General features: G+C 37.1%; 1 protein-coding gene across 1 annotated transcript; it reads right to left on the reverse strand.

Annotated features, from left to right (window-relative positions):
• Nucleotides 1-18,506: 18,506 nt before the first annotated feature.
• On the reverse strand, nucleotides 18,507-21,353 carry LOC145119923 (WAT1-related protein At2g37460-like). Its single transcript, XM_079055690.1, has 7 exons — nucleotides 21,120-21,353; nucleotides 20,807-20,869; nucleotides 20,615-20,731; nucleotides 20,281-20,521; nucleotides 19,134-19,295; nucleotides 18,853-19,004; nucleotides 18,507-18,769 (listed from the first exon to the last, which is right to left on the reverse strand). The coding sequence occupies exons 1-7, from the start codon at nucleotides 21,320-21,322 to the stop codon at nucleotides 18,700-18,702; spliced, it is 1,008 nt and encodes a 335-aa protein (XP_078911816.1). The 5' UTR covers nucleotides 21,323-21,353; the 3' UTR covers nucleotides 18,507-18,699.
• Between the last annotated feature and the right edge of the window lie 50,736 nt (nucleotides 21,354-72,089).

Raw genomic sequence — 72,089 nt, forward strand, 5'->3', positions numbered from 1 at the left:
AACTTTCATATCCATAACTTATGGAAGTTTCAAAAACCCTTAAGATCACAACTTTAAAAAAAAACTTTTGAGCTCCAAAATTTTATGACAAAATATGTAACTCCTTAAAACATTTAGATCAAACTTTTAAAACTAATAAAATAATCATATCATTTTATCTTTTACTAAATTTGACCTAATTCAACTCATATAACAAATGATTCAAATTTTACAAATAATTCGTTTTTCACAAAACAAGTAATTATCTTAAAATTTGACAAACGTCATGTTTTTTTTTTCTTTTTTTTTCAACTTGAAAATAAAACATTTGCATCAATATAACAGAAAACAACCCATGGCTCTGATACCACTGTTGGGTTTTGAGCATTCTAACACTCCTATGGTGTACATACAACCCTATAAACCTTGGATCTATGTTTTCTCTATTATACATGCAAATATTAACTATTCCAAGGTTTCATCCTAACTAGCATATTATGAAGCACCTATACTACAAAGTTCTAGTTAGATGACATACCTTTTGATGTAGCTTGATGTCCTCAAGCTTTAAGAGCTTAGCCCCAATAGTGTGGAAGCCTCAAATGGAATCACAAATCACCAAAACACCTTGGAAGAACTTGAGAGAATATGTATGCACACTAAAATCGGCCCACTCTTATTTTCACACACTTGTGCCAATTTTGTGAGCCAAGGACCCCTTTATATATTATGGAGGATTAGGGTTACATCCATGTAAGCCCTAATACCCATGACCTTTAATTTACATAGGATCCATGGGTTAAAAGCTCCATGGACCATCTATGAAAGCTTAGCCCAACCTAAATGAACTTGGCCCATTCCATATATATAAGAGTCCATATTTAATTAGTTCTTTTTGATCACTTAATTAATTCTAAATTAATTCTTGATCAATACTAATTAAATAATATGATTCCATATTAATATATTAGAACTTATAATATATTAATATAAATCATAAATATACTATTCTCAAAAGACTATCCATATAAATTGTGCCGGTGAAGTGCAACCCAAATGGACCATGTCGGGTCGGGTCAAGTACATACCAAATATAATTATGGACTTAGACATTAATCCAACACTTCTCGGGATCAGTGGAGTAACATGACCACCCAAACCATACAAAACTTTCACTACCCTGACCCATAGTAAATCGGGATAATGAAAGAAACGCCAACGCCAACGCAAAAGGAGAGCCCTATTAAAGGCAAAAAGACTACCCACTCCTAAACCCCCGTCATCTCTAGAAGCAAGAACACGCTCCCAGCGAATCCAATGCATACGACGATCATTCAAATCTGCGCCCCAAAAAAAGCGGCTCTCAACTTCTCTAGGTTATGAAGGACTATAATTGGTACAGGAAAGACAGACATCAAGTAACTGCCTAGAGATCCCAAGACAGATTTGATCAGAGTTAGCCGCCCCCCAATAGAAAGACTTTTGGCCTTCCAACCCCCCAATCTACTTTTAAAACGCTCAATAATAGGAGACCAAGCCACAAGTCTAGTCATATTTTGACCAACAGGGATTCCCAAATGAAAGAAAGGAAGAGAATCTGAAACACATCCCATACAATAAGCCATAGCAGAAACTTGATCGGCGCTAACTCCCACTCCATAAACCTTACTCTTAAGTAAATTAATTTTCAGACCCGAAGCCATGAAGAAACATCTAAGGATACGAACGATATGTTTCGCATTCTTCTGATCCCACGGAGTAAAAAGAACAGCATCATCAGCGTAAAAAAGGTGAGACATATTAATACCCCCAATGGAAATACCCCTATACATATCAGCCATCTGTGCACGAATCAAAGCAACATGCAATCCCTCCATGGCCAAAAGAAAAAGAAAAGGAGATAAAGGATCACCCTGTCTCAACCCTCTATACATATGGAATTCTCGTGAAGGGGAACCATTCACGAGAACAGAAGCAGTAGCCGAAGACAACATCTCCATAATCCATCCACACCATGAAGACCCGAAACCCATAATCTGCATAATCTCCATGAGGTAATCCCAAGAAAAATAATCAAACGCCTTCTCAAAATCTACTTTGAAAATCAAAAGAGGATTCTTTGAGGCTTTACTCCAAGCTACAATCTCATTAAGAAGAAAAGGGCCATCTAGAATTTGTCTGCCTTTAATAAACGCTGACTGTTCCATGCTCACTACACTCCCGATGACCTCCGCCAATCTATTAGCTAAAAGTTTACCAATAATTTTATATTGGCAGCCAATTAGACTAATAGGTCTAAAATCTGTCACATTCTTCGGGTCCCTAACTTTAGGAATCAAGGTAAAGAATGAAGCATTGCACCCGTTAGGAATCGAGGAATGCACATGGAAATGCTCAATAAAAGCAACTACATCATCCTCCAAAATATCCCAATATCTCTTCATAAAAGCAAACGAAAACCCATCTGGACCGGGAGCCTTTGTAGAACCGCAATCCCACACAGCTTTTTTTATTTCCTCACGCGTGAAAGGAGCTTGCAGAAAACGAATCTGAACGTCAGACAGAGTCGAGAAATGAAGATGATCTGTAAGAGGTCTAGGTCCTGTCTGTTTAGAAAAAAGAGATTGATAATGCACACGGAATTCTTCTTTGACAATGCTTGGATTATCAACCCATACACCATCTTTTAGAACACCATGAATAGCCATTTCTCGCCTCTTGCGTTTTATAGTACCGTGGAAATATCCTGAGTTTTCATCACCTTCAATACCCCATTGAATTTTAGCCTTTTGGGCTAAATCCAATTGAGTAATGTGATCCAAATCTGTAAGTTCCTTAAGGATCGTAACTCGTTTCTCCCGTAGCTCAGTCGTACCTCCATCTTCCATCAATCTAGAATCAATAGAGTCTAAAGTCTCCTGTATCTCCTTTCGTTTGTTGCTCATCTGAACTCGAGTGGTAGCATTCCAAGACCTCAAATTGGATTTAAGAAGCTGAATTTTCTTCTTAAATTTAATCCAATGGTTAGAATATATTGTTCCTGATAGATCATTCCAAGAATTGCGGATAACGTCATCAAACCCATCAATGTGAAACTAGGAGTGAAACATACGGAAAGGTGTTGGACCATAATCAACACGGTGTTCCAATAAGATAATGGGTCTATGATCTGGGATGAATTTCTCCAAGACCATACCCGAAAGATGTGGAAAGATATCCAAAAGGCCACCCATCACTAAAAAACGATCCAACTTACTAAATTTTGAACCCCACTTATTACTCCAAGTAAAACGAGGTCCCCCTAACGGGATATCTGTCAAATCGGCATGTTCAATATAATCATTAAAGCTACTAGCTGTAGAAGGGTTAAAATGGGACCCTATTCTCTCCGTCTCATCCCTCACAACATTGAAGTCACCCATTAAGACACACTCCCCGCAGAAAGAAAAAATAAGCTGAAGAATATTGTTCCAAAGTTGCCTCTTACAATCCGCCCCTTGAGGAGCATAGACTGTAATAAATAGCACCTCCGTACCCGAAGTCTTCCAAATAGCTTCAATAGCAAGAAAATAATCTGAAGAATAACTCTTTTTAACAATGATACAATCTAAATCCCAAATGGAAAGAATACCCCCCGAGGCGCCACGAGAAGGAGAAAAAGCATGAGAAAACGAATTGTTACCCCAAAAAGACTGCACCGTATAAAGATCCATAACTTTCATTTTCGTTTCTTGAATAGCTAAAAAATTAACTTTATGTTTATGACATAAAGTTCTAATCCAACTCCGCTTGTCTTTGCAACCCGCTCCTTGAATATTAATTGATAAAAAATTCATCTCATAACCGAATTATTATCGTTCCCTAGAACAATTTCCTTGACACGTTCAAAACACCCTTCCAAATTATAGCCCATGGCCTTCCTAATATCAAGTGTTTTTTGAATTTCATTTAAAAAAGAACTATTGTTAATCGAATTCTATGAATTGCTATCATTAACATTAAAATTAGAAAAACCGGGAGGATGAGAAAGATTATCTTCTGAGTCCACCACACCCGACATCCGACCAAAACCCCCACCAAAACCAACTGGAATAGCTGCTGTGGTATTTTCATTGCAATCGACAGCAGCAGCATCAGGCGATGCTGGTACAGTAACAGTATCATCCGTAGCTACTGGTGGCGCAGCTGTTTGGCGTGCATAAGAAGAACGGGACATGTGCGGTGTTTGGGAGCATGAATCTGACAGAACAGGAGCTACAGAAGTTCGAGTCTTTTGTGGCTTAGGAATAGAAGAATTCCTACAAAACCCTTCACCATTATCATTATCACAAAAAACGTTCTCATGCATATCATTTTCAGTAGACTTATTATCATTCATTTTTTGAATAGTATCATAGATGTCAAATGGGTCAAAAGAACCCTCTTCTTTTGCATGACAATTATTAAAAGCTCCAACTTCTTCTTGAAAATGGCCTTGCTGTACAACTTCATCCACAGAATGTTTGGGGAAATCACAAGAGAAGGAAGGGATCCAACCGGGTGCTTCTTTAATTCTCACTGAGAAGACGTGATCATCAACCTTTACTTTCAAAACATCAGAAATGATATTTTGAAAGTTAGTTAAAACACAAATGCGGTTCTTATATACATCTTCCCCCAACGCATCATCAATATGTACTATACTTCCCCATTTAGCTAAAATTTTCCTGAATGCTTCTTTACTCCATGCACGCAATGGCAAACCTTCTACATCAACCCAAACCAATCTTTCCGGAGGAACAAAGTTTCTATCCCAAGGGCGTTTCTCAATGATCCAATGATCCATGGCATCACTATTCATGAAGTTCTTACAAGCTTCTTTATGTTTAAATTCTATCATGACCCAAAGACCACCAACATAGCGGATTTCTAAGTCATCAAATCCTTCATGAAAACATAACATCCGTAAATTGGGCAAAGTAAGATAATCTCTTGCTTTGACTAAACAAGAACGTTTACTTTTTTCGACAATAAAGTCACCTGATGAAATATGGATCATCTCCTCACTATCATGAATCTGATTAGCTTTTGGATTACCCCTAACAACGTTTGCATAGGAGTTTGGTTGGCTCAAGTTCTTATCCAAAGTATTAGATAAAGAACCTGTAGTGAAAGGCTTCCCAACTTTCTCAGAAATTGAAAATCTTGGCGTAGAAGCAAACAGTTTGTAGAAACCAAACCATACGTCACATAAAGTTTTGATCATGGCATCAGAATCCTTGACACCCACAAATCTAATGAATCCAAATCTCTTTCCTAGTCGTGATTTCCTTTTAGACATAAAGACCCCAACTACTTTCCCAATACGACTGTAAACTCTCCATAAATCACTACACATCACAGTTTCAGGAAAATTTGTAACATAGAAAGATGTGGTGTCCTTACCAGAAAGCCGATTTCCATTATGAGATATATAAGAATGATGAGATCGCTGCCCATTTACATTATTGTTGCTATGGTAATTACGATTCTTGGATGAAGACGACTCAGGTCTCCAACGATCATAAAAGGTTTGAGAACCCATAATAGTCGGTGCAAACAGAAGGCTATAGAAGAGAAGGAATTGAATCAATCTGAGATTACAGCCAAAATCTGCTCGTGAAGATATGTAAAATTAGAGTCGCCGGGTATTGAGGATCCCTACCGGCGTTTGATCCCGCCAGTGAGGGTTGATGAAAGAGCCGAAATCGTCGGAACGCTAAAGGGTTTTTTATGACAATATGACTTTTATACCTTCATATATATATATATATATATATATATATATGTATGTATGTATGTATGTATGTATAAGATTAAGCTAGTCTTACCGTTAGTAGGCCTCATTCACGAAGCCGATCTATAAGGGGGGTATAAGGTTGCTACCTATAAAATAGCATTTTAATGGGTGTCCACTCTCACCCACCGCTTCCTTGATTGGTGGAGGGTCGTTAGTGGAACGGGTAGGGTAGTGCACCTAATTCCTCATTAAAAGTATAATGGCTAATAAAGTAACTAAATATTTTATAAAATTCTCAATCTTAGTTACTTTAGGAAAAATGTGAAATTGTATGTTGTTCCATGAAATTGCACTTTGCACCTTGCCAAGTCGTTAGTGGAGCGTGCGTGGATAACCGACACACTAATTTGGGACTAGCTTGGGTAGCAAAGGGTGGCTCGATGTTTACTATAGACTAATGGAGCACATTGGTTAGGTGGTAAATGACATCGAGAGCACCAAACACATTTGCATGGTTATTCGCACCTTGTTTGTGATCCTCGGTATCCCAGTCACAAACTTGAAGGGCATAATTGAGATTTAAACATGCCATTGAAAAGTTCAATGAATCTCAAAAGAATCTAGGAATTTCAATTCATTTAAAACTTAAAGTCTTTTTCGTTTTTCATGGTGGGAATTAGTGAATCGTCATTCACTTACCTTCCAATTATTTGAAATTAGATTACGGCATCCCTTTTCTGAATTGTAAATAATGTTGTTGGATCCTAGCCCTAATTTCTCATTTGGGTGTTTAATTGGGGATTCATATCTAATCAAAACTTTGTCTCTTTTCCTTTTCAGATGTCTAATCAAAACAACAACAACGCTTCTGGCTCCTTTTCTCTCATGAACCTTTGTGGGAGAGTGATCTTTAATGGCACCAACTTTAACAACTGGATTCGTAACATACGAATGGTGACCAGATACGAGGACAAAGAATATGTTCTCGATAAGGAGCTCAAGGAGGTTAATGTCAATACTTCCACTCCTGAAGAAATAGCTGCCTACGAGGCACATGAAAGGGATGCAACGAAAGTCCATTGCATCATGCTAGCTACTATGACTGCCGAACTCCAAAAGTCCTATGAGGACTACTATCCCTATGAGATGCACCAGGACTTGATGGAAAGGTAAAATCAAAGTGCCAGGCAAGAGAGGTATGAGATCATTGCCTCGATGATCACTACCAAAATGAAGGATGGAGAGTCCATCACGACCCACTTGCAGAAGATGCAGAGATATGTGGACCGCTTGCTGAAGTTAAATGTCAACTTCGATGAGGAGTTGGCGATTGATATCATTCTCCACTCCTTACCTCCTTGCTACGACCAGTTTTGTATGACCTATCACATGAACAAGGAGGAGGTCACACTAAGCAAGCTTCAAGGTCTCTTGCGAACGGCTGAGAGCACTTTAAAAGGCAAGTCTGTTGCATCAACTCCTACTGCTGCTGCCCCTGTCCTGGCTATTGGGCAAGGTAAAGGGAAGAAGAGGAAGGCTCCTTCTAAGAGATTCAAGGGCAATCCCCATGATGGATTCTCTTCTAATGGGACCAAAGCTGGTTCTACTACCCCCTCCACCAACCCTAAAGAAGCAGAGTGCTTCTACTGCAACGAGAAAGGGAATTGGAAGAGAAGCTACCCGAAGTACTTGCAGGATATCAAGGATGGGAAGATAAAGCCCACCTTCACAGGTATTTATACTATTCAATCTAATTATTCATCACATGCTAGTTCTTGGGTCCTTGATACAGGATGTGGTTTTCACAATTGTTCTGATTTGCAGGGTCTAAGAAGAGGTAGGGATGTGGAGCATGGGAAGATGAACCTGATCATGGGGAATAGGAAAGTGTCACCTGTCACCAAGATTGGGGTTTACTCTTTAGTGCTTAGTAGCGGGTTAGGATTAGAGTTGGATAATTGTTGCTACTCGTCTGATATGGCGAGAAACATTATTTCTTTTCATGGTTTGTCTAAATAAGGATTTAGATTTTCATTTAATAATGAAATTGGTTCTATTAATGCTTATTTGAATGGTGTTTTCTACTTTGAAGCATTGCCTTGTAATGGAATATATGAAATTGTGATGATTGTTGATAACTTAGGAAATAATGTATTGCAAATCGATTCGTCCAATGGTTTGGACAAAGCATGTTTGTGGCATTGTCGTCTTGGACATGTCAACAAGAAACGCATGGCCCAACTCCAAAAGGATGGAGTGTTGGAGTCATTTGACCTAAAATTAGATGACACTTGCGAGTCTTGTTTACTTGGAAAGATGACCAAGTCACCCTTCATTGGTACTTATGAAAGGGGCGAGGGTTTGTTGGATCTCATACATACTGATGTATGTGGGCCCTTCAGATCCACTACAAGGGACGCTTGTCGCTTCTATGTGACTTTTACTGATGATTATAGTAGATATGGGTATATCTACTTAATCAAGCATAAGTCAGAGACTTTTGAAAATTTCAAAGAGTTTAAACAAGAAGTGGAGAATCAGCTGGGCAGGAAGATAAAGATGCTACGCTCCGATCGGGGTGGTGAGTATCTTAGTATCGAGTTCCATGAGTATCTACAGGAATGTGGAATAGTTTCACAATTGACGCCACTAGGACACCACAACTCAATGATGTGGCTGAGAGGCGTAATCGGACCTTGTTGGACATGGTTCGTTCCATGATGAGTCGTGCTCCGCTACCTATCTCGTTGTGGGGGTATGCCTTAGAGACTGCCGCACATATCCTTAACGTAGTCCCTACCAAGAAGGTTGCCAAAACACCTCACGAGATGTGGACAGGGAAAGCTCCCTCGTTGGCACATATCAAGGTTTGGGGTTGCGAGGCTTTCGTAAGACGAGAGACTCACGACAAGCTCAAACCTCGTAGTGAGCAGTGTATTTTCATCGGCTACCCACAGAAGTCCTTTGGATATCTCTTCTACAGACCGAGTGACAATGTTGTCTTCGTTGCAAGGAGAGGAGTCTTTTGCGAGAGAGAACTCATATGCCAAGAGGACAGTGGGAGGCAAATTGATCTTGAAGAGCTTCAAGAGTCAAGCGATGAAGGAACCTCTAACACTATCGATCAGCCTAAGGAGGAAACTCCTGTTGAACCGGTTGACGAGTCCTTACCTCTTAGACGTTCTAGTAGAGTTAGTGTTCCACCTGAGTTTTATGGGTTCCATACTACTACTGAGGGTGATACGTTTATTAGTGATAGTACACTAGTAAATTTGGATGAACCTAACAACTACAAGGAAGCCATGGTAGGCCCGGAGTCTGTGAAATGGAAGGAGGCGATGGAAAGCGAGATTCAGTCCATGTATGACAATTAAGTTTGGAACTTGGTTGACAATGTATCAGGTAGTAAGACGGTCGGCTGCAAGTGGATCTTCAAGAAGAAGACCGACATGGATGGGAAAGTGTGCACATATAAGGCGCGATTGGTTGCGAAGGGCTTTACTCAAACTCCTGGAGTTGACTATGATGAGACGTTCTCACCGATTGCGAAGATAAAGTCTATTAGGGTGATGCTAGCCATAGCTGCGTTTCATGACTACGAAATATGGCAGATGGATGTCAAAACCGCTTTCCTTAATGGGAAGTTGGTTGAGGATGTTTACATGAGTCAGCCAGAGGGTTTTGTCGATGCGAAGCATCCTAATAGAGTGTGCAAGCTTGAGAAATCCATTTATGGATTGAAACAAGGATCTCGCAGATGGAATCTTTGTTTCGATGAGAAAGTCAAAGAGTTTGGATTTACGAGGAGCAAGGATGAGTCATGCGTATATGTCAAAGCTAGTGGGAGTGTAGTTAGTTTAATCATTTTGTATGTCGATGACATACTGCTCATAGGAAATGACATCCCAACCTTGCAGGAAGTTAAGTCCTAGCTTGGGAAGTGCTTCGCTATAAAGGACCTTGGAGAAGCTGCCTATATTCTAGGGATAAGGATAATGAGAAACAGGAGTAAAAGACTAGTAGGACTTAGTCAAAGTACTTACTTGGATAAAATACTAAAGCGTTTTAGTATGGAAAATTCCAAGAAATGGGAGTTACCAATCCAAAGCAATACCAAACTGATCATACATTGGAAGTAGGTATGAAAAATGACTGTCATGAATTGGCTTGTAGACTGTCTAAAGTGTTTGGACATAGAAAAAGATTGATGCAACGTTCATGAGTGCTCTTGAAAAGAGAATTGAGTATTGGATTAGACCCGCGCTTACCTGAATCACTTCATGGAATTTAATCACGAGTGATTGTAAGATGATAATATCATATAGTCTTTAAACCTAGATATATGAGTTATTGTCTGCGAGTTGGTTGTGCATTGATAATGCGTAAACGCATCAGTAACTTGATGTTATAAAACGTATTGTTGTGTACAATTTGATGAGCAAATAGTACAAGCATATAAGTCGACGTTTATCTGTTCCTTTTGTCCCACAAGGATAAAAGCGATATCTTGGGCCCCTCGATGATTTGGTTTGACTTATGTGCCAGGCCCAGTCAGGACTAAGTTGATGTGTTCAATTAAGTTCTATGTCAGACAGATCAGAGATCGAGAAACAAACTGCTGGACAATAAGTATGACTATGTTCCATGTGATTGTCCACACAATATCTTGAGAACGGAGGACTATACGATCCCTTATCTAAAGGACGTGTCAGAGTTCGACAGCGGCTTTTGAGAGCTACGATTGCTAATCGGATTTTGAAGTCGTACTTGCAATTATAGTTATTAGACTTATCCAAGTGGGAGACTGTTCGATTAGGTGTCTAAGCCCATAACTATATTTGGTATGTACTTGACCCGATAGTAGCATGGTCCTTTTGGGTTGCCTTCACCAAAGCAACTTGACTGGATGAATAATAGAGAAAGAGGTTATTATGGTTTATTAATATATTATATGAATAATATATTAAAGGAGAAAGCATATATGTTTAATTAATATTGGTCAAGAATTAATTAGAAATTAATTTTGTGATCAAAAGATATTAATTAAAGCTAAGGGACTAATATTGTAATTATTGGATAGTTGCAAAGTAGGGTAAGGAAACCCTAGAGATAGGGTGGACGAATTCTTGGGGATAAGGCCTTAGAATTCGCCCAAGGTAGGGATTCCAGAATATTCTTATGGGCTGCTTAGAGCCTAAGCAACCGGATAAGTGTTTGACTGAAACCCTAACTCCTCACCTATATAAAGGGACCCTTGGCCACCTAAAATCGGCTACACATAACCCTAAAAGTTCTAGGAGCCGATTTTTAACCTTCCCCTCTCTCTCTTGCCTTCTCCAATTGTTTTAGTGTTTGTGATCTATTAGAGGCACAACATTTGAGGTGCTAAGGTTCTCAAAGGCTCAAGTTCTTTAAGCAACAATCAAGGTAATTTTCTAACTAGTTTATTATATATGATTTCGATTTTTATGATATGCTAGATTAGGGTTTTGCAAGTCTTGGATAATTATGCATGTACAAATTAGAGAAACTAGATCCAAGCATTAGGGTTTGCATGTAAACCATAGGATTGTTGTAAAACTCAAAACCCATCACCAACAAACAAGATCTAGCCTTTAAGTCTCAAAGTGACCCAAAAGTTCATCTTTTTCAACCTAATCCATTAAGTACAAGTCTCCAACTTTCAGATCTGAATCAAAATGATGATTAGATGGATAAAGTTTCCAACTTTATCCATAACAAGGTCACAAACTTTCAAGATCTAAACTTTATTCACTAAAATGACCAAAAGCTCATAGCATCCAAAACTAGTTAGATCTAACAAATCCATCATCAAAATTCAAACTTTATACCTCTAGAAGATAGATCAAGGTGAACAAAGTCCAGATCTACAAGCTCCAATGCAACCGACACTTCTCCAAGAAGTTCCTTCTTATCCAAAGTGCACCATTCATACTCCAAAGCACTCAAAAAAAACTTCTTTTATCACACAAGGCTCAACTAGGGTTAGGGTATCATGGAAGGGGTGTTGGAGGGGTGGAGGATGAGAATGGAGTGGGTTTGGGGGAGTTAAGGAGCTTAAATAGGGCTCAAAAAACAAAAATATGGTTTGGGCACTGATTACGTACACCCAACGTATTTCTGGTACGCCCAGCGTACTCAGGGTGCCTCAGTACGCCCAACGTACTCCCCTTTGTATGCCCAACGTACTCAGCACAACCCAAAACCGACCAAACTTCAAACGGGCATAACTTCTTCGATCTAACTCCAATTTTGATGTTCTTTATATCCACAGAAAGGTAACGAGAAGCTCTACACTTCTACCAAATCATCCTTGTCTTAAAACTTTCCGAACAAAAATCCAAAATTCATAAAATCCCGAACTGACACTTTACGGAAATACCCATTGGCGCCAAAACACAGACCGAACTCCCGGATCATCCAAGTTACATTACTTACACCCAAATGGGTCTAAATCTATTTTCCTCAAATGCCCTAAGCCTGATGATACTCGGTCTTCGGGTCACCACCCCCACATAAAAAACGATTTGGAATAGGGCGTTGCAAATACTCTTATGCAAATAAAGCTACAACTTTCAACTTCCGGCTACAATATTAGCTACCAACTTCCACCTTCCAGCTATTTTTGTCAAACACGCATACATTATATATAAATCCAGGATAACTTTGCGCAATTAAATCCCCTTTTCAACATGATTGGCCTTGTTTGATTAAATCCCCTTTTCATTAGTGAGGCGTGACGTGGCGGCATGGTCGAGCCTTAAGTTTCACAATTCATCGCGAGTCAGTGATGTTTTTTAACGTATGAATTGAGACAGAATTTTGTTTAAATCATAATTATATGTAGACAAATATATACTACGTGGGGATTGGCCATTGTGAACACGTGCAAAATAATCTTGAGTTCGAAAATAACAAACACAAATATCTATGTATGAAGTACTTAAAGCAATAAATTTTATTTATTTGTATTTAAAGAAAAAAGTTAAATACATATTAAAACTATAAATTACTTTAAAAAAGAAATAAACATATGGAGATGTTTCTTCTATTCTCTAAAACATCCTAAAACCTCTTCTATAAACCCAATAAGAGAATTATCAGTAGACTTATGTTCATAATAGAATGGTATTGCCAATCTTTTGACCTCAAAAGGTGTTTTATCCTTTATTTCCTCAAGTTGTTCCCATTTGCTCTGTTGCTCGTATTAAAGTAAAGCTCTGATACACATCATCAACCTGGATATTACTGATGTTGAGGATAACTGATATGAGAGACATGACGATAGATTGATCAACTCAGTTCAATTTCGATTTCATTTCGCTTCTCCACATTCAATGTTCCGCTCCACGACAGTCAATCCTCCCTGCGCGTCGCGACAACATAAGTCATCACAGTAAAATTCTCATATTTATCGAGAACCACGATGTGACTCTTTGATCTACACGTCTTGAATCTAATCCAGATCCATATACACTTTGTGTTTCGAGAGCAAGTGCCACCCAAATTTATCTACAAAATGTTCGATATTATGAGCAATGATTTTCTGAGTTCAAACATTAATCAAGTTCAGCTAAAAAACTCAAGCTTCATATCTACAAGAAACCTACGACAATCATTCGATCTCGTTACTACTATCCCAATGAGAGTTTTTTCCTTTTCTCCCTTTAAACTTTTATTTTCTTTAAATATTGATATGTATACAATGAGGGCATTGTATGTAATAAGTGTAGGGTGGGGGATCGATCTAGGATTAGGCATGACAGATTGAATTTTTGGTTTAAATAAAAAAATTTGATTTGATAAAGTTGCATTGAAATGGAATTTATTAGTGTTATAAAGGGTAATTTGTAAAGTTTATATGTTATAGTTAATGGGTTATGAGCATAACATCATTCCTATGGTGTTCATGCAACCCTAATTGCTTTGATCTAGGTTTTTCTAATTTGAACATACAACATTGAATACCAAAACAATAAACCCTATGACCTAGCATATAATTCGAAATCGACATATGATTAGGGTTAGAAACAATACTTTGATTGTTATGTAGCAATAACAATCACAATCCACAAAGTCCTTGACTCTTGAAAGCTTAGTGCCCCAAGTGTTGCACCTCTAATGGAGTCACAAACACCACTAGCAACAAGATGACTTAGGATAGGGAGGAGGAGGCACAAAATTCGTCCAAGGGCTCTCTTAGAAGGTTAGGGACGAATTTGGTGGCCTAGAGGGTTCCTTTTATAGTTAGGCTACTAGCGTTTTCAACTTGGAAACCCTAATCCAGTTGCTTAGTCCTTAAGCAGCCCAAAGGATCCTTCCAGAAGGCCCTCTTGGACGATTTCTATATGGACTCTCATATAGAATTCGTCCATTGCATCCTTATGGATCCTAAGCCCAACTTTGTAACTATCTTATAATTACAGTATTAGTCCCCTTGATTTAATTAATCTCTTTTGACCACAAAATTAATTCTAAATTAATTCTTGATCAATATTAATTAAACAATATGATTTCTCTTTTAATATATTATTCACATAATATATTAATAAATCATAATTAATTCTCTTTCTCCTTAATTTATCCTATCGGTTGGTATGGTGAAGGCAATCCAAAAGGACCATGCTCATAATCAAATCAAGTACATACCAAAAATAGTTATGGGCTTAGATACCTAATCCAACAGTCTCCCACTTGGATAAGTCTAATAACTATTATTGCGTACGACTTCAGAATCTGATTAGCAATCGTAGCTTTCAAAAGCCGCTGTCAACTCTGATCTTATCAGTAACGTGTCCTTTAGATAAGGGATAATATATTCCTCCATTCTAGATATAGTATAGACATGAGACATGGATTATAAACATTCGCTCTGTCTATGTGTTGTTTCCCAATTTCTGATTTATGACGACTGACAACAGACTACAATTAAACACATCAACTTAGTCCAGGCTTGGCCAAGCGCTTAGGGTGTCATCACTAAATCATCGAGGGGCCCACATATATCGCTTTTATCCCTCTTAGGGTAAAAGGAATGGATAAACTTCGACTCAAATGCTCGCTTATACTTACTCATCAAATCACACACAACAATATGTTTTATAACACCAAGTTACTGGTGCGTTTACATATGTCAATGTGCAATCGACTTGCAAACTACAACTCACATGTCTCCATTTCAAGAATACATGTCTCCTAATTTCTCGGTCAGAAAAGACCGATTTCGTTTATGCTTTTTAAAATAAAATCAGAGAAATCTTTTTAAAAGATGTTGCGGAATTGGTCCCCAAAACAAAACATGATAAAAGTTTGTCAAAACCTTTCTTTAAGAAATATATAATTTCCTTTTATATCAAAACCTCGGGATGTCATGTTCCGATACAGATCAAAAGCATAAACAAGACATTATAAGCCTTACAACAGTTATTTATAACTACTGGCCTATAATCCAAAAATCACTCATCATCATCATCCGACTATGCTCGGGGTCCACTACCTGTAATATAAAAAGCTGAGTGGGTCAGACTTGGAAGCCTGGTGAGCATATAGGGTTTTCAAACCCACAATAAATAATAAACTCTTTAAGTTTATCAATCAACAAATAATTTATTAATTTCATCAACCAAAAACAACCCTAATTACCCATTCCCGTTATCCTCACCTTACGTCCCTAGAACAATTATCACAAGGGACCTAGCCTAAGGATTTTCATTAGTGGTGACAACATTGCTTCGGGGGTTCCTCAGCAATTTATGTCAAATAAGGCAACCAAAGGGGGTGACAACATTGCTTTCCTCAGCAATTTATGTCAAACCAGACATCCTAACATAAAACAACCAATAAGGTGACAACATTGCTTTCCTCAGCAATTTATGTCAAATAAGACAGCCAATAGGGTGACAACATTGCTTTCCTCCGCAATTTATGTCAAATAAGGCAAACATCGGGGTGACAACATTGCTTTTCCCTCAGCAATTTATGTCAAATAAAACAACCAATGTGGTGACAACACTGCTTTCTTCAGCAATTTATGTCAAATAAAACAAACATCGGGGTGACAACATTGCTTTCCCTCAGCAATTTATGTCAAATAAAACAAACATCGGGGTGACAACATTGCTTTCCCTTAGCAATTTATGTCAAATAAAACAAACATCGGGGTGACAACATTGCTTTCCCTCAGCAATTTATGTCAAATAAAACAAACATCGGGGTGACAACATTGCTTTCCCTCAGCAATTTATGTCAAATAAAAATTTATGTCAAATAAGACAACCAATAGGGTGACAACATTGCTTTCCTCCGCAATTTATGTCAAATAAGCACGAAGTCACATCGTCGCCAAGGTTTATACAACAGGCACTACGTCACATAGTCGCCAGAGTTTATACAATAGGCACTACGTCTCATAGTCGCCAGGGTTTATCTAATAGGCACGAAGTCACATCGTCGCCAGGGTTTATCTAATAGGCACAAAGTCGCATCGTCGCCAAGGTTTATACAACAGGCACTAAGTCCATAGCTGCCAACGTACTAAATACATAGCTACCAACGTACATCTATACGGTACTAAATTCATAGCTACCAACGTACATCTATACTGTACTTTTATCCCTCCTACTTTATCTACCAATGTTTTACCCAACATATTTGAAGATAAAATATTTATACATTTTAAATCATTTTAAACATGTATAAAACATTCATTCAACATCCATCTCAAATAAACAAACAACATATATACACATAGCACATATTTTATATAAAATACTTCATATTTATGTGTAAGATGAAAGTGACTATACACTCACTTGTTTTGATGAAAATCGGGTAGCAATTTGTTTCTTAAAACGATCGTTTCTAATAAAACCGGAAGTTTTATTGAGAAACCGGGCTCTGCGAGGGTCGGGCTTCGAAACCGAAAAAATAAATTTCTCGGGCTTCTCGGGCACTCCGGGACGTGTTCCGGGCGTTGGAAATGATCTCGGGGCATCGGGGGAAATCAAAATAGCTAAAATATTGAAAAAGGGGTGAAAAATGCCCATTTTCCAAAAGTAGCCGAAAGATCTCGCAACCCTTCTATTTATAGGGTGAGATCCGAAGTCGGCCGAGAGAAGGGAGTCACCACCGAGGATACGAGGCAGCAGGAGGCTCAGACACGTGGTTGGATCCAGAGGAGGACACGCGTCGGACACGTCTCGCATGCGAGGGCTCGCCACCGAGGCACACGCGTCGGATCCTTATTGGACCACTTCGGACTCGTCAGCAGATCGGAACAAGGGGCGACACGCGGCTTGCTTCGGTTGGGCCTCCCTTCGGTCGAATCAGAAGCGAGCACGTGGCTACTGTTCATGCGAGGTGACTCATCAATTTCGGACACGTGGCTCGCATGACTCACCGATTTCGGACACGTGGCACTCATTCAGCGAAGGTGACGTGGCCGAAGCCACCTATGCGAAATTTCTCGGTTTTCGCGCCAAAACTTCTAAAATCCATAACTTTCGCATACGAGCTCCGTTTTTTACGTTCTTTATATGCACGCGTAGGTAAAATTACGCTCTACAACTTTCGTTTAGACTTCGTCGGCTAATTTTGAGTTTAATTTTTATATTATTATTTTAACAGACCGGGACAGGAAATCCGTTAAAAATTCATAACTTCTTCATCCGACGTCCGTTTTCGTCTGTCTTTTTACCGTTGTGCTATAAATGACGAGACCTTCGATTCTCGTTTAGGTCGTGTCGGCTAAAAATCACTAGATCTAAAATTCGAGTTTTTAGTTGTCTACTGCTAAGCTGAAACTTCGAAAAATCATAACTTCCTCATACGAAGTCAGATTTGGGCGTTCTTTTTATACATACTCTCGGTTTAACGAGCACTACGACTTTCATTTAGATCACTAAGGCTAAAAAGTAGTTTATCAAAAACTCACTTTTTACGACATTCGGCACCGTGCCGGTTTGTCGCGAAACTTCGACAGGTCATAACTTCTTCGTTATAACTCGGATTTCGGCATTCTTTATATATCCGGAAACCTTGAGACATATACTACAACTTCGTTAAGATTAATCCTTCTAAATAATATTCCATCAAAAAGTCATTTTTGATGCTTATCGTCTCTAAATTGACTAGCCCGGATCTACGGGCGTTACAGCGGCGACGCACACTTTTAGCGGGTTACGTGTCGCCGCTAATGGCATCACCGTTATTGCCTTTATTTCTTGTAGTGATAAAGTTGTCTTGATAGTGTGTCAAAAACATTAGGTTCCTACTGATATTGGTCAATTTTGATATACCTAAAGTTAATTGTTTTACAATTTTGGAGATCCAGGTCTGACTAGTTGGCTAATCCCCAGTCAACTTCGACCATAACGACTTTTGCAACCGTTGATGCTACTAAGATATTGGTATATATTTTCAGCATGGAGAATAATGATTCTATAACAATTGGTTCATATATATTTTCAGAAAGAATAATACAAGAATCTTGATTTTTAACAACACGGTATTAGAATATATCAGACGAGATATTAATCCCTTAGATAAAGGAATCTAAGGGATTAATATCTCGTCTGATAGAATAGCGTACCCATGGTACCTTCAACAAACATAAAGATTACGATGCCTAATCAATGGATCAGATTTCAGTAGTGACGATAATAACGCTACGTCACCACGTAAAAACTTTGATTAAGGGATTTTTCAGACTCCATAACATTAATAAAACATGTGGTAATATGGATAACAATGGAATGTCCATGTGAGATATTGACAACAGTGGTATCCACGTACATGACACACACTTATTAGACACATGAGAATTCTTAGAACATGAGATTTATTAGACGGTTATGACCTTCTGATAGACTTTCTTCACATTCTTTATCCGGCATCTGTTCTTCTAGTGCTATTATTTTCTCATCAATGGGTACAGATGGAAGCTAATTGTCCTTGCTAAGACCCCAAACAACAAGATAAAGCCCTGCAACTATGACAATGGCTCCAATAACCCTGTGAAAATGTTAATTAATTAGCCAGCTTATCATTACTTCATGTCAACACTACCAACCAAATTAATGAACTGAAAAAGATACCTTCCTAGATACATTTGCTCAGCTAAAATAATGGAACCCATCACAGCTACAATTACCATGCACAATGGATAAAATGCAGTCATAAAAACAGGACCTTTGACTCTCATTACTAGTCCTTGGATGTAATATGCTAGACCCGAACACACTATTCCCTGCATCAAGATCACACAATCAAAGAGCTTTAGATTCACACACACACATATATACAGACAACACAAATTTGCTTGTTCTGATGGTTAAAATGTGTTGAAGTATGAAAACCTTAATTTTGGCATCCTTACTGTGTATACAGTTGCCATTAGTGTGGTGTCCCACTTTATTGCCCAGGCTGTGGGATTTCCCCTCTCCATTATCAATGCCAATATCCCCCCCTCAACCGTTCCCATTACGCATATCCAAGTAGTTAGAGAAATCTCAGAGGGATAAGACTTTAGGGTGATCGACTATGAGTATACAAGACAAGTTAGAGATATAATCCTAGGCCTCTAGCTATTGTTACTATTGCGTATGTTTGGTTGGATGTAATGGAACGAAGAAAAGAACACAATGATCGTAAGAATAGGCAAGATAATGAAATATTATATATATATTTTATATATGATCATGTTTGATTGGTTTAAACTAATATAATGAAATGAATATCTATTCGTGTAACACTTTCATTAATTTTGCCACATGTCATATTGTGGTTATTTTAAATTAGTTTCTATTCCACATGTCATTTTATTTTATTTTTCCATTTTATTAAATTCCACATATTACTTAAATGTAATAATTGCAATAAATGTAATAATAAATACATATCTATTTCATTAATGGACTTTTTTTTTCTAATTTCAAAATCCCTAAACTAAAAACCTTGTTAGTTTCCTATGTTTATTTATCTAAATTGTTTATTTAAATTTAAAAAAGAAAAAACATTTTGATTTTAATAATTCAATATTTTTCTCATTTTTCTTATAAATTAAAATTTCTTAAATGTTTAGAACTTTGTATTTATTTTTTCTTTTAAGTAAACTCATGTAATAAATGAATCTCACACAGATGCAATGTATATTCTTAACATTGTTTTTAATTATAATTATTGAACTTGTTATTTACATAACCAAAAAAATAAACATAATAAAAACTCATTAAAAACCAAATAAAGAAGTTACTTTTAGAAAATAAGTCTATAATATAACTAAAATCATGAAGTTCTTTCAAAAAACATTTTTGTGAACAAAAATTCTATAAATAAATGTAGGTTATTCTACACTTTTTAAAATCCGTTTCCTGAAGGGAAAAAACACGGAATCAATTTACAAAATGGAAGGAAACAATTAAAATAGGCAAAATGAGTTTTTTTTTAATTCCACAGAATTAAACCATTCCATTTCTTCTGTCATACTAAACACTAACACTATCATAGTTTATAGGGACTCTTACTTGCAAAATCATGAAACCAGACCAACTGACGCATCCAAGAGTGATCATAAAAGTACCCTTGAGAGAATTGTGAAGATCTACTCCACTAGTTGCAACTTCATGATACGTTCTTCCTTTTGTCCAAAAAAGCTCTAAAATCGGGCCTTTAATAAGTGTCATCACCATGGCACCTGCAACAGTTGTCACTGTCCCTAATACCTTGGCCTGACTACGGATGCTCTTTAGGTTTAGCTTCTCAACTCTGAAAATATCATAATACCGAGGCTTTTTATGCATAAACTTATGTATAAATAGTCATATCTCATTTGCATGCAAGTTAATACTATCTTTTTACCTTAAAATACATGCCATGACAAAAGTTATAGCAGGAAGAACATTCGACATTGCAGCTACAAAAGTGGCTGTGGTAGCTTTGAGACCCATAAAATAAAGATTTTGATCAATAACTGGCCTACCAAAGACATATAAAAGCTTATTATTTAAGCAATATGTTAGAATGTTTCAGATTTCGTTTTCTTAAACTTACTCTAGTAGTGCAAGAATCATAATCTTGAAGAAAATCGGACGTGTCATTTTTGGCCTCTTTTTCCTGGTTTTAAAAATGTAATTAAAAACTAATAAACCACAAATGTATATAAATTGTGTTCATCACGTGGGACATCATGGCACTCGACAAGTTTTCGAGGGCTATTTTCGACGGGATAACCGGATAAGTACTAGAGATGGATAATGTGTGCTTGTTCCATCTTCTTAGATGAGACAAACAATGGCAATGTTCGTCCCATTGACATCGCTTTTAGTCTTAGTTTCAATCCACTGCATGCTAAACGCAGTATAACCTATCAAGAAGAATCGCGAAAGGGGCCATGACAAGAGTGGCGACTGCATGGCGATAAACAACAAATACGTAATTGCTCATTCCTTCATTCAATGCCACTTTAGAAAGAATGTACATGCCTGCAAACCCGAACTGTATGAAAACAACAGCAAAAAATGGCTTCCCCTTGTGAAATAATTCACTCATACCCTCAGATTTACACATCTCGCTATGTACGAAAGCTAACTTTGTTTAATATGAGATGTGTAATGGGTATTTGGAGATTCTTCCCTCTTTGGTTTATATACTACACTTGTTAAACGGTTGGACAACTTTTATGGAAAATCTAGTTTGTTGCAGTTTATAATTTAACACGTTTTTCGTTTGCGGAAATTTATGACATTCCTTTTAATTTTATTTGCGTCTTTGGGACTCATGTTGTAACCAGTGTCACATGACTAGACATTAAAGTCCGTCGGTTTATAAGAAAATTAGGATTTTGCTAGAGTTGACTTACTCCTTTTCCCAATAAGGTACAAAGACCATGGGCTTTATATCTTGCAAATTTTGAAACAAATCAATCCTCATAAAAATAAAGAGGAACCGGTCAGATTCACTTCCGAAAAATGGAATGATACTAAAAAAAAAAATTCCCCTATTAAAAATGAGAAGCTATCCATTGTGAAATGTATTTCCAACTTTCAAGAAGATTTACTAAATCAAGAATTTTTATTAAGAATTAATTGCAAATTAGCAAAAGAAATTATTCACTAAGATATCAAAAATCTAGTATCTAAACAAGTCTTTGCTCGTTGGGAGGCTATATTATAAGTATTTGATTTTAAAATTGAATACACAAAATAACAGGAGAATCAAATTTTCTGCCAGATTATTTAACTCGTGAATTTTTACAGCATTCCAGTCATGCAAGGAGCACGAAACACATGCGGAAAGGGCCTCATATAGTTGTCTTGGAAAGAAAAGAATGATTCCAACATTCAAGAATATATATATATATATATATATATATATATATATATATATATATATATATATATATATATATATATATATATAAACTTTAAAAATAAGGCGTAAATTACAAGTTTCGTATGGTATATACTAGACGTATATTTACTAAAAGGGTCTAAATTAAAATTTTAATAAAGGCCTTAAGTGACTGCAAGGACGGACGCAAGATTTTATAGTGGTTGCAGGTGATATATTTTTTTTTACGTAATTGCACAATATTAGAAAAAATAAAAAATTCGAAAAATTTTATACTGCATCCGAAAAAATAGGAGTTGTCGTTGCCACTATGGATATCATAGTGGAACCGCCCCTGGACCGATCAATTTAGCAAATAGGTGTGCTATCATATGCTAATAAACGAAATTATCGTGTATATGGGATTACTCGAAAAAAATATGGAAAACTAAAAAAATCAAACAATAAGTGAATAACAAAAAAAAAACCTTAAAAATAAAATTTTCGTTGTTTTTATATTGACAAAATTGCACAAATGGTCACTGTGGTTCACTGAAAATTATCACTTTTGTCCAAAAATGTTTGGACTAGCACCAAATGTTCAAATTTTTCATTTTGTTGCGAGTTTAGTCTAATTTTGCTTTTAATTTTTTTATAATGATGATTTTGCCCTTTGTATTTTAATTTTTTATTTATTTTATTTAATTTAACAACTTTCTTGATTAAAATAAAAACAGAAAAGAAATTACACACCAATCCTTTAACAACCTGGACAACTTCAACCCACTTTCAATCCCGTCTCTCTCCCTCTTCCTTCATTGCCGAAAGTTTGATCGGCCGCCATCACCACCTACTTTTGCCGGTGATTTTCCTTTCTAGATCTTGAAACCCCTAGTCACCGAAAACCCGAATCAGAGTGTGTGGTTTTGTCAGAGCTTTCTGGAGATCGACGAAGATAGGTTTTCAGATTACATAGGTTTTTTTGTTGGAGAAGGGACGAGATGAAGACAACATTGTAACCCGACTTAAGTCGCTAGGGTTGCATATTACCGATGGCAACAAAACCCTAGTTATCCAAGTGACGGCGACTTCACATCAATTAGGGTTTTCTGTAGGTGACGGCGACTTTTAGATCAGAGGTTGGTGGTGGTAGAGATGATGGGGGCTGAAGATGATAACCCTAATCGGAGTTGGATGTGCAATGGTGGTTGTCAAAAACCCTAGTGTCGTCATCTTCGTCGATCTGGATTTTAGTTGGATTTGTGATGGGAAGTGTGGAGTTTCGTTGAGAATGTTGAGATCCGATGAAAAGGACGGAGGTCCGATGGGTTTCCTTAATCTGTCTCTCTTATTTCCCGTCGAGTAGTCGATTTTGTCGGAGCTAGTGGTCCGACCGGTTTTCTCCACTGTCAGCGAACAGATCCCTAGAAGTGGGTGGCAGCTGAGTAGGGACGTCTCCGGTGGTAAACTGGCAAGGGGTGGTGGTCCGGCGATAATGGTGGGCTGATGACACTGGTGGTCCGGTTGCTGATGGTGGTCCGATAGAGAGAAAAAGATATGAAGTTATTAAGAGTGAGAAAGTGGGTTAATAATAGGTAGGGGTGGGGTTGATTCATTATTTATTTATTTATTTAGAAAAATGGTAAATTAAATAAAAGAAATAAAAAATTTAAATACAAAGGGAAAAATCATCATTATAAAAAAGTTAAAAGAAAATTAGACCAAACTCGCAATAAAATAAAAACTTTGGACCTCTGGTGCTAGTCTAAATTTTTTTGGTGGCAATTTTCGGCTAACTACATGGACCATTTGTGAAGTTTTGCCTTTTATATTTGTAACGTTGACGTGCCTTTTATATTTGTAACGTTGACGCCAACATTTGTTTGCATTTGAGGTTATCGTCACCGACCTTACCACTCAGCCCATCTTCGGTCTCAACACCTTTCCACTTCAGTCTGCCTGTCAGCCCTTGAGATGCCTGTAACACCTTATTCTTATTTTTTTTATTTAAAATGTAATTAATAAATTTCTTAATTGGGTTGTTGTCCATTGACAATAATAGGTCGTACAAAAGATACCCCATATGTAGGTTCCATTTCTCTTTGTCCAATCAAACTTTCTTTATTACTTATTATTACATTTTTAATTATTTTCTTTTAATTTTGGGAAAATGACACAAATGCCCTACAAACTTTCTAGGGTTTATTCGTTGAGTCTCTAAAGTGTTTTTCGGGTTTTATGGGTCCCTAAACTAAGTATGACCTGCTCTTTTAGTCTCTGTCAACCTGTAATAGTCGGTTTAATGACTTTCTCACATTGTGCCCCTATAAAACCAAAAATATAAGCTCGAGAATCAATTTGTACCAAAAAAACTCTCCTTTTCTTCTAAAGCCGATTCACACTCAATTCGTATATGAATAACACATTTATCAGAATTTTGTTACAGTTCATTTGTTATGCATATATGAATAACTAGTTCGAATTTTCAAAACACATCGTTTTTTTATTAACATATTACTTATTCATATATGAATAACAAGTGAACTGTAACAAAAATCTGTTAAATGTTTTATTCATCTAACCTAATAATTCAAAATCAATTTTGTCAAATGTCATGTTCTCAATGAATTTGACACATGTCATTTTCAAGTGTTTTTGAATTATTTTATTTCCACTTGTCACTTTCTTGTATTTTTTATTTTTTTTAAATATACAATCAACATTTTAGTGATATATATATATATATATATATATATATATATATATATATATATATATATATATATATAAAGTAGATCATTCTATTAATTTTCATAATAAATGATCTACAACCTTTCAAATATCTTACATCTCTAACCTAATAAATGAAAATCAATTTTACCAAATGTTATATTCTTATTGAATTTGACACATGTCATTTTCTAAGAGTTTTTGAATTATTTTATTTCCACTAGTCATTTCCTTGTATTTTTCATTTTCTTAAATTTAAAATCCACATTTTAGTGAGATTTATATATATAAAGTATATCATTCTATTAAATTTCATAATAAATCTTCTACAACCTTTCAAGTATCTTACATTATATATTAAATTACTTATTTTATTTATTATATTCTTTGTATTTATGTAAAATTATTACTTTAAAAAATATGTAATGCTTTAAATTTCATATTAAATTTTTTTATAAACTCGTGTAATACACGGGCCTTACACCTAGTATATGAATATAACATATTGCGAAAGCTAAAAATATGACGAAAAATGATATAAAAAATATATGTTAGGTAAGAAAACTTTATTACCTGTTATATTCATATATTAATGATATTTAAACTGTAAAAAAAATAAGCATACATTTCATTCATAAGTGAATAACGAATGTACTATACTAAAAATCTGATAAGATTTTTTATTCACATATGAATAACGAGAGCTAAAACTATAAAAAAATTATTTTATCTTAAAGCTATATCAATATGAATGTCTGTTTAGAGAGAATAAAAAATTATGAATTTTGATATATTTAAAATAATTTTTCGATAAAAATAGCTTCTTAAAAATAAAAATAAAAATAAAAATAAAAACTACGCTTTTGTATATATTAAGGTAATGATTAACATAGTTTAAGTAAACATATTTGGTTTGAAAACACATGTGTATCCTTGCCTATTTCCGCCGGTACGCTCAACTATTTTTCCGCAAAATAAATGTGTAGTTGAGATTGATTCCCTAATTCTCAACATTTTGTTTTCTCAATTAAACCTTTATATATATATATATATATATATATATATATATATATATATATATATATATATATATATATATATATAGAGAGAGAGAGAGAGAGAGAGAGAGAGAGAGAGAGAGATATATAGTTAGGTTCATGTATAAAGTCTAAGTATTGTGTGAACGTGTGACTAATTATTGACCAATCAACATATAGGGGTAATTTTGGAATTTGATATACATTTAATTTTAATAACTAAAAATATAATATTCTATTTATAGAACTTCTCTTAAAGAATGGATCAGTTATAATTTCTAATATACAGCCTAAAATTTACGCCTCTTTCATCTCCATAACCTTACATCCATTGGTGGAGGCAATCTAATAAACCTGAAAAATAGAACCTCCATTCATCGCTTCATGAGTCACGTCGGTCAAAGGCTTGTAAATTTCTATTGCTCTCTGTCGCCTCAAAGCTCGACTCACCCTCCTTGCATCTCATCGGGTCACCACTGTCCATGTCCATTACTGGACTGCTCAAACGGCGGTCACACTATTTGACGACTAATTCCTCTCCCGGTATGTATCTCCTAATTTCAATTTTTTTCTCATTGTGGTTATATGTCTCTCACTAACAGACTGAGAGAAGTTTATACAATTTAATATTAAAGACATTTGAACCAAGAAAGGTTTGTTAACATTACCTGTTATGTCAAAATATGTTTATCAGGAGTTAAGAAATCAACAGATACATCAAAGAGGTAATAATTCTATTCCATATTTGAACCAAGAAAGGTTTGTTTACATTACCTTGTTATGTCAAATCATTTTTTTTTTGCCAAAATGTGGATTAATAATGATATTCTCAAAGAATGTTGACATTCGAAATTCAAACGTTAAATCTGAAATATTTTTCGTTTATATGTACTACTAAAAAATGTTGCCAAATGTTTTATTGATAATATAATTCTTTAAGAATGTTATATATATATATATATATATATATATATATATATATATATATATATAAGTGTTGCAGAAATCGGCCTGATCGGCCGATTCATCGCAAATCTGACGTCCACCGATGAGATTTATTGATAATCAGTCACTATAATCGGGGGTTGGGCAATGCAGATCAAAGTCGGAATTAATCGGACCTAATCGGGTTTGGTCAATGTTGGTCAAAGTTAGACCTAATTGGACCTAATCGCCGATTAATCACTTATTTTTGAGGATTAAAGTTAGATTTATAAATTTTTGAATAATTTTCTTAATAATTAATGGTTCCCGATTAATCTCTGCCCAGCTGATTAATCCCTAATTGTTAGCCCATTGATTAACGATTTCTACAACCATGATATATATATATATATATATATATATATATATATATATATATATATATATATATATATATATATATGGTGAAATGTCACAAATGCCCTACGAACTTTCTAGGGTGCCCCATTAGTTTCTAAATTATTTTTGTTGCTTTATCAAGGAACGAACTTGTGGGCAACCTGTATTTTTAGTTCCCTAGACTTGTTTTCACCGGTTTGCTTGCCACATCAGACTCACCGACCTGATAACCCATTTTTCCATCTTCTCGCTTCTAATCCTGCATGTTCAGGTGCTTCTATATAATCACAATTGCATCAAAGAAGACGACGAAAAACAGAGGCAACCATAACGTCTTTTTCTTAATTTCCTCTTGAGTTCTGTGCTATCACTACTACAACTTCTTTTTATATAATTTCCACTAAATTTGAGACCAACCAGCACTTCAAAAGTCAAAACATTAAAATTGAAACAAAAAATCCTAGAAAATTAAAACACAAACAGTAACAAAATGGAAAGGCGGTGAGATAATTCTGTGAAATCAATAATCAATTAATTGGTTGAAAAATGTGAACTGTTTAAAATCAATAACGTAGATGGGCCATATCTAATCGTTACCTTATATAAGTGAGATATACACAATCAATTGATGGAAAAGGTAATATTTTGTTATTAGTTAACCTGTAGGCGTTCCTAAACCCAAAATTGGTGTTCCCGTCAATCCACAATCGACGTTCCAAAACGCCGTTCCAGTCTTCCCGAAACGCAAATCAAGGTATGGTCTGCCCAATTTTGAAATCGGTGAATATTCGGATCCGGGTCGTGTTCCACTAGCGATAACGAAAACTTACCGCGATTCGGTATGCGCGTATTGGAACGAGGATCGTGGCATGTTTAGCGATCTATGTTACTATTGTTTAGAATTTGCGTTCCGCCCAATTCGTGGAAAAAGCAGGGTTTAACAGAAATAAATGTCGATTTTGGTGGATTGGTCGGATCTACCTCCAGAATTTCTTGAAAATTTGCGAAGAATCTAAAGATTTATCAGGATTATCTTCGATTTAGAGCAGTTTGTTTAGCTTTGCGAAGCGTGACACGAAAAATCCCTAAACATTTACCATGTCAACTCCCTTGATAGCAATCGTCGATGTGGATCTCCACATGGGTGGCTTGTGATTGTTGAAGAAAGCCCTTAAATTTCAATCATAAAACCATTAATTCAAACCAAACACCACCTCCCATGTACTGTGTTGTGGAGATGGGAGATGGTGACCTGTCAAGATGAAGATTACTAGGTGTTCGTTTGGATGGATCGAATCGTTATGTAAATCGATTTCGGTTTTGAAAATATGGATCCGAATTGTTCAAACTAAATTCAAATCCGATCTAATCCAAAAGCATAACATTTTAAAACGACATATAATTATAATATTATCCAATTTTTATAGAAGAAGCAAAAACAAATTATTTAGTTGTAATTTAAAATTTATAAACAACTACTAAGAAGGTATATTATAATTTAATATTTAATAGATAAAAAAGTTTTGAGAGAAAATACATATTAATTTTTTTATCAGGTAAAATTTTTTGAACTTTTTTGAAAAAAATAAATTATAAAATTAATAAATAATTATAGATATATTAAAAGTAAATAAATAGTAAATTGTTATTCGGTTTTTTTGGACTATTCGGTTCATATTTTATAAACCAAAACCAATCCAAAATAATAATTCAGTTTTGGTGAAATCTAATCTAGAAATCCGAATATTCAAACCAAATAGTCCAATCCAAATTGTTCAATTGGACAATTCGGTTTTATCCAAATAGTGAACAACCCTAAAGATGAGCTGTCAAAGGGTTTCATCCTATGTGGACATATTTTTCAATTAATATAATGAGGCGGCGAAGGGGTAATCGGCTTACCCCTTCAAAACTTCAATAATGACTTAATCGACCCGACAAATACGAGTTCATTTCCTCATAAAACCACGAAAATAGTTTAAGGACTAAAAGGACAAACCCTAGAAATTTCGTAGGGCATTTGTGTCATTTCACCATATATATATATATATATATATATATATATATATATATATATATATATATATATATATATATATATATATATATATATACACTTGATCATAATCATTTGATCAATAAAAATAAAAATCATTCTAGAAAAATACGATTGCATTTATTATTTTTATTTTTTTTAAGAATTTGAATTTCAAAATCATCTAAGGGGTAATATGGACATTTTTTGTATCCTTATTTTAAGAAACAAAATAATCAAATACTAATTTTTTAGGTATTTATTTAGTTTATTTTCTTTTTGCAAAAAAAAAGAAAAAAAACATTATAGGAATAACGATATTCAAAAATACATATTCTTGACAACGATTTTATAATTATGATACATTTTTAATAGAATTACACTTTAAAACAATGAAGAATTTATTAATTTCCTAATATTGTAAAAAAATTACGTTTTGTTCATAAAATAATAACAACATTTTGCAAAGAATAACACTAAAACAATGAAAAATATACTAAAATCTAACCGGTGTTAAATCCTATACTAACATATTTTTATGGAATGAAAATCTCATCTTTCGTGAGAATGAACCCACTTTTATATTTTTATTGATGTTGCAGGTAGTTATAAAACACCAAAATCCATAATTTTCTTTTATCCATCTCCCTTGTTAATTGAAAATAACAAAATACCTCTTTTATTCATTCTTCAAAGTTAACTATTATCACAATATAATACATTAACAACAATTGGTTAACCACGTCAACAATTATTATACCATGTGATTTACTAGAAGCATATCGTGAATGCATGTTTTGGACACTAACGAATGTGGGTAAATTTTTTATTCTGATTTTTTTTTTAATCTACCTAATATTACAGTCCATTTAGAAAGAAACATACATCTATACCAATAATTTTGCAATACATGGAGTTAAAGTGCAAAGATCAAATGTGAAAGAAAAAAATTAAATCCGTAATTTTGATCCCACAAATTTGGATCTGAGAACAAAGATTTACACAAAGGCAGTAAAAAAATAATAGACGCAACCGAACAAGATTTACAAACAACAAAAAAATTAGAAACAATGGTGGTGTTCAATGACGACAGTAATTTAGAGAAAAAAAAAAACATTGTCCATTAATTTTGCAACAAACCGCCCATCACAAAAAAAAAAATGTTATTGTGCTCATCTAACTTCAGTGGTCATGTAATTTCATGTGAATAAAACCCGTTTTCTTAATGAAACATATATAAAAATACATATAACTTAGGGGCTATTTGATAATTGTTGACTGAGTTAGATCTGACTAAGTAGAGGTCTGACCGGGTCTGAAGCTCTGACTGATTATGCATCTGTTTGAAACCATATTGTTTGATTACGCCTCTGACCAAGTGTGCTGAATGTTCAATACGACCATTTTACCCATTTTATTCATTTTTTGTGTTATTCAGTTGATAAAATAGCCAAATATACATTTTTATAACAAACTATATATTTACAAAATGGCATACAAAGGAATGAAATATATATAATTAACACCGACAAAAATACCCTTTATATATATATATATATATATATATATATATATATATATATATAATCTTTTACAAAATTATTCTATGTCTGATGCTCTCTAGAAAATCTAGGAGAAACATATCATAATTTCTGGAATTCGCTTCATGTTGTCACAATGTTACTTAAGCAACATCATCTTGTTTCCTTTATTCTCAATGTTTTTTCCATCCGTTTCAAAAATCATTTCACATAAATAGTATTTCCATTCATTTCTGATGTTGTGTAAAGTTCTGTTCCCCAAGTCTACCCCTCTATTGATGATTATGCTTGTTTCTCTTTCGATTCCAAACAACTTCTGAATTGATGAGGAGAAACCCTCTCTTTCTTTGCATCCTGTTGGAAATACATCACATTCAACAATTATCTATAGGGCTTTTAACATAAAAGTCCTTAAGTTTTGCAATTTTTATCGGATTTGTCCATGTAGAGATTTTTGGTGCATTAATGCCTAATACTTTTGAAAGCTTGTTCATTTTGGTCCCCCACCTGAATTTTACCTTCTACAACCGGTAACCCCCTATGTGGTCAGTCCTAATCAGCGCCAATAAATATAAAGGTGATGTGCCAGATCCAGTTAAAGGGCAAAAGTGAACAAGTTTTCCAAAATATTAGGTATTAATGCACCAAAATTCATTGTAGGGACAAATCAACAAAAATTGCAAAACTTAAGGACTTTTATGTCAATAGGCCTTATCTATACTCAAATAAGCAAATGAATGTAACAGATCCTCATTAGTACTCATCACATCATAAAGTCAATCATATATTTGACTTTCACTATTGAGAAATAATCTTTTGGACTTAATCAAAAATTTAAAATCGAACACTAAAATCTTGATTTTGAGAAATAATCATGATTTGAATCTAAAATACATGGCAGAAAAATCGAACAAAAAAATACATACAGAAAAATCGAACTGAAAAGGGAGGAAAAAGAGAGGGCGTTTCTTACCTATGGATGGAGGTCAGAGCTCAAGAAAGGCGGTGCTAGAGTGTGGCGGATAAGGCGTAGGTCGGAGATGGAGGAGTTGGCGCAGACGTCGGAGGTGGGAGGAGCTGCTGGAAGAAATCGTCTATGGGGTCAAGGAGAAGGAAGTTGTGCAGAAGGAGAAAGGTACATATGGACGATTTCTCAGTCAGCGTTTTATTTTAGTGGACCGAATAAGAGCCTTGTGCACTGATTGTGGACCGAGTAAGAGACAAAATGGATAATATCGAACACACTTATTGGACCGGATCAGAGATGACCTCTTACCGAACCCAGTAAGAGGTCTATTAAACAAGCCCTAGAGGTCTATCAGACAAGCCCTTACATGATCTGAGAGTTTCCAGGGGCAATAGTTTTCCCTGTTGGTATTGATTAGAAATTTTAGTAAAATCAAAATATAACATTGGTCGTAACAACAGAGTCGACGGCCAAGGTCATGTAGAGACTGAGTAGGTCACAGCAGAGGATATCAAAATTTGGGAGTGTAGATGGGCGGTGGTGACGTTGGATTCCAGATGGTGATGTTGATTTTGGTAGAATGGTGGCCGGAAAATAAAAATATCAGAAGAAGAACGACGTACTTGCACATCACAGATCATAGAGTTGTGTAGGGTTTGGCTGGAAAGAAAGAGGGGGGGGGGGGGTACGTAATATGAACTCACTATTGTTTTCATTCCTTCCCTATGTCTATCATTAGTAATCTCAATTCTTCTCATTCATACCCTATTATGTGTCCAGTCTGTTATAGGTAATATGAACCCACTATTATGATTTATGAGAAGAATTCACCATTCATTTCAAATGAATCTTCCGAGTAAAAGTAACATAATTTCCAATCATTAAGAATAGGAAGAAAATTAAATAAAAATGAAGATAAAGAAGAAAATTGGGGAAAAAAATGAAGATGATTTTGTTTGCCTTAGATTAAAATTGTTACATTTCGGCTTGTATTACGCATTTAGTTGCATGTTTTCCTTGTTTCATGGCCAAGGGAAATTGTTCAATCAGTCAAATGCATGGTTCCTTTTGCTTATTATTCCCCTTTACACTTACCTTTCTCAATCGTTTGTTTCTATGTTGCTGAATCGATTTACTTTATTGAAAGCTAGAAAGTTTTTAGTGCTTCTTCTATGTTTGTTCTTTTCATTTCCATTCTACCTAGGTATGTTTCATTGTTAGGTGTTCTCCAATTTCATAATTTTTATTTTCTTTCTTGAATCCATTAAGAAAATGTTTTCATCTATGTTGCTAAAAATATTGGTATTTGTGTGTTCTTTTATTAACAATTTTTAAATTTGTAGTTCTTCTCTATTTTTTTTTCATTTTGTTGGCTTCTTGAATTATGACCATGTATCTCAAAGGGTCACTTTTCATCTTACCCTTGGTTCAGGAACTTTGATTTGGTGCAAATCTTAGAGTACTTAAAGAACCATATGAAGTTTCAAAATTAAGGTTTTTGTACTTGCAGTGAGATGATGACATGATTCATATTCAAATTTTATTGGGGATGTGTGGTTTAATTGTTAATGATACTTTATTCATCCCAAGATTCCTTTATGGATTCCGGAAGGCTTCTATGATCACCAAAAGGCTTATATTATCATCATGCACATAAAAACTATTTGATGCTTGTACATTAGATTCCTTCGACTTCTAATATATCAAAGACAATGGAGAGATATCCAATACATATATAATCTTTTTTAGAGTGTAAAAGAGGCTTATCTCCCATGCATTATTTCTATGTTAAAAAGTTTCACATTTTCCGTTCATTTGGGATTAGCAGAAAAATAGTTATCTCTTTCAGAAACAAATGTATATTTTTCTGTTTTTATTAAACTTTCTATTCATTCTAGGTTGTGGTTGTGCAATAGAAGGGTTGAAAAATGAGAGGAACTAGTGTATGGAAATTTCTTAGAGGAGTTGTTGATAAGGTATGTAGATTTGGTAAATTATTTTTATTACATATCCATAAGAACTTCATTATGTGAATAATCAATATATGAAAAGCTTTCTTTTGTACAAGGTGAAGATATTCTTGTTTGCACATATTTTTTACTTTTTTTTTTAGTTATGCAATTGGAAAACCATTAAAGTTTGTTGCTTTGTATATTGTTCCTATAAAAAGAAACATCTATGTTGGTGTTTTGGTGCTCTTTTTGGTCTTCTTGGAGCTATTTTAGTTCATACTACTTGTACTATTTATGCAAATAAGGTAATAATAAATAATAAACAACTTTCACACATCAATATTTGTATTTTTAATGGTCAAAAGATTTTATCTTGTTTCTTAAAGGCTGCAGATTTGAGATGACATTTCTACATTCAGGATTCATTTCGACCTAACTACTATGCTCGATTTCATCTCACTTGGTAGTTTAAGGCACTATCTATGATGGGAGGTTTATATACTTATATACAACATCTGGAAACTTTAATCAACTTATGGCAAGTATTGGGAACACTTATATATATATATATATATATATATATATATATATATATATATATATATATATATATATATAGGGCCGGTCCTAGGGATTTAAATGTCCAGGATGAACCCGAAAAAAGGCCTTAATGTGTAAAGAACAGTTAATTATGTCAACTCTAAGTCTAAAGATTCACTATTCATTCAAGTATTCAATTATAATTTGAAAGGTAAAGAAGAGTTTAATCATGTCAAATCTAAAGGTTCACTATTTAAAAAAAAAATTAAAACAAAAGCCAAGAATCATTTGTATATGTGTGGAAATAAAATAATAGGATCATGCAAATTCATGGTCCATAATGCTTCAAAAAAATGCAATAGTAAACATGTATACTAACTTGCCTTTGCTTAAAAAATCACCAAATTGGTGTTCTCAATACTAATATGTATATACAAGAGGAAATTTCTAACATAGAAATCAAACGTGGGTAAAGCATTTACATGTTCTAAAAAAAATACTAATTACCTCTGTTTTTGCAAGATCTTGAAATTCTTGATTAAATACAAACTATAATAAAAAGGTTTGAGTAATTTATTCAGTTATAAACTGATTCAACATTCAACTGATAATGATTCAACATTCAACCGATAATGATTTACTGATTCAACATTTTGATTTCTGTATCTGATAAGTGATAATCTATTCATTCAACTATTCAATTATAAACTGATAATCCATTACCTAATTGCTGATTAGAAGGAGTGTATTCAATTGAGTAAATGAAAATGAGTAATCGTCTCTTCACAGTTCACCCTCGCTACTGACCTACAATCGGGGGAGCTTTAATGATCACTTATTTCTGTTCTGCTACGATGTTGCCTCTCGCATGTGGACTACGTGACAGATGAGAGCATTGCATTTAGATTTAGGTTGAAACTGAAAATAGTAAAAAAAAAAAAAAAACAGCGTCCTGTACACATGCCCGCATTGTCCTTGCTCATCACCGACCATGTATATATATATATATATATATATATATAGAGAGAGAGAGAGAGGTAGGTTCAAATGTTTATCACATCTATTGTGTGCTAGAATGCACCAATAAGAATTTAGTATTAATTATATGTATATTAAATGTTATCCATACTTATAATTCATTTTTATGGAAACTAATTAAATTCGTCATTAATGTCAACAATAATATTCTTTCAGAATGAATTAATATCCAGAAGAATGACTCTCGTTTTTCATATTTCATGCAACTTTATTGTATTTTAAGTGGGTGAGTCCTGAAACAAAATACAAACTCATATATAAAAACCTAGATGCGAATTCATTCTAAAAGAATGTTATTGCTGACATTAATGACAGATTTAATTAGTTTCCATAAAAAAAAATTATAATTATGGATATCATTTAATATACATATAATTATGGAAATCATTTAATATCTATATTTATTTAATTAAATAATTATTTAATTTTACTAAATTCCTATTGATGCATTCTTGCGCACAATAAATGTAAGAAACAAAATAACCTAGCCCTATATATATATATATATATATATATATATATATATATATATATATATATATATATATAGGCGGTGATTATCATGGCCCTCATCACTTCACTAGTGTGTGTGTATATATATATATATATATATATATATATATATATATATATATATATATATTAAAACCCTGTTTCGGGTCGTTTTATAAATCGGGGTCGTGACTCGAAGATCAAGTATCATAAGACTTCGGGCTTTGGTATCGAGAGGTCTAGACCCATTTGGATGTGGGTAATGTAGATTGTGTGATCCAAGAGTTCGGTTTGTGTTGTGGAGTCAAAAGGTAAAATGGAAAAGTAGTGTTTAGACTTCTTTTATGAATTATGGATTTTAGTTCAATGTGTTTTAAGTCAAAAGTAATTAGATAGGGTTGTAGAGCTCCTCAATACCTTTCAGTGGATACAAAGATCTTCGAAATCAGAGTTGAAACGAAGAAGTTATGACCGTTTGAAGTTTACACGGTTTTGGGTTAAGCTGAGTAGGGGTGTTCACGGTCCGGTTTTTTCGGTTTTTATATCAAACCGTAGCCAAACCGTTAGTAACGGTTTTTTTCAATCTTAAACCGAAGCCGAACCATTGAAAATTAAAACCGAACCAAACCGAACCGTTACTAACGGTTTGGTTCCGGTTTGGTTTCACGGTTTGGGCTTTATATATAAAGCGCTTGGTGAATACGTGGTTGTTATGTATGTAAGCTTATATGTAGAATTATATAAAAATACTTAGTTTTAATCAAATTAATTAAACTTTTAATCCAACATATTTACATATATAAATATATCGTCTATTGAATACAAAAAAACTCTTTAATGACAACTGAAGACAGTCTCTAAAACCCATACCATGTATGCACATCTTATATTTAAAGTTTATAAATTGTGATATCATCTTGCTTGAAAAGCAAGTATCATTAGTTTGTAATTGTGAAAAAGATAAATCATTAATCGATAATTGCAAATGAAACAGCTCAATGTCTAAAATAATGTTTAACACTTCATTGTTAGAAACGATGGAGCATAATAATAGTATAATACTATGTTTATTAATATAATGGTTCTTTTTACAAAAGTCGGAGGTTTATCATATTATTATATATATATATATATATATATATATATATATATATATATATATTAAAGTTATGAAAGATTTTAACAGTAAAATGACATTTTTTTGTCAATTTTGTTCCTCCAACTTACAACATTGACCCTTCATCTTTATGCTTTTGTTCACAAACAACCCTTTCATTTTGATTTGAATTTTTCATAACCCTCGCATTTTATTACATATTATTAGTATTTTGTCTTTTGGCAGAAATGGTCCCTCATCATTATTATTATTATTGTTAGACAAAATTACACGATTGGTCCCTGTGGTTTACCAGATTTAACATTCTCTTCTTGGTTTTAAGTTAATGTTTTATTTATTAGAAAATACCCACCCAATACCATAAACCCACCCACCATCTGCCATCACCACCACCACCACCACCGCCAAAATTACATAAATGGTCCATATGGTTTACCCATGGTGACAAATTCAGTCCCTACTACCTGAAAAGACCAAATTACCCTCACATTAACGGACAAAAAGCAACCAACATGCTACTTTACTTTACAAAGCAATACCTTCCGACCCCGGCAACGCCGGAGAATCTTTTCTAGTTAAGTATTATGTTAAATGTTTCATTATTTCAAACATTGGAGTTTGATTTCATGTACTCGATGGATGTATATGAATCGTTTTATATATTTCGATATTTAAGTTTACATACATAACAAACATATACTCACTTTTGCCATATAAAGTTATATATAATTACATATAAAAAAATTAGTTTTTATATATAAAATTCTACGCTCCGGTCCGGTTTTTTACGGATTGAAAATTTTGAAACCGTAAGCCAAACCGTTCATTACGGTTTCGAAAGTTTGAAGCCGCAAGCCAAACCGTAAAGAAAAACACAAACCGTGAAACCAAACCGATACCCGGTTTGGCCGGTTTCACAGTTTCAAACCGAACCATGAACACCCCTAAAGCTGAGTACACTGGGCGTACCAGAGGGGGGGGGGGTAAGTTGGGCGTGTTAGGGCATCCTGAGTTTGTTGGGCATACCAGGAGTAACTTGGGCGTACGCAATCAGTGCCTAAACCCTATTTTCATGGTTTATGCCCTATTTAAGCTCCTTGACTCTCCCAAAACCTTTCCATTCTCAGCCTCCACCTCTCCAACACCCTCCCATGAAACCCTATGTCACACCCCCAAACCATAACGGCGGAAACGTTCGGGGGCGGAGGACGTCATGTACAATATCATAACAATTGAATAGTAATGAAACATAGCAACACAAACATTCATACATTGAGATAATAAACTTACATTGTTTACATATTGTATTTGTTCACAAGTTACACAAAAGTTGAATACAATAACTGTAAAGTAGGAAAACATGAGACGACGACGCCGACCCTCGAGAAAGTTGAGTACCTGCCTACTGGTTTCCTGAGAATACAAGTCATTTTGAAAAGCGTCAACTAAAAAGTTTGTGAGTTCATAAGCATTTTGTTTTAGAAAGTAAGTTCTTGTTCCTTGAAATTGTTTGTGTGTTCCTTCAGAAAATCCTATATTTTCTTAGTAAAATGGAATGTAAGAAGTGTGACCCATACTCATTCTTTCTATGATTACTTAGTTCATACTAGCTATATATAAACCAATATCGAACGGACAGTTGAATGTGTGGATCTGCCCTAAGCCCATAACCAAACAAGGAACAGGAAATAAGGCGGAAGTCACACATTCCACTGCCTATCGGATATCATTTATACATGACTCTGATGTATAAGCTAAGAAATCATAGAATTATTAACTAAGGGTCCTTTATGTTATACTAGTTGCAAATAAGTGTTAAACCTTTTGTAAGTGTGTTGCTAGTTCTACTCATTCTACTGTAAAGTATTGTTTTCAGTAATTAATCGTATTTGTTTCCAGAAAGTTGAATTGTAAACTGTTTGCTTGTAAAATAATGATGTTTATCCCGGAAAGTCCTATACTTCCCATAAAACCGTATTGTAGCCTTAAACGTTCCAATACCGAAAAGTACAAGTATAAATGTCATACTTCATTGAATGATACCCAATTTTGTTATAAATAAAACTAGTTGAAGATGTGTTTGCCCTGTAACTAGATGCGATGTTAATATCCTCCTATAATAACTTAGAATATACGAGTTACATAAAATCGAGATCGAACAGACAATCGAATGGGTAAATCTGCCCTAAGCCCACAACCAAACAAGGAACAGAAATAAGGCGGAAGTCACACATTCTACTGTCTACCGGACATCAATTTTATATAACCCTGATGTATATGCTGAGTAATCACATAATTAATATCCCCATAAGACTTTTTAAAAAGTATATTACTACGTAAATATGTCGTTGTTTTCTCTATGTGAGTTCTTATAACCATGTTAATATGACGGATGGCCTGATACAACGTTCTTCAGGCGTCAGAATCGTTAATGACATTTGTCACCCCAGAACTTCCGTTCCAACTGTACCTAACAGTCAGGGCGCATGATTGTCAGTCCCGTATAGATCTATACACAAACTCACGCTCTCCGTCCAGGAGACTCTGGTTATTAAGTCAAGACTTGGTTGGTACTTAGGTAAGTACGCGAAGACGTCTCACAACTTGCTTGAACGAGTTTACGAGTAATAAGTGAAAACCCTAATAGTAAATAACATGTAACTTTGTAAAATAGCTCCTTTATTCCATAAACTATACCTATTATAGTTTATCATTTGGTTTCCGTGTTAAAATCTGAGCTTTGTAACAGAGTTCCTTTGTTCCATAAACTATACTTATTATAGTTTATAAGTTGGTTTGAAATTATTTATATACCCTTTTATATAAATATAAAGGTGTGTTCTAGCATGAAAAATATGAAATCAAAACGTAGTACTTAGGTATTAAACCCACTAGATTTGTAAATGACTATACTGTATCAAAGCTTACTAGTGAAACTATCTTTTAATAAAGGTTCCCAAAAGCCATGTAGTTTACAGATCTTAGCTTTTCTTATGATTTTATAACATTGATCATATTAGTTTTGCTGAAGGAGAAAAACTTATAGTTATTTGTGGAGTAAACAAAGTTTGACTTGTATTCCCCCCCTAAAACATAGAAAACTTGAAAATATGGGGATATGAAGCTCACCTTGGTTTGGTTTGGTGGATGATTTGAAGAGATGTTGAGAAGTTTTCAAGTCCTAACACCTAAAAAGTTTGGTAAACTCTTTGGAACTTAGTATATCCTCGGGATATTAACACATAATATTATGTGTAAATAGGATGAAATAACAAAATAATATGTGGATTCACTAGTCAAATATGAGATACTTACAAGAATCTAGGGAATGCTTTGAAGAAGTAAGTTTCCTTATGACTTGAAGCTTGAATACGTTTGAGAGCAAACTTTGAAGTTCATAGAAAGTGAATATGATAACTGTGATATTGTGAGGAGTGGTTTACGTTCATAAAGGAAGGATAGGAGTGATAAGGAAGGGTTTACGTTCCTTGATAAGATGGTGAAAGTTGACATGATGTTTGCTAGGGTTACTGGGGGATCATGCTTTGTTATTTGGTAGATAATACATGTTTACCCATGAAAGCCTTGGAAATGGTTGAAATGTATCACCCTAGAGTCAATTGTTTTTGTCTTTTCCTCAATTTCAATCCGTAAACACCTTAAAATATCTAAGCATGGTAGTAAACACAAAGTGTTTACGCCCTAGGATGGTCCTACCCTTGAGTTTACGCCCCATGTGTGGTCCACCAAAGAGTTTACGCCCAAGTACTTTCTTCTTATGGTGTTTACGCCCTAGCCTATGCCACTAGGAGGTGTTTACGCCCAAAGATTAATTCCTAAGGTAGTTTACGCCCAAGTAAGGTCCACTAAGGGGTGTTTACACCCTAGGATCCTTCCTAGGATTGTGTTCACGGCCAAACATGGCGCAATGAAAAGAGTTTATGGTCTTAGATGGTATCCTTAAGTGTGTTTACGTTTTGGATGATTTGTATATGTTTCTAGTGCTTAGAAAGTTCAAAATGATGGCCTTAAAGTTCAGGCATTCAAGGTTACAACATAACACAAATTCTTATATATATATCATATGATTCTTAATCAAATCCATTTGTCTAGTCTTGCCTTGATAAACTTGTTTACTTTCAAGGGTTGAATACGTGGAATTTGAAATGTACGAAGCTGAGTTCTTATGGTATCCGAAGGCTATAGGTTACCAGACCTATCCTGGGGAGGATCTCGAATGGTCTTCTGAAGATTGTGCTCTTTGTGTCCTAGAAGTAGTGTTCCCAGGCCTTAAGGATTGGCACTATTGCTACCAAGGTTAAGGTTGTGTGGTGCAGCTGGCCTTATAAATCCTAGGCTGCCTTGGGGGTTTTCTTCCTATGGAATTCTGAACTAGTGGAATGTCGACTATTGCTTGATTCTTAGAGTTAGCTGAGTGGTCCGTCGGTTCGGAATGGGGATATAGATCGTTGAAGATGGGTTTGCTTGACTCTTAGCTGTCAGTGGTCTCATGGGCACTCCGCTTTTCCTCTTTCTGAGTCAGACGGGTGTTTTCTGAGGTTAGGGGCTGGGTCTGATAATTCCCTTATTTATTAGGTCGTTCTATTGATCGGACAATATATTATCTTGTGTTGGTGCTAAGTGGCTTCGGGGGTTTGATTACTGGAATGGTTCCAAGGGTCGAGTCGATTCCGAACTCAACTTATCACATAAGGAATGTTTCCGAAGGAACTTTGGGAACATCTGGGGGAGGTTATAAAACTCTTGGATTCCCTTGATGTCTTTGTTTCTTGTTTCTGATCTTTATTGGGGCTAGGAAGGAGCGTGGTATCTCTTACATAAGTACTCACTTGCCTAGTTGCTAGATATGGTTCGGGGACTTGTCGTTATAGGTTGAAAGAGTTTTGTTAATCGATTGGGTAAGAAGGAAGGTCTCTTTGTAGTGCTTGAAGATATGGAGAGGAATCAAGTCAATCCGTGTCAAGTGACGATGTTGGACTTCTTATTGTAACAGATGTTAAGTCGATTTGGAAGGGAGATGATTGTTTAGAACGATAGCGTGTTCTACGTATATATCCTTGATGCCTCCGGTTTATCTTTGTTATTTTACTGCGAACATTCCATAATGCAATACTTACAAGGTTTTTCTATAACCGCTTGGTGTATACAGGTCATGTATAATTATGGCTGAGAAGACAGTCGACTGAGTAACTCTGCGCTAAATCCACAATCAAACAAGAAACAGGAAATAAGGCGAAATTACTCACTCTAAGCCTGCAGAGTCATAACTATGTATGACCCTAACGTATACACTAAGCCATCATAGCTCACCTGTAAGGATCCTTAGTTTTTATATGAATGATGTGTTTTGTTCAGACGAGAGAGTAATTTACAATTATTTATTAAAAATTTAAGCTTTAAATAATTTTATTGGGAAAACATATCGCTGCTCACAGGTGATTCTGGGAGGGTCTCTCCTGCGGTGATCATAAGCACTCTTCCATCTCCGCCAGAGTTCTTTGTTATCGAACAATCCCTTTTGTAGTGTCCCGTTTCGCCACACTCGTAACAGGCTTGGCTTACTTCGACACATGGGACTTGGGAGATTGGTTGTGTCGGTTCCCTATAGAAACGGTTGATGTGCCCCTTCCTGTTGCAATTTCTACAATGCATCTCCCGGCAAACTCCGGTGTGATGAAAGTTACACTTGTTACACTTCGGAAGGTTTCCAGCGTAACGACTGGCGGGTGCTGGAGCGACAGGGGTTGTGGCAGCATGAACATCAACAATCTAATGCTTATTCGGAGGCTCTTGTGTTGGCTGTCAATTTTTCTTGCTCCACGACTTCTGATTATATTTATTCTCTTTAGATATTTCAGGAACGGGGGCCATCACACCTTGGCGGACTCCATGGTCCGCGAGGGTTTGTGCTAGACGCTTGGCACTATCGAAAGTGAGTGGGTTAGCAGCTATCACATTCCCTTGGATCGGAGGAGTTAGTCCCCAAATGTATCTCTCCACTTTCTTACTTTCTGGAGTGACTATTCTGGGACACATAATAACTAAGTCACTGAATTTGGTTGTGTAAGCAGTAATGTCGGAGTCTTTCATCGTCAGACTCCAGAGCTCTTGTTCTAGTTTTTGTACTTCGCCCCTCGGGCAATACTCTTCCATCATCATGGCTTTTAAGTTCTCCCAGCCCATTGAGTTAGCCACTGCAAGGGTCAGTGACTTGACATGGCCATTCCACCATGTAAGGGCCCTGTCGGAGAAGGTGCAGGCAACAAACTTCACTTTGCTCCCTTCTGGGCACGCGCATATTTCAAAAATCGACTCCATTTTCTCGAACCATCGCATTAGCGCAATGACTCCCCCGCTTCCACTAAAGGATTTGTGTTTGCAATTCATGAAGTCTTTATATGTACACTCCTTAGGGTGTACGTGGCTATTTTCTGTGGTTAAAGTTGTTGGTACCACTTCCTGCTCTGCCGACACTACATGCGTTGATCTGAGTCATGGCGGCTGCTACGGCGGCAGTCACCGCAGCCTGGAACATAGCGGGGTCATATTGAGGGGGTGGCGGCGGTGTATTTGTTGCCGTGTTGTTGTTACGCCTGATATATCTACGAGGCGACATCTTTCTTTCATAGAGTTTTAAAGATGAAAGGTTGGTAAGGTATTGGTAGTGGTTATAAATCGAATGTCATAAGAACTAGGTCATTATAGTTTTGTGTGTATCATGCTCCGAAAGTGTTTTGTAAACCATTCATAACAGAAGTCTATGTGAAAATAAACTTATGAATTTTCAATAGTGACCACCCTCACTGAATTTCCGTGACTTGATTCGTAGTTATTAGTTGTGGCAAAAGATGTTATAAATCTAACACATAGTGTGAGTAGTTATATCGATTTCTTAGTTGTTAGTGTGACGTATACAGTGCTCTCTAGTTTGTTCCTAATAGGGTAAGGTTTGTTAACGATTTCTCTAGTGCCTTTCTTCTCGTCTGATCCTTTCTCGAAATTCTCCCCGTGAACCCTCTTTTAGTTCTGTCTCGACTCCTCTGTTGGCTGTTTGCGATGTTTGGGTGTGTCGGTTGTGCGAGAATGGGAGTGTCTAAAGAATCTATGAGATTACTTAAAGTATCTCTACTGTGCTTTTTATGATGATCCTTACCGGGTCCTCCTATAATTACGTAGTGTATACAGATTATATATACCCAAAATCAAATAGACCTTCGAATAAGTGATCCTACTCTAGGACCAAAACCAAACAAGGAACAGGAAGTAGAGCGAAAATCACAAATTCAAAGTCTATAAGATCTCAATTATATATAACCTTAACGTATACACTTAGTAATTATAGACCTACCAGTAAGGGTCTTTTAGTTTTCACAATAGTTAGTTATAGTGCCTAAAACACTCCCAAACACATGTTGGTCGTATCTAAAATAAATATAGTTGATCATGCTATATTTATCCTAGATATGATTACATAACTGTCCAGGTTTGACTGTAGTGTCCAACATTTAAATACTTTTGTTTTGTTCTTGTTATGACACTGTTCTAGTATGTATATTTTTTATAAAATACTTATACTTTTAAGGTATACTTTTAGTCAGAGTGTTTTAGTCCCATTGTATTTATAGTTATATATCTTGTATGGTTTGATATACTAGTTCACTATAAACAATGCTCTGATACCAATCTGTCACACCCCCAAACCAGAACGGCGGAAACGTTAGGGGGCGGAGGACGTCATGTACAGTATCATAACAATTGAATAGTAATGAAACATATATAGCAACATAAACATTCATACATTGAGATAACAAACTTACATTGTTTACATATTGTATTGTTCACAAGTTACACAAAAGTTGAATACAATAACTGTAATGTAGGAAAACATGAGACGACGACGCCGACCCTCAAGAAAGTTGAGTACCTGCCTACTGGTTTCCTGAGAATACAAGTCATTTTGAAAAGCGTCAACTAAAAAGTTGGTGAGTTCATAAGCATTTTGTTTTAGAAAGTAAGTTCTTGTTCCTTGAAATTGTTTGTGTGTTCCTTCAGAAAATCCTATATTTTCTTAGTAAAATGGAATGTAAGAAGTGCGACCCATACTCATTCTTTCTATGATTACTTAGTTCATACTATCTATGTATAAACCAATATCGAATGGATAGTTGAATGTGTGGATCTGTCCTAAGCCCACAACCAAACAAGGAACATGAAATAAGAAGGAAGTCACACATTCCACTGCCTATCAGATATCATTTATACATGACTCTTATGTATAAGCTAAGAAATCATAGAACTAATAACTAATGGTCCTTTATGTTATACTAGTTGCAAATAAGTGTTGAACCTTTTGTAAGTGTGTTGCTCGTTCTACTCGTTCTATTGTAAAGTATTGTTTTTAGTAATTAATCGTATTTGTTTCCAGAAAGTTGAATTGTAAAATGTTTGCTTGTAAAATAATGATGTTTATCCTGGAAAGTCCTATACTTCCCATAAAACCGTATTATAGCCTTAAATGTTCCAATACCGAAAAGTACAAGTATAAATGTCATACTTCATTGAATGATACCCAATTTTGTTATAAATAAAACTAGTTGAAGATATGTTTGCCCTGTAAACTAGAGGCGATGTTAATATCCTCTTATGATCACTTAGAATATACGAGTTACATAAAATCGAGATCGAACAGTCAGTCGAATGGGTAAATCTTCCCTAAGCCCACAACCAAACAAGGAACAGGAAATAAGCCGGAAGTCACACATTCCACTGTCTACCGGACATCAATTTTATATAACCCTGATGTATATGCTGAGTAACCACAGAATTAATATCCCCTTAAGACTGTTTAAAAAGTATATTACTACGTAAATATGTCGTTGTTTTCTCCATGTGAGTTCTTAAAACCATACTAATATGATGGATGGACTGATACGACGTTCTTCAGGCGTCGGAATCGTTAATGACATTTGTCACCCCAGAACTTCTATTCCAACTATACCTAACAGTCAGGGAGGGGGATTGTCAGTCCAATATAGATCTCTACACAAACTCACGCTCTCCCCCCAGGAGACTCTGGTTATTAAGTCAGGACTTGGTTGGTACTTAGGTAAGTACGTGAAGACGTCTCACAACTTGCTTCAACGAGTTTACGAGTAATAAGTGAAAACCCTTTTAGTAAATAACATGTAACTTTGTAAAATAGCTCCTTTATTCCATAAACTATACCTATTATAGTTTATAATTTGGTTTCCTTGTTAAAATCTGAGCTTTGTAACATAGTTCCTTTGTTCCATAAACTATACCTATTATAGTTCATAAGTTGGTTTGAAATAATTTTATATACCCTTTTATATAAATGTAAAGGTGTGTTCCAGCATGAAAAATATGAAATCAAAACATAGTACTTAGGTATTAAACCCGTTAGATTTGTAAATGACTATACTATACCAAAGCTTACTAGTAAAACTATCTTTTAATAAAGATTCCAAAAAGCCATGTAGTTTACAAATCCTAGATTTTCTTATGATTTTATAACATTGATCATGTTAGTTTTGCTGATAGATATATACATATCACCATATTTATATACAAACTAGAGAATACCATAACTTCTACAAATAATAATTTATCCTTAACATGAAGGAGAAAAACTTATAGTTATTTGTGGAGTAAACAAAGTTTGACTTGTATTCCCCCCTAAAACATAGAAAAACTTGAAAATATGGGGGTATGAAGCTCACCTTGGTATGGTTTGGTGGATGATTTGAACAGATGTTGAGAAGTTTTCAAGTCCTAACACCTAAAAAGTTTGGTAAACTCTTTGGAACTTAGTATATCCTCAGAATATTAACACATAATATTATGTGTAAATAGGATGAAATAACAAAATAATATGTGGATTCACTAGTCAAATATGAGATACTTACAATAATCTAGGGAATGCTTTGAAGAAGTAAGTTTCCTTATGACTTGAAGCTTGAATACGTTTGAGAGCAAACTTTGAAGTTCACAGAAAGTGAATATGATAACTGTGATATTGTGAGGAGTGGTTTACGTTCATAAAGGAAGGATAGGAGTGATAAGGAAGGGTTTACGTTCCTTGATAAGAGGGTGAAAGTTGACATGATGTTTGCTAGTGTTACTGGGGGATCATGCTTTGTTATTTGGTATATAATACATGTTTACCCATGAAAGCCTTGGAAATGATTGAAATGTATCACCCTAAAGTCAATTGTTTTTGTCTTTTCCTCAATTCCACTCCGTAAACACCTTAAAATATATAAGCATGGTAGTAAACACAAAGTGTTTACGCCCTAGGATGGTCCTAACCTTGAGTTTACGCCCCATATGTGGTCCACCAAAGAGTTTACGCCCAAGTACTTTCTTCTTATGGTGTTTACGCCCTAGCCTATGCCACTAGGAGGTGTTTACGCCCAAATATTAATTCCTAAGGTAGTTTACGCCCAAGTAAGGTCCACTAAGGGGTGTTTACACCCTAGGATCCTTCCTAGGATGGTGTTCACGGCCAAACATGGCCCAATGAAAAGAGTTTATGGTCTTAGATGGTATCCTTAAGTGTGTTTACGTTTTGGATGATTTGTATATGTTTCTAGTGCTTAGAAAGTTCAAAATGATGGCCTTAAAGTTCAAGCATTCAAGGTTGCAACATAACACAAATTCTTATATCTATATCATGTGATTCTTAATCAAATCCATTTGTCTAGTCTTGCCTTGATAAACTTGTTTACTTTCAAGAGGTTACCTTGTATGTGGCTTCCAAAGTGTACACTTTTATGTGCAAGCACCTATGCCCTTTTCGCTTTCAAGGTTTTCATTTTAATAGGGTCACAATTTAGACCTTCCTTTATTCAGAAATTTCGGGTTGTCCCATCATCCCCTCGTTAGAGGGAATTTCATCCCGAAATTCAAATTCTCAGTGAAATATCAAGGGTTGAATACGTGGAATGTGAAATGTATGAAGTTGAGTTATTATGGTATCCGAAGGCTATAGGTTATCGGACCTATCCTGGCGAGGATCTCGAATGGTCTTCTGAAGATTGTGCTCTTGGTGTCCTAGAAGTAGTGTTCCTACGCCTTAAGGATTTACACTATTGCTACCAAGGTTAAGGTTGTGTGGTGCAGCTGGCCTTATAAATCCTAGGCTACCTTGGGGGTTTTCTTCCTATGGAATTCTGAACTAGTGGAATGTCGACCATTGCTAGATTCTTAGAGTTAGCTGAGTTGTCCGTCGGTTTGGAATGGGGATATAGATCCTTGACGATGGGTTTGCTTGACTCTTAGCTGTCAGTGGTCTCATGGGCACTCCGCTTTTCCTCCTTCTGAGTCAGACGGGTGTTTTCTGAGGTTAGAGGTTGGGTCTGATAATTCCCTTACTTATTAGGTCGTTCTATTGACCGGACAATATATGTTCTTGTGTTGGTGCTAAGTGGCTTCGGGGGTTTGATTACTAAATTATGTATGTAGGATGCTAGCTGTCTTTGTGACTCTTGCATGTTTGTATGAGCATGTGTGGTAAAATAGTTGTATTTGTGATGAGTATCTGGGTCTAGCTGTTATTATTGTGTTATGTTGTTTATACATAACTGAGACTGCAGATAGTCTACAGGGTTGCTGATAACCCATCGGGCGTGCTGTTAGCCCATTGGGACTGCTGATAGTCCCCAGGGTTGCTTATAATCCATAGTTGTTTATTTGTGTTGTGATGTGTGTGGTATTTTGGGGAACTCGCTAAGTTTTGTGCTTACGATTTGTGGTTTACATGTTTCAGGTTTTCTTAAATTAAAGGAGGGGCATGGCTCGATTGCATCGCCTCAATGGGGGACTTGTGCAGTTGATAACTTTTAATGATATTCTGATCAATTTTTTAAGATCTTGCAGTTTTGAATTAAATAAATACTTATAGTTTTAATCGATATATATATATATATATATATATATATATATATATATATATATATATATATATATAGTGTTTAGGAATTTAACACATCCTTATAAATTTTTTTAGTTCATTTGTTTAATTAATTTATTTTTGACAAAACTGTACAAATGAGCCTTATGGTTAGCTGAAAATATTCACTTTGGTCCAAAAATGTTTGGACTAACACAAGAGGTCGAAACTTTTAATTTTGTTGCAAGTTTGGTCCAAAGTATTTTCAAAATATTGAAAATGATGAATCTACCCCTAATATTTCATTTTCTCTTTATTTATTTTACTATTTATTTAATTAAAACAAAATAAAAACCAACCATATCAACCCACCCACCCATATCCCTATTTAACATAATACATTTCTCTTTCCTTCTTGATTAGCAAAAGAAATTAGGATCGAATTTCCGAAAATAAAAACTTACTAAAAAAGTGTTGTTTATATATATATATATATATATATATATATATATATATATATATATATATATATATATATATATAAAAGTTAATATAGTATGGACATATAATTTATATAACTAAAACTTTATTAGATTAAAACAACATAAACATAATACATGTACAATTACAAAATTAAAGAAAATAAAACTTACAATTTGGATCCATAGATATGAGACCCTTACACACTTCTACGATATTGAAAGCTTCTATAACTTTAAATACAAAGACAACATAAAAGAAATTTAAAGAGAGCTATGAAATTTTTCGGATGCCTCCATCCACTAAGCAATGCCTTATTTATAGGCAAGAGCAGCCTTCAAATCATGACTTGATCTTGAACTGGTTTTTGTAAGTTGTTGTATTTGTCTTCTGTCTGTAGATGTTTCGTTTGTCTTTATTTGGCATTCGGCTTCTTCTAAAAAGTGTTGTAGAGATTCCACCTGATTTGACTTGAGTTGATATTGTACTATTTGATTTTCCGATTTTCTTTTTTCTTGTTGGCAACATCTTCCTTAGAGCTAATACACTGCATTTTCCTTCATTAACTGGTCTTATGGCTCTTCTGAACTTATTTTTATGCCATCTATATCTTCCTTATCAATATATCTTTGTAAAGACATGTTATCATCATCATCATACATAGAGAAATTTTTCAAAACGTTTTCTCTTTTATGGACTAATTTGTCTAGCTTATCATGGGAAATTATTGGATTTTCACTTAATATTTTTTTTCTCCTTATAATGGATTACAACAACTCATCCTCATTTTTGAACTAGGTATCTATCTTAGAAGAATATAACTTTTCTTTTTTATCATGCTCTTCTAGAGAATTCATAACCTGCTTAATAACTTCTTTGGAGTCAAATTTTTGCCACCATTTTACCAGATAGGTCCTTTTTAAAGATGGGACATTTGCATTATTGTGACTAATATTTAGTCTCCATGCCTAAATCCATGGGATCTTATATTTTGATATAAATAAAAGCAGAGTTTTATTTAAAACTAAGGCCATATCTTTTTCCTTTTTATTTGGGGATGGATATTACAAAAATATCAAATGATCTTTTTAGATCCTTTGGAAAAATGTCTTGTAGAGGACACTGTCTATCCCATATTGATATGGACAAATTTGGAAATTATGTGTTAAGATCAAATTCCTTAACAAAAGTAAAGAACCAGGTATGGCTTCTAGTCGAATTTTGGTGATAAAAAACATATTTCCATGCTTTAATATAATCCCAATATGTGATACTATATTGGATTTGATTATTTGGACTCGTTATGATTCTTAACTGATTTGGGCTTGTACCCCATTTATTTATAGGCATGATCTTTACTATTTTTACCTTACTGAAAACAATTTCTTTTTGGCCCAACTCGATGGTTTCTTTTTATTATCAAAGATCACTGATCCTGTTATTTTCAAAATGTGTTCATAGCAATCTTTATTTTTTCTCCATTCTAATGGGAAGTAACAATAAGGCTCAAAATATTTTATGCCTAATTTGAAAGGTTCTTTACGACACCTTAAGTCAGTCTCCTCCAAATCGAGTCTCATCCAAATCGCTCAGAAAAAAATGGAGTCGTTGCCAAAGGATCGGTCACACAAGCAGAAACTGCGACGCTCCGTTTCCTGCAGAGTCAACAAAAAGTGAATCTTCAAGTAGGGCAAAGTCAAGTGGCAAAAGTAACTTTAAATCTACAAGTAGACATACTAGTAAAAAAGGTAGCCAACAGTATGATACTGTTGATTTGAAAAACCAATAGTGATGTTTGTACGATATTATAATATTCTACAAAATGTTGTTCGGAAGGATAAACTTGTTTTTGTTACATCGTCAAAAGGAAATTGTTTGAAAACAATGACAAAGAAAACCATAACTCAAACATTAAAGTAATATGTAGCATCTATCCACTGGACACTATCAATTCACCACCTAGCAGCACGCTCCCGCGCAGTAGGCTGCAACGACTCGTTGGGGGGACGATGCATAATGTGACAACCTGAAATTTCTATCTTGTAAAGTCAATCAATTCAATCAAAAGTCAGACTTGTTTCTGTTACCTTTATGCCATGTTAAGGGTCTGTTTGAGAGTTTCTAAGCCTAGTACACTCAAGGACTGTGTGCTAGGATGTGTTAGCTTGAGATCATTGAGTTGCAATCGAGCCGGAAACACCATCAAAAGGAGTTCACGGCCACAAATTAGGTTCACGGCCGTGAACAACTCTCATGTATATGGAGTTGGCTCATTTTTCTTCACTTCTTCAAACTCCAGCCGTAAACATCACTTCTCTCTCAACTATCTTCAACCGTGATCACTTCTAAAGGCCTAAAAAACATAAGTATCTCATCCATCTTCTTGTTGTCCCTTTGAAACACTTGATTCCACCTTTGATACAATACTTCTTTGCAAGATCTTCAAGAGTTCATGGCCGTGAACCCTTCATAGGGTCGTGAACCCTTCTTAGGATCTTTGGTCGTGAACCATCCCAAGATCATGAACCCTCCATATTTGGCTGTAAACCCTTCATAGGATCAAGTTTGGGCCGTGAACACATCATGTGTTCTTAGGCCGTGAACCATTCCAAGGCCGTGAACACCTCATAGCTTGGCTGTGAACAGTCATAGCTTGGTCGTGAACACCCCTTGTTTGGCCGTGAACACCTTTCAACCATTCATTTGTGATTCTAACACTTCATTGAAAGTGTTTCCTAGTTATTAGTTGTTATAGGCCCTAATTCAATACATATATGTGTTGTTATATGCTAAATAGGATCCATTTGTGCTCGGGACTTCACTTGGTATACTTAGCATCCTATATCGATCTTTCATTCGAATCACTCACTACAGGTGAGTTCATACCCCTACAAATACACTTTTAAATGCTTTTAGGGGGGGATACAAGTAGAACACAATGATATTGTGTTAACCATTTACATGTGAAAACAACATCCAAAAGGATTTCTTATACTCAAAACTTGTTAAAAACTATTTTATATCTTTTATAAACTTCTTTTATATCAAATCATTTTCTTCTATTTATTTACGTATAAATATGCTTTAACAGACTTAGGACTATTGCTAGATACCTTGACTCATGTTCGTTGTTTGGTTGTGGGCTTGGGGTAGGATCACTAGTCCGAATGTCGGTTAAATCATAGTTATACTTATTAAATATATATATGAATATTAAGCCCATTTTTAAGGTACATACTTAACTTAGTTGCTTATGGTAAGTAATTGAGTCTTTTCTACAAATCGATAACAGTCAAACAATCATGCTAGTAAACTATAATAGGTATAGTTTAGAGGATTACTACTTACTATTTCTTGATCAGTGAAACTTACATGAGTCAGTTCATACAAGAGTCAGTTCATACATACTATAACTAGTACAGGAAGGAACATACATACTATAACAGGAACAGAAAAGAACATATATTCTATAACAAGAACAAGATAACAATAATGTGAGCCACTTCTTCATGGCATAGTAATATACTTGTTGTGTCACGTTTCGTAACCAGAGTCTCCTGGAGGGAGAGCATGAGTTTGTGTATAGATCTATACGGGATTGACCATCCTACACCTTGCTGCTAGCTACAGTGGGACCTGCAGGTCTACGGGTGACAAATGTCATACCATTTCGACGTCTTTTGATCGTCGTGTTTTATACTAGTCAATCAAGCATGGTTATAACCTCATCACATTTTACCTTAATTTAATTTATTGGTTTTAAGGTAGTTAGTACTTCAGTAGTTATTTTATACAATACTACTGTACATCTTCATTTTTCCCATTACATTCATATAGTGATATTCTCACATCGAGTAATGCAAACTATTTTCTAGTAAAGATAGTCATAAACTTGGGAAAACATACTTTTTATGAGAAAACAAACATACAAAACAGTAGGGTCTTGGTAGAAGACTACTTTCCATTTTAGTAGAAAATATAGAATTTTCTAGGAATTATACAAACTTTTACATCAAAACACTTACAAACATATTCATCAAAAATAATACAAACAATTGACACAAAAATACTTATGAACTCACCAGCTTAAATGTTGATCTACTCTTTCAAAATAACTTGTATTCTCAGGTCACTAGTAGACAGGTACACTGGACCAGGTTTTGAGAAGACTGAGCATGTTCAAGACTCGTCTTTATTTTGATTATATATTTTTGGTGTCTTTCAAACTTTACACAGAACACACTTGAATTAAACTATATTATTAATGCAATGGATGATGTTGTTGCTTGTTTTACTATTGTCCATTGTTATGATACTGTACATGATGTCCTCCGCCCTCGAACGTTTCCGCCGTTCTAGTTTGGGGGTGTGACATATTGGTATCATAGCTTTGTTTATAGTGAATCGAGTATATCAACCCATAAAATATATACAACTATAAACACATCGGGATTAAAACACTCTGACCAAGAGTTTATACTTTTAATAATAATAAAATATTTTACTAAAAGTATACATACATGCATTCATACTAAAATCAGTGTCATACTAGAACAGAACAAAAGTATTGCGGTTGTTGGACAACACAAGTAGGATTGGGGACATATAATCAGGTCTGGGAATGATATAGCCTGATCAACTATATCTATCCGAGAAGTGATTAGCATGTGCCTAGGAATGGTTGTGGTGTTGCAACAAGTCTAAAAACTTACCAACTCTACTACAATGAAAACTTTAGAACATAACATAAACTTAAAATACTATAGGAGTATTTTTTGGTACTATAATTACTTATGTGAGAACTAAAAGGTCTTTACTAATAGGTCAATAGTTGCTGAGTGGATACGCTAAGGTTACATATGACTAAGGTGTCATAGACTGAGAATCTGTGATCTTTGCTTTACTTCCTGTTCCTTGTTTGGTTGTGGACTTAGAGTTAGGGTCACTTATTCAAAGGTCTATTCTATCTTGGTTACATATGAATGGTATGTACTATGCAAATATTGAAGTAATTGGTAAGGATTATCTTATAATTACGTATAGTAGTACCTCTATAATATGTTTCTTACACCCCTTTCTCGCTTAGATAACATGGCTGGATTCCATTTCCTTGGCGAACCGTACTTTCCCGATCAAGGGCACGGTGGATGGCTTGAGGTTGAACCCGAAGAAGAAAACCCGGTGGTCCCAGCAGAAGAAGACCCCGAGGTCTATAATCCACCCCAAGTTGCTCAAAATCCTAACCCTCGTCCGACTTTTCAAGGCCCGACGCCTCTGTGGGCGGTGAACTTGGGAAGGTGGAGCCACGAGCAGGGACAACCACCTACCTACAATGGCGACCGAAGCTTCTACAACCTAAATGAGGGAGGCTCAGCAGACATAGTCCTTCCTGTCTTGGTGCGTCGTGTTGCTCGCAATGCTGAGCAGGGAAGAGCAAACTTCGACTAAGTCATGGAGATCCGTGCTAACTCCGGAGTGAACACAATTCGTCTTCGTCATCTGACCGATGACCAGGACTTTGAAAGGTCTCGCACTGACGCCCTACATGTGGAACTGAATGCCTGTCGATCTGAGACTAAGGATCTTCGTCAGAACCAAGTAGCACTGCAAAGGCGCGTATGGGAAGCGGAACAACAGCTGGCTGAATCCAGGGCTGAATCAAGTACCAACCAGAACAACTCCCCTCGCGAGTAGAGTCTGCTCTACTCTTTCTTTTGGATATAAATTAGGTCTATGTATAGACTCTAGTATAAATTTCCCGTTTATGTTAAGACCTTGAACTTTTAGTTTGTTAGGTCTTTGTGCTGTCAAAATTTTCTCATTTCTGGTGTGATGTAAGACCTACTCCAAGGTCAATTTTCCCGAACTTATGCATCTATAATGCCAATCATATTGACAAGAATCCGATCCTCTTGGAAAATCTGTATTCAAATACTTTCATCTTTCTTGTGGTAACTCTTTATTGGAAACACTCAAACAATTCATGTTGGTCTATGGTGTGTTAGATCATGAAGCACTCTTATTATTCTCACTATTGAACTCTTACTATTATGTTCATCTTTGTAAACTTATAGTTAAAAGATGCCTCGACATAGATCAACAAGACGCACTACCCCGATAACTCCAACTCAACCACCACCTCCTCCTCAATTTGATCCTGCAGCACTCCAAGCTGCAGTGGTTGCGGCTGTTATGGCAACCTTAGCTCAATTCAGCACTAGTAGTACTAGTGGGGGTGGAACGACTGTTAATTCTATGTAGGGTGGTAGTCAAGGGCACCTTAGGGAGTGTTCGTACAAGGACTTCACCAACTGCAAATCCAGAACCTTTAACGGGACTGGAGGAATCATTGCTCTATCGCAATGGTTCGAGAAAACTGAGTCGATCTTTGAGATCTGCTCCTACCCGGAAGGAAGCAAAGTAAAATTTGCTGCCTGCACCTTCTCGGACAGAGCCCTCACATGGTGGAATAGCCATGTCAAGTCACTTACTCTAATAGTGGCTAAATGCAATGGGCTGGGAAGCTCTGAAGGAGCTGATGATTGAGAAGTACTGCCCGAGGGGCGAAGTTCAGAAACTTGAACAGGAACTCTGGAGCCTAACCATGAAGGGCTCCGACATAGTATCCTACACTGCCAGGTTCAGTGATCTGGTGGCTCTATGTCCAGGAATGGTCCCTACTGAGGGAAAGAAGGTTGAGAGGTATATTTAGGGGCTGGTGCCTCCATTTCAGGGGAATGTGGTAGCTTCAAACCCCACTACCTTCGACAGTGCCAAGCGATTGGCATAGCGTCTCATTGACCATGGAATCAGCACACCAACAACAACCCTCGTTGTCCCAGAACCAGCCAAAACAGCCGACAACAAGCGGAAGTTTTGGGACAAGAAGAAGAGCAACGCATCGCAGAACTCTGCCAAGAAGTAGCAGATCGTGGCTGTTCATGCCGCGACAGCACCTGCTACCACTGCGCCAACGAAACAGTATGCTGGGAGCTTGCCAAAGTGCAACAAGTGTAGCTTCCACCACAATGGACCCTGCCGGGAAATGCAGTGTACAAACTGCAACAGGAAGGGGCACACTGCCCGTTTCTGCAAAGCTCCGGCTAGGCCAATCACCCAGGTCCCTGACGTTGGAGTGGGTCAGGCTTGCTACGGGTGTGGTGAGGTTGGTCACTACAAGAGGAACTGCCCGAAGTCAGGGAATGCTGGCGGAGTGGGAAGAGTCTTGGCGATAGGCCATGAGGAAGCTGTGGCAGACCCTACAGTGGTCACTGGTACGTTTATCCTCGATAACTCTTATGCATGCATACTATTTGATAGTGGAGCGGAGAGGAGTTTCGTGAACCAAAAATTTGCACACTTACTTAAACAACAACCACGAGCACTAAAAGAACCGTTCACTGTAGAAATGGCTAACGAAAAGACTGAGAGCACTAGCTATATATACATAGGATGTACCCTAACTTTAGATAGCCATTCATTTCCAATCGACCTCATGTCTGTCTCAATTAAAAGTTTCGACGTCATTATCGGCATGGATTGGTTGAGTCTTCATCGTGCTGACATCATGTGTTTTGAGAAAGCCGTTCGTCTTAATCTACCGTCAAACGAAACCCTAGTTATCTATGGCGACAAACTGGGCACGAACCTTACAATCATCTCGAGTATACAAGCCCAAAAGTACTTAAGAAAGGAATATCATGCGTTGCTTGCTCATGTAGTTGATGTGAGCCAAGAGGTGAAAGACATAAAGAACATCCCAGAGGTACGTGACTTTCCCGACATCTTTCCCAAAGAACTACCATGATTACCACCACAACGTCAAGTCGAGATCAGAATCAACTTAGTTCCAGGAGCTATCCCAGTAGCCAAATCGTCTTATCGACTAGCACCAGCTGAGATGCAGGTGTTATCTAGTCAACTGAACGAACTACTCAGCAAAGGGTTTATTAGAGCAAGCTTCTCACCCTGGGGAGCACCGGTCTTGTTTGTAAGGGAAAAAGACGGATCGTTCCGTATGTGCATCGACTACCGAGAACTAAACAAACTGACCGTTAAGAACCGATACCCTCTACCACGTATAGACTACTTGTTCGACCAACTTCAAGGGGCAAACTACTTTTCCAAGATTGACCTGAGATCCGGGTATCACCAGTTATGAGTGTTAGAGGAAGATGTTCCCAAAACAACCTTCCGAACTCGTTATGGTCACTACGAGTTTGTAGTGACGCCTTTCAGATTAACCAATGCGCCCGCAGTGTTCATGGACTTAATGAACCGGGTGTGTCGTCCTTACCTAGATCAATTCGTTATTGTATTCATCGACGACATACTTATCTACTCTCGTAGTAAGGAAGAGCAGAGTCAACATTTACGTCAGATCTTAGAAACCCTACGACCAGAAGGAGCTCAACATGAGACAATGACGGTGGGTCGAGCTACTCAATGACTACGAATGCGAAATTTGTTATCATCCCGGTAAAGCCAACGTAAGAGCTGACGCCCTAAGTCGGAAAGAACACTCTGGTCGTAGAGTCAAAGCATTGACTATGACCATCCATTCACATCTGTCCATACAAATTAAGGAGGCTCAGCTGGAAGCCTTGAAACCTGAAAATGTGGCGGGTGAACCCCTTAGAGGGATGGATAAAAACTTGGAAGTCAAGGGTGGCGGAGCCTTGTACCTCATGGATTGGATCTGGACACCGAAGCTCGGTGGTATCAGAGACGTGGTCATGACCGAAGCGCACAATACTCGATATTCCGTTCACCCAGGTTCAGATAAGATGTATCTGGATCTCAAAAAGTTATACTGGTGGCCTAACATGAAAGCAGAGATTGCTACCTTCGTGAGTAAGTGTCTTACTTGCGCCAAGGTTAAGGTCGAGTACCAGAAACCCTCCGACTTACTACAACAACCGGAGATACCTGAGTGGAAGTGGGAGCGGATCACGATGGACTTCATAACCAAATTTCCCAAGACAACGGGTGGTCTCGATACCATATGGGTGATCGTAGACAGGTTAACCAAGTCCGCACACTTCCTGCCTATCAAAGAAACTGACAAGATGGAAAATCTAACCAAAACTTACATTAGGGAGATTGTATGACTTCATGGTGTTCCCATATATATTATCTCTGATAGAGATAGTAGATTCACTTCAAGATTCTGGCAATCGCTACAAAGTTCCATGTGAACTAGGCTGGATATGAGTACAGCCTACCATCCACAAACTGACGGACAAAGTGAGAGGACTATTCAAACTCTTGAAGATATGTTGCGAGCCTGTGTGATTGACTTTGTAAAGGCATGAGATACTCATTTACCCCTGGTCGAGTTCTCCTACAATAACAGTTATCACATAAGCATAAAGGCAGCTCCATTTAAAGCTCTCTATGGCCAGAAGTGCAGATCCCCTCTGTGCTGGGCTGAAGTGGGTGACACGCAGTTAGCTAAAGGACAATGTAACACCCAAAAATTTCAAGACAATTTGAACTTTTAAAAAAACATTTCAAACCATTAAAATCATTACAACTTTGTTTCCAAAATGTATAATATCATAGTTTTCCTAGAAACATAAACAAATCATGAGGAGCTGTACGATCATGTCTTCGCCCTGCCGCGATCCCCTGATGTACCTGAAACAATAAACTGAAACGGTAAGCCCGAAAGCTTAGTGATTTCCCCCAAAATACCAATCTCATATAACCATAATCATATCACACCCACAGATACAAATCAGCATGCATAATGAGCCTTCAGCCTGACGGGACCGCCTTGCAGGGCCTACAACCTATCTGGACCGCTCCCGAGCCTTCAGCATGACTGGACCGCCTCGCAGGGCCTACAGCCTACCCGGACCGCTCACCGGGTATGTTGGCCTTCAGCACAAAGTAGGACCGCCTCAACCCAACCCCCAATCAAACAAACATGTGCACATAAATATCATACGCTAGCTCATATCATATAACAGTCAAACTGATATAGCAGATCACTAATCATAGCAACATCCCAATAACCGTGATACAAACCTAACTGGTCACTAACATAGCCTCATCATATAACCAAGACACTAACCTAACCAGGTCACTACACATACGCATATCACCATCCTAACTACCAGGATGAAATCAATAAATATATCATGCCATAACTGAATACAATCCATAAAGGGCCGACCCTATTGATATAGTGAGGGTAACTCACCTCGCAAGTAATGTTGAAGTACTGCAAATCTCTGACTGCTGTCTCCCCGTAAATCCCACACTATCACACCATAAATAATAAGTTAATTCCCATCATGACCTTATTGACTAAATGTCCCTAACATGCTCATATTTTCCCAAAATACCCAGAAGTCCAATAGTCAACCCTTGGTCAAAGTCAAAGTCAACTATCAAGGTCAACAGTCCATGTTGACCTCAACTCGTCGAGTACCCTTAGCTACTCGCCGAGTTCCTGGCATAACTTGCCAACTCGCCGAGTCACTTGAGTGACTCGTCGAGTTCCTAGTATTAGTGGTCGTAACTTCTTGGCCAACTCGTCGAGTTTTCCCCTTACAACTCGACGCGTTCATACGTGTCCAAAGGTTGGGAAAACCCTAGCCGACTCACCGAATCACTCATCTGACTCGCCGAGCCCACGACCATCTTCATCGGACTCGTCGAGTCGTCCATGCGAATTGTCGAGTCCATTCAGTCCTTCATCCATACAGAGGCTTTTTAAGCCATGCTAAGGCTCCAAATTGTAGATCCAGCTTCCCAAGGCATGTTTATCACGTAAAGTTGGAAACTTTACGTGCATACAAAGCTCTAAAGTCTTAAAATGACAACACCAAGCTTGTAAAGAAGTCTCACACTTGAGGGAAGGCTCATACTTGTCAAAGCTGATAACTTTATGGATCTAGAGGCCAAAGGGAGTCCAGATCTAAAGTTACAACTTCAAATCTTGGCTTAAACACAAGAAACCTTTCCTAAAACCCAGCCAAACGAGATTAAAGATGAAATGAGCCAAAGAAACAGCCTAATACCTTCAAGAGAGTGTTAACTGAGGTAAACCTTTGCTTCCCCACGAGTTCCTTGCTTCAGTTTACTTGTTTCCCCAAGAGTTTCCTCACCAAGATCCCTTTTCCAAGCTTTAACACACCAAAGAAATACACACACACACGATTTAGGGTTTAAGGGTGTCAAGAAGCTGTAAAGGGGAGACTGGGGGAGGCCAATGATCCTTTAAATAGGGTGCAAAACCCCGGAATTTAGGATTTCCTCTGCCAACTCCTACTCGTCGATTCCCTTCCTGGACTCGGCGAGTAGGTCACTAAAACACGTGGACCAACCCGCTGCTACTTGACGAGTTGGGCAACCAACTCGTCAAGTAGACCTTGAAATCAAGAAAATCTTATAAAATCAATACCTGAGAATCGGGGCGTTACAATTCTCCCCCACTTGAACTAGACTTCGTCCTCGAAGTCGGCCGCGGTGAACAGCTCCAGATAGTGCTCCCGCATCTCTGCCTCCGGCTCCCACGTTCACTCGAACCCCCTTCGATGTTCCCACTGTACCTTCACCAAAGGTATCTCCTTGTTCCGCAGAACTTTCATCTTCCTCTCCAGTATGGCCACAGGCCTCTCCACGTAATTCAGGCACTCATCGACCTGAATATCATCCAACGACACCACTGCCTCCTGATCCACAATGCACTTTCGCAACTGCGAGATGTGGAAAGTGTTGTAGATCCGACTAAGTTCCTTCGGTAGCTCTAGCCTATAAGCCACCTTGCCAACCCTGGAAATGATCCTGAACGGACCAATGTATTGGGGACCCAATTTCCCCCTCTTCTGGAAGCGGATCACACCCTTCCAGGGTGAGACCTTCAGGAGAACCATATCACCCACCTGGAACACTAACTCAGATCGTCGTCTGTCGGCGTAACTCTTCTGCCGACTCTGAGCGGTCTGCAGTCGCTGCCTAATCTGCTGAATCTTCTCGGTAGTCTGCAAGACTACCTCCGTCCGCCTCATCACCCTGTGTCCGACCTCACCCCAACAAACCGATGTGTGACATCTCCGCCTATACAACAGCTCGAAAGGCAGGGCGCCAATACTGGAATGATAGCTGTTGTTGTAGGCGAACTATGCAAGGGGTAGGTGGGAATCCCAGCTCCCACCAAAGTCAATGACACACGCCCTCAACATATCTTCGAGGGTCTGAATGGTCCGCTCGCTCTGACCGTCGGTCTGCGGATGGAATGTTGTGTTAAAGTGCAACCGTGTTCCCAGTTCCTCGTGGAACTTCTGCCAGAAACGGGAGGTAAATCTAACATCCCGGTCGGAGACAATGGAGACCGGAACCCCATGGCGATCCATGATCTCGCGGACGTACACGTCGGCCAACTTCTCGGCCGATGAACTCTCCCGTATGGCCAAGAAATGGGCACTCTTGGTCAATCGATCCACGATGACCCATATAGCATCAAACCCCTTCGCCGTCCTCGACAACTTGGTAATAAATTCCATCGTGATTTGTTCCCATTTCCACATGGGAATCTCTAGGGGCTGCAGCTTGCCATGCGGCCTCTGATGCTCGGCCTTGACCATCCTACAGGTCAAGCACCTCTCGACGTACCAAGCGATTTCTCGCTTCATGCACGGCCACCGGTAGCTCAAACTCAAATACGGGTACATCTTGGTGGCCCCTGGGTGAATAGAGAAGTGATACTTATGAGCCTCCTCCATCACTGTCTGTCTGACCCCTCCAGACATTGGAACCCATACCCGACCACATCGGGTCAATAATCCTCAGCTATCCCGCACAAACTGGGTGTTCTCACCCCTAATCCTTTCCATTTTCCAGTTCTCTGGTCGTATGCCCTCCACCAGAGCATCCCTGATCAAACTCACAAGCAGAGAATTCACCGCTATCCTCATACATACCGCTGGGGTGGAAGACCCAGCGGACTTGTGGCTCAGAGCGTCCGCCACCACATTCGCTTTACCGGGGTGGTAAAGGATCTCGCAGTCGTAGTCCTTGACTACATCTAGCCACATACGTTGCCTCATGTTCAGGTTCGGCTGATCCATGATGTGTCTCAAACTCTTGTGATCCGTGTATATGGTACATCAGACCCCATATAGGTAATGCCTCTGTATCTTGAGAGCGAACACCACCGCTCCCAACTCTAAATCGTGAGTAGGGTATCTCGTCTCATGCGGCTTCAGCTTCCGCGGCGCGTAGGCTATCACCCGTCCTCTTTGCATGAGGACCGCCCCCGATTCAAATAAAACCAAAGCAGGCAAGGAGTTCACTAAAAACATACCTAATCACAGGTACAACGGATAAGCATAAAACAAATATAATAAATGGGATAAAGGATAGAAACATACCATCAACCACATCTTGTGCTGCCCTGGCCTCCTCCGCTGTAAGCTGGAAGGCGCGCCTCTGAGCCTTTGGAGGCTCTACCTTAACTGGCCTCCCATCTGCAATCCTCACTGTAGTCGGCGCTGGAACCTGCGCCGGCCTGGCTGTGAGCTGCGGACAATTGGTCTTCATGTGACCAACCTGATGACAATGATAGGATATCCTCATATCCGATGCAGGGGCGGACTGGCGACAGTCCCTAGCATAGTGCCCCTCCTTGCCACACTTGTGGCACCCACTACTCGCTCGACAAGCTCCAGAATGACCCTTGCTGCACTTTCCACAAGTGCGGCTCTGCTGACCCCCGGTCCTAGAATCAGCGGTCTTAGACCGCTTTAGCGCCGACTGAGACTGTGTCGGGGCCTGACGCTGCTCTCTCATCTGCAGCTCAATCTCCAACTCACGTCGCCTAGCGGCCTCCTGTAGATCCAGAAGAGTATCACATCGCTGGGTAGACACAAACTAACGGATGTCCGTCTTGAGCAAGCTCAGATAACGAGTCATCTGATCCTGCTCGGAAACAAACTCTGAGCAAAACATCGCCCTCTCAGTGAACATGCGGGTGATCTCTGTCTCCGACTCCCCATCCTGCCTCAAACTCAAAAACTCCTGAGCCAACCGCTCCCGCTCGACCCGTGAAATGTATCGGGCGCGAAGTATATCCCTGAACTGCTCCCAAGTAACAGCAGCTCTCTGCTCATCAGTGTACGACCCTGTCGTCAACCTCCACCAGTCCTTGGCCCCGAGCCTCAGCATGTTCAGGGCACACCTGACCTTCTGGTCAGTAGGACATGAACACGTGAAGAAACAGCCCTCCACGTCAGATAACCACCTCATGGCTCTAATCGGATCCTGGGTACCATCGAATGTCGGGGTTTTGTGTAATCAAAGTCCCGGTACTGGAAGCCCCGACTGGCTCCACTTCCTCCTGCCGCTGTTAAAGCCGATGCAGCTGCAACGGCAACCGTCTCTGCAAGGGCTGCGTAATGCTCGTCGAAGTACTCAACCATAGCGGTCTTAATAGACCCAAACATCTCCGGTAGCTGCGCCCGGAACATAGCAGCAACCTCATCATGCAGGATCTCTCGAATCCTGGCATCCAACTCCTCTGTACCCATCTGCACCACAGGCTCAGGTGTTGTTGGCCCCTCCTGGCCTCCGTCTCCTGATCCTGATCCCGAACCGGATCCAGTCACAAAGCGTCTGGTTATCACCATTCTGAAACATACCACAAGATATCAGATAATCCACATAAAGAATTGGGAACCAACTCCCGACTAAACCCTAGGGGTTGTGACTTCCTTGCTACACGTATGGGTCCTGTGCTTTCAGTAGTACGGGCCCATACTACCTTCCACACCTACCCATATTTGTCTCAAGTATCACCACAACACCCTAACAATATATAAACATAGCGAGCACTCAATCCTCACTCCTAGAGGAATGCTAAATATCTCATAACTGACCTACCGGCCTTACACAACCCACTCATCCATGTTATTTCCACCAACCCCGTAGCACTAATGTATGCTAGCCATACATAACGTTGGACCCTATAGACTTTCAAATATCCAATCCTACCCTAAGCCCTAATCAATAAGAACAGAACATAAGGCCAAATCAAACATTCTTGGGCTATAAGATCTTAATTATGTACAGCTGTGATGCATACACTAAGCAACTACAGTAATGATGTCAATCTCATAAAAAAGAAACCCTAGGCTAGCAGGCATCATGTAATCATGCAACTCTATCATGCAATGCCTAAGGATCCCTAGCCTAGTTCTAGCATGCTGTTCTAACATATCACAATATCAAATAATCGTATGGTATTTTGGGGTCTACTTACTGGCTCCGACCGATCGTACACCCCGCGTCCTCCTTTACATATTTTGAAAACCATTTGGAAATCATTTTAAAAATCCTTTCCTTGATTTGAGACTGGAGTCACACGAGTGTTTCTCCAATTCACTCAAACCAAGGCTCTGATACCAACTTGTAACACCCAAAAATTTCAAGACAATTTGAACTTTTAAAAAAACATTTCAAACCATTAAAATCATTACAACTTTGTATCCAAAATGTATAATATCAGAGTTTTCCCAGAAACATAAACAAATCATGAGGAGCTGTACGATCATGCCTTCGCCTTGCCGCGATCCCCTGATGTACCTGAAACAATAAACTGAAACTGTAAGCCCGAAAGCTTAGTGAGTTCCCCCAAAATACCAATCGTATATAACCATAATCATATCACACCCACAGATACAAATCAACATGCATAATGAGCCTTCAGCCTGACTGGACCGCCTTGAAGGGCCTACAACCTATCTGGACCGCTCCCGAGCCTTCAACATGACTGGACCGCCTCGCAGGGCCTACAGCCTATCGGAACCGCTCACCGGGTATGTTGGCCTTCAGCACAAAGCAGGACCGCCTCAACCCAACCCCCAATCAAACAAACATGTGCACATAAATATCATACGCTAGCTCATATCATATAACAGTCAAACCGATCTAGCAGATCACTAATCATAGCAACATCCCAATAACCAGGATACAAACCTAACCGGTCACTAACATAGCCTCATCATATAACCAGGACACTAACCTAACCAGGTCACTACACATACGCATATCACCATCCTAACTACCAGGATGCAATCAATAAACATATCATGCCATAACTGAATACAATCCATAAAGGGTCGGCCTTGGTGCCTTAGACCCTATTGATATAGTGAGGGTAATTCACCTCGCAAGTAGTGCTGAAGTACTGCAAATCTCTGACTGCTGTCTCCCCGTAAATCCCACACTATCACACCATAAATAATAAGTTAATTCCCATCATCACCTTCTTGACTAAATGTCCCCAACATGCTCATATTTTACCAAAATACCCTAGAAGTCCAATAGTCAACCCTTGGTCAAATTCAAAGTCAACTATCAAGGTCAACAGTCCATGTTGACCTCAACTCGTCGAGTACCCTCAGTTACTCGCCGAGTTCCTGGAATAACTCGCCAACCCGCCGAGTCACTTGAGTGACTCGTCGATTTCCTAATGTTAGTGGTCGTAACTCCTTGGCCAACTCGTCGAGTTTTCCCCTTACAACTCGCCGCGTTCATACGTGTCCAAAGGTTGGGAAAACCCTAGCCGACTCGCCGAGTCACTCATCTGACTCGCCGAGCCCACGACCATCTTCATCGGACTCGCCGAGTCGTCCATGCGACTCGCCGAGTCCATTCAGTCCTTCATCTATACATAGGCTTTTAAGCCATGCTAAGGCTCCAAATTGTAGATCCAGCTTCCCAAGGCATGTTTATCATGTAAATTTGCAAACTTTACGTGCATGCAAAGCTCTAAAGTCTTAAAATGACAACACCAAGCTTGTAAATAAGTCTCACACTTGAGGGAAGGCTCATACTTGTCAAAGCTGATAACTTTATGGATCTAGAGGCCAAAGGGAGTCCAGATCTGAAGTTACAACTTCAGATCTTGGCTTAAACACAAGAAACCTTTCCTAAAACCCACCCAAAAGAGATTAAAGATGAAATGAGCCAAAGAAACAGCCTAATACCTTCAAGAGAGTGTTAACTGAGGTAGACCTTTGCTTCCCCACGAGTTCCTTGCATCAATTTACTTGTTTCCCCAAGAGTTTCCTCACCAAGATCCCTCTTCCAAGCTTTAACACACCAAAGAAACACACACACACGATTTAGGGTTTAAGGGTGTCAAGAAGCTGTAAAGGGGAGGCTGGGGGAGGCCAATGATCCTTTAAATAGAGTGCAAAACCCCAGAATTTAGGGTTTCCTCTGCCAGCTCCTACTCGTCGAGTCCTTTCTTGGACTCGACGAGTAGGTCACTAAAACACGTGGACCAACCCGCTGCTACTCGACGAGTAGGGCAACCAACTCGTTGAGTAGACCTTGAAATCAAGAAAATCTTATAAAAATCAATACCTGAGAATCGGGGCGTTACAGACAAGTTCCTGACAGCACTCTCACGGGTCCGGAAATCATTCGGGAAACGACAGAGAAGATTGTTCAGATTCGTGAACGATTGAAAGCCTCTAGAGACTGACAGAAAAGCTACGCTGACAAGAGACAGAAACCTTTGGAATTCCAGGTTGGTGACCGTGTTCTGTTGAAGGTCTCACCCTGGAAGGGCTTGATACGCTTCGAAAAGCGTGGGAAGCTAAATCCAAGGTATATAGGGCCTTTTGAGATTATCGCTCGAATCGGCCATGTAGCTTACAAACTCAAACTACCTCAAGAACTTAGTAACGTACACCCAACATTCCACGTATCGAACCTGAAAAATTGTCTATCCGATGAGACTCTTGTTATCCCACTCGATGAAATAGAGATCAATGAGAGCCTCAACTTCGTGAAAGAACCAGTAGAAATCATGGACTGTGAGGTGAAGCAAACGAAGCAAAGTCGTATCCCGATAGTGAAGGTTCGCTGGAATGCAAAGCGGGGACCTGAATTCACTTGGGAGCGGGAGGATCAAATGAAACTTAAATATCCTCATCTTTTCCCTTAGTCTATCTGTAATTGCTTAAACTCTAATTTCGGGACGAAATTCCCTTTAATGGGGGGATGATGTGACAACCCAAAATTTTTATCTTGTAAAGTCAATCAATTCAATCAAAAGGCAGACGTGTTTTTGCTACCTTTATGTCGTGTTAAGGGTCTGTTTGAGAGTTTCTAAGCCTAGTACACTCAAGGATTGTGTGTTAGGATGTCTTAGCCTGAGATCATTGAGTTGCAATCGAGCTGGAAACACCATCAAAAGGAGTTCACGGCCACAAATTAGGTTCACGGTCGTGAACCCATCCTTGGCCGTGAACAACTCTCATATATATGGAGTTGGCTCATTTTTCTTCACTTCTTCAAACTCCAGCCGTGAACATCACTTCTCTCTCAACTATCTTCAACCGTGATCACTTGTAAAGGCCTCAAAAATGTAAGTATCTCATCCATCTTCTTGTTGTCCCTTTGAAACACTTGATTCCACCTTGGATACAACACTTCTTTGCAATATCTTCAAGAGTTCACGACCGTGAACCCTTCATAGGGCCGTGAACCCTTCTTAGGATCTTGGGCCGTGAACCATCCCAAGACCGTGAACCCTCCATTTTGGCCGTAAACCCTTCATAGGATCAAGCTTGGGCCGTGAACACATCATGTGTTCTTAGGCCGTGAACAATTCCAAGGTCGTGAACACCTCATAGCTTGGCCGTGAACACTCATAGCTTGGCCGTGAACACCCCTTGTTTGGCCGTGAACACCTTTCAACCATTCATTTGTGATTCTAACACTTTATTGAAAGTGTTTCCTAGTTCCTAAGGTTGTTTCCTATACTTATTAGTTGTTATAGGCCCTAATTCCATACATATATGTGTTGTTATATGCTAAATAGGATCCATTTGTGCTCGGGACTTCACTTGGCATACTTAGCATCCTATATCGATCTTTCATTCGAATCACTCACTACAGGTGAGTTCATACCCCTACAAATACACTTTTAAATGCTTTTAGGGGGGGGGGGGATACAAGTAGAACACAATGATATTGTGTTAACCATTTACATGTGAAAACAACATCCAAAAGGATTTCTTATACTCAAAACTTGTTAAAAACTCTTTTAAATCTTTTATAAACTTCTTTTATATCAAATCATATTCGTCTATATATTTACATATAAGTATGCTTTAATAGACTTAGGACTATTACTAGATACCATGACTCCTGTTCCTTGTTTGGTTGTGGGCTTGGGGTAGGATCACTAGTCCGAATGTCGGTTAAATCATAGTTATACTTATTAAATACATATATGAATATTAAACCCATTTTTAAGGTACATACTTAACTTAATTGCTTATGGTAAGTAATTGAGTCTTTTCTACAAATCAGTAACAGTCAAACAATCATGCTAGTAAACTATAATAGGTATAGTTTAGAGGATTACTACTTACTATTTCTTGATCAATGAAACTTACATGAGTCAGTTCATACATACTATAACTAGAACAGGAAGGAACATACATACTATAACAGGAACAGAAAAGAACATATATTCTATAACAAGAACAAGATAACAATAATGTGAGCCACTACTTCATGGCATAGCAATATACTTGTTGTGTCACGTTTTGTAACCAGAGTCTCCTGGAGGGAGAGCGTGAGTTTGTGTATAGATCTATACGAGATTGACCATCCTACACCTTGCTGCTAGCTACAGTGGGACCTGCAGGTCTACGGGTGACAAATGTCATACCATTTCGACGTCTTTTGATCGTCGTGTTTTATACTAGTCAATCAAGCATGGTTATAACCTCATCACATTTTACCTTAATTTAACTTATTGGTTTTAAGGTAGTTAGTACTTCAGTAGTTATTTTATACAATACTACTGTACATCTTCATTTTTCCCATTACATTCATATAGTGATATTCTCACATCGAGTAATGCAAACTATTTTCTAGTAAAGATAGTCATAAACTTGGGAAAACATACTTTTTATGAGAAAACAAACATACAAAACAGTAGGGTCTTGGTAGAAGACTACTTTCCATTTTAGTAGAAAATATAGGATTTTCTAGGAAGTATACAAACTTTTACATCAAAACACTTACAAACATATTCATCAAAAATAATACAAACAATTGACACAAAAATACTTATGAACTCACCAGCTTAAATGTTGATCTACTCTTTCAAAATAACTTGTATTCTCAGGTCACTAGTAGACAGGTACACTGGACCAGGTTTTGAGAAGACGGAGCATGTTCAAGACTCGTCTTTATTTTGATTACATATTTTTGGTGTCTTTCAAACTTTACACAGAACACACTTGTATTAAACTATATTATTAATTCAATGGATGATGTTGTTGTTTGTTTTACTATTGTGCATTGTTATGATACTGTACATGACGTCCTCCGCCCGCGAACGTTTCCGCCGTTCTGGTTTGGGGGTGTGACACATAAAAACAATATATAAAGATTAATCTTAAGTTATTTATGTTATAGAAATTTATAAATTATAAGGTGGAGTAAACTACATATATTAATAACATCGAGAATACGTTGACAATCAGATGCATGCAAATGCCTCATCCTAGGGTATGCAACTACCCGAGGGATAACACACGGTATAAGGAAACCAACTATGCTACTGTTGGAAATATCTCCATGATCCAAATCTACAAAATTAAGATGTTAAACAACTTACCAAGTTAACAAAGTTACAATACTTGTTGTTTAAAAACTCTTATTAAACATGGTGTACATACCTTAAATGCATAGACAATCCCTGCAGAGTATATGTGTGTATACTGCTGACTCTTGGCGTATTTGGGTTCAAATGGTCCTCAATCTTATTAAACATAGTACGCATTTGTTTGTAAGTGAAATCGCATATCAATCTGCCCCATGGGTACCTATGTCAAAAAATTACACTTCATAAGTATATGTATCATTTTGATATAATGTGGGTAAAAAACTGTACACCTATTAAACTCTTGTAAATTAGAGATGAGTGTCATACGTTCATCAGTAACTGGTTGTCGAGGGTATTTCCCCAAAAAACCTTGCTCTAGCATATACAACAGGGAGACTCTCACCAGGTCTTCATTACTGGATTGATGAAGTAAGTTATTAAACACGTGCATAAGGTCAGCCACACTCACCGAACGTGAAAGAGGCACAAATAGAAACACACGTTCTCTGAATTCTGCAAAACCATAACTGGGATAGAATTAATCTTCGAACCACAAGCAGGTGACCAAGCAGAATGCTTTCCTGTCAAAGCAAACCTGATAGTCCCCAATCGGAAATAGAAGCTCTTCTAGGTCAATTGTATCAAAAGTAGTAAATTACTTGCACATAAGATAATGACATAGTAAAGGGTGACATTCGACACCCATCGCATGTTCATGTAATCACCAAAACATGATTGCCTAAACATCACCCCCCACAAACTGGTCAGTTTTGTAAACGCGCCGTAATTTTGCGCCCAAGTTCAGGCATGTAAGTTGTAGTAACAATCGTTTTGTATGTTCTATCAAGCTACAATCAAAAGAATTATTAATTAGAGATTTTTGTATGTATGTTCCGGAGCGAAATTCCGGACAAAAAAAAATCTGGAATGGTAGTCTAGACCATAAATTCCAGAACCGGTTCATTGTATTCCAGAGAGTTCTAAGTATTCCGGACACGATTTTCGGATTCTGGATACGTTCCAGACTGACGAAACTTAAGGTTTTTTATACAATTTATTATATAGTATAGATGTATAAGTACATATAATCCTATAATTGCCTTAACATGATTAAAATTCACAAAAAAACCTATAATACCTATATAATTGTGTAAACTGAACATGTTGTAACGTATAATCTAAAATAAATGCATATAATTAGAAACAAATTTAAAACTTACATATAAGAACTGCATTTCTTTACTGCTATCAGAAGATATTTTCAGTTGTAAAGGTGTCTGGAATGGGATGTAGGGTAATCTGAAACAAAGGAATGGACCTAATCCGAAACGGGTTAAAAGATATTTATAGGAGAACCAGATTTCCAGGTCGGGAATTTTCTACCCGTTTACCGAATATTAAATCGGGTCCGGAACGTCTCACTTCGGACCAAGTGGTCATTTTGCAAAAAAAAATGTTATATTTTTAAAAAACAGCAAAAAAAAAAAGGTAAGATTACTCAATTTCTCTTAAATAAAATGATGTAACAAACAAAAAAAAAAATTATTCATAGTAATAATTTCTTTAATATCATTTAATTTAAAAATATATTCACATCAACTTAACCCACCAAACATCAATAAAAAATAAAAAATAAATAAAAAAAATAAAAAATCTTACCAGTACAACACACGTGTCTCATCACAAGTTTCTATTAAAATCTATATTAACATGTTTTATTACAAATCTAAGAATTAAACGATCTAAACCATATATAATCCTATAAATGTTTTACGCGGTTTAAGTATCTTCTATTCAAATTTAACAACAATACAATTATACAAAAAATGTTGCAAATCAGGTGCCATGTCAAATGTCAACCCATGAAGGTTATACCAGATGAAATCCTAACTCCAATTGCACCATTTTCTTCATTTTATATATACTTTTATCGATTTGGGTAATAATTTCACTTAATACTAACTTTTTCAAATATTTAAACAATCTGGAGTTCTGGACTTTGTAGTAAATATATACAAAATATAATGGGCTACATAAAATAGATGGGCTAACTAGCTAATACAAGGCTAGCTATTGGCTATACATGATAATGGGCTATAACGACTATACGTACACTAATAATTTGTTACTGAAGTACGTTTTTTTTAATAAATTGTCTTAAATTGTGGTCAAAA

Source organism: Lactuca virosa, chromosome 6 (genome assembly GCF_052849685.1).
Source record: "Lactuca virosa cultivar CGN04683 chromosome 6, Lactuca_virosa_CGN04683_v6, whole genome shotgun sequence".
NCBI lineage: Eukaryota > Viridiplantae > Streptophyta > Magnoliopsida > Asterales > Asteraceae > Lactuca > Lactuca virosa.

Bases quoted from the DNA above. Each gene is read 5' to 3' on its own strand.
- LOC145119923 (XM_079055690.1), bottom strand. From the start codon at position 21,322: ATGTGTAAATCTGAGGGTATGAGTGAATTATTTCACAAGGGGAAGCCA. The intron at 19,296-20,280 runs GTAAGAGTCCCT...GTATACTCATAG, and splicing joins CTGGTTTCATGATTTTGCAA to TCGATCACCCTAAAGTCTTA. The intron at 18,770-18,852 runs GTATCTTTTTCA...ACATTTTCACAG, and splicing joins GAGCAAATGTATCTAGGAAG to GGTTATTGGAGCCATTGTCA.